At 45.0% G+C, this 72,089-nt stretch overlaps 1 protein-coding gene across 1 annotated transcript; it reads left to right on the forward strand.

Annotated features, from left to right (window-relative positions):
• Positions 1-8,569: 8,569 nt before the first annotated feature.
• LOC147707139 (serotonin N-acetyltransferase-like) lies at positions 8,570-46,751 on the forward strand. The gene is made up of 3 exons (XM_086925186.1): positions 8,570-8,726; positions 44,219-44,373; positions 46,325-46,751. Exons 1-3 carry the CDS (start codon positions 8,570-8,572, stop codon positions 46,694-46,696), a joined length of 684 nt encoding a protein of 227 aa, XP_086781312.1. The 3' UTR covers positions 46,697-46,751.
• The last annotated feature ends 25,338 nt before the right edge of the window (positions 46,752-72,089 follow it).

Here is a 72,089-nt window from a genome sequence, read left to right on the forward strand (position 1 = left end):
TTTTCTTTGAGGGGTGACGGGAAGATGGCCCTTGGTTCCGGCTTGCCTTGGCTGGTGAAGATTTCTTCAAACTGGAGCCAGAAAGCAGGGCAGTGACAAAAGACTGGTAGGTGTGGTCTGTGTCTCACTGCCAGAATACAGTTTGAGTTTGGGCATTATTCCCATGGCCCAGGGAGGAGTTGGAAGCCCTCCATTCATTTCGATGGCTTGGGGCAGGGCAATCCGGTTTAGAGAATTTGGAGTGGGGGTTTGTCTGTGGCCTCTGCCTTTCCGAGACCCAGCAATAGTTATTCATTTTGAAAACGATTGGTGAGATGGGGCCTGTGGGAGGAGTAAATATCCAGCATTTTCCTTTCCTTCCAGGCTTGTGCCACCGTTGCTGCACTGTCTGTACTCTGAGTCTGCAGTTCAGTCACGAGGAGCCCAGCACGAGCCAAGAACACCCCATAGGTGAGTTTGTTCACTTTGTTGAACCTGTTATTTATTAGGTGCACTTAAAAATCAAAAAGAACTGACTGTTTTCAGCGTTTTGAAGAAAAGGCTTGGAGAGAGTGCTCGACCTTTTTTAAATAAAAACGACAAGGTCTTTCCAAGGCTTTTATTCTCCAACTGCTCTGTCTTTCTTACGAGCTAACGAAGTAGTGAAGGTAATTTAATTAAAACTAGTGCCACTGGCCTTTCATTTCTACAATGCCTCCATATACAAAACGCACACACACGCTGTGGGTGCATGTTATATATTGACGCATGGTAGAAATGAAAGGCCAAGGGTACTAGTTTAAATTAAAATGAGTGTCCCTGCCCTTCATTTCTACTATGCCTCCATATACAACATACACACACAGCGTGTGTGCATGTTGTAAAGGGACGCATGGTAGAAAAGAAATGCTGTGCATTTCATAATTTCATTGACAATGTAAACAAAATCATGAAATGTGGGGTATTTCGTTTCTAAGATGCCTCCATATAGAACAGTAACACTCACTTCTGTGTGTGTATGTTGTATATGTAGGCATGTTAGAAACAAATAGCCCGTATTTCATGATTTAATCTACAATGTAAATAATATCATGAAATTAGCGGTCTTTCTTTTCTACCATACCTCCATATACAGCATAAACACACTTATGTGTCTGCATGTTGTATATGGACGCATGGTACAAACGAAAGGCCAGGGACTTTAATGTTCCTGGCCTTTCGTTTCTACCATGCGTCCATATACAACATGCACACAGTGTGTGAGTTGGTTGCTTCTAAAAGAAAACAAACACTTTGGCTCTCTCCGCCTCCAGTGCTTAGTTTGTAAAATGATGGACGGTCAGGGACTAGAATATTTATCAGGAGTCGACTGCAGGTGATGCCACCCAAAGCTCCTTTACCTGCTGCCAAAAGTCAGTAGCAGCAGGAGTTTTAATTAAAACGAGTGTCACGTGGCGGATAGGTACATTGTCGACATCACTAAGTTAGCATGGCTCGTGGAAACATGATGCTGCCTTTGCACGTTACTACATAACTTTATTTCAGCAAGACGCTATTTATAACTTTCACATGAGAACTGTTTGCTGCGTTTGTTCTCTGTCTGTTCCTGGAGTTCAGTCTGAACATTGTGAGCAAGGTCGATAAATAATGCCCTTTGTTATTCTGTTCTGGTCATGCCCTAGCACCTAGCCAAAACATACCACTGCAGCTGCTGCTGGAGACTCGTACTTTGATATTATGCGGATACATGTTTAGGTGAGACACAATTGGAGAGGGACATTCCAGGGAGAAGAGCAACACACACCTTCGATGTAGAAATCCCATCTATTAAAGAATGTATGAGGTCTGCTACAAAACCCAGAGATCTTCTATTATAATATAATACTCATTCCTACCAGATGGAGGGAGGCTAGGCACTATATTCCTTTCTTCGTTATTGTTGTATGATGACATCTCCCTTCATAATGTATGGACTGGCTGTGATGCTAACTGTATTACTGTTATGCATTTTTCTGCTTGTTGTGGCACGTATACTGCATGTTAGAACATGTTAGTTAAAATAAACATTTTTTAACTATATTTGTTTCTTTGTAACAATGTGCATCAAGATCGTTATATATGAAAGCCTAATAAATAAATAAAACAAAAAAACTATATTTGTGTCTTGGTCAAATCTTATTGTGGGCAAGAGTGTGAGTAAAAAGGTGTGTCTTGTTACCAAGATTCCCAAGAGATATGGTAGTGATGTGTTCTGGGTTGTCTAATCATTTGCTTCTCCGTGTTTGTTTAGGAGACCGAGAGAGACACTGTAGCAAGTTGGTTCTGGGCTCCTGGGTACCAAGGTGGTGGGAAGACTTAGCACCTATACACCAAGGTCCCATAATCCTGTGAATAGTTCTGTGTATGTGCAGAGTCCCTGCAACAAGCGTGTCCGTGGCCTTTCTACCATCCCTCCAAATACAAAATACACACACGCTGTGTTTGCATGTTGTATATGGATGCAGGGTCGAATCGAAAGGTGTATGTTGTATATGGAGGCATGATTTCATTTTCTTTTCTACCAGGCCTCCATTAACAACATATACAGTAAAGCGGCAGAGATGTGTTACAGGTGGGGAACACTTGGAGGGCCTGTTTCCGTTGGTTGGCTGTGCTTGGCTTGGGGGTCATTTTGCAAGCAGCCCAGTTTGAGGACTGGGCACATTTTTGATTTGTTTCTAATGTTTTCTTCACACCTGTGCTTTAACATGCTATATTTGGATTGCCTTTTTTCAACAATTTGCAGCAAATATGTGGTGTAAAACCTACAATTTGAATCAATTATTTTCAACATTTTCTAGCAGGCTGAGAACACCCCGCACCTTCTTTTTCCAGTTCGGGCTCGCTTGCTTCGCTTGCTCACTCATCATAGTGAGGGACAACTGTGTTCATAAATAAACACAAAGAAGCCAACACAGAGGGAGGGAAGGGGGATGAGTGATCAACAAATGTTGAAGCACTCAGTGTTCTGTAAAATACCCCTCACACACCAAAAGGCCCCTTGGTGTCATGCTTCATCATCGGGGTCTTCGCACCCCTCTATCGGGATGCGGCGTGCTGCGACCTACGACTACGCGGGAGCACTTATAGAAATGACTATGTGTGGTGTGAGGTGTGTGGGGTATGTTTTTATAAGTGAGTGGTGGGATGTGGTGAAAGACTAAAAAGTACCTGGCACATGAGTATAAAAGAAAAAATGTTTTATTCTGAACTCTGGCTGGTACTGTTAAAAGAAGTGCAGTGTGAGGTCGAATCTGTTATATTAAAGAACAGGACCTCTGGTGTGCGTTGTCGACATGTTTCGGAGACAAGCTCCTTCTTCAGGACGGGGGCACGACCTCCCCACCTTACTCACGTCTTTTTAATAAAAAATGTGTATTTACAAAAAAGTGAACTATATAGGCTAAGTGTGCCTACAGCGGTCTGCTACAAGTACAATGACTTGTGAAGCTTGCTTGTTGGCTTCATGAGCAAAAATGGGACGTCAGGGGTGTTGCTTGATTTGCAATATAAACAGGACGCTATGATCACCGTCTTACCCCTCACGCTGCTCCGCTGGTGTCTGCGGAGCAGCGTGAGGGGTAAGACGGTGATCATAGCGTCCTGTTTATATTGCAAATCAAGCAACACCCCTGACGTCCCATTTTTGCTCATGAAGCCAACAAGCAAGCTTCACAAGTCATTGTACTTGTAGCAGACCGCTGTAGGCACACTTAGCCTATATAGTTCACTTTTTTGTAAATACACATTTTTTATTAAAAAGACGTGAGTAAGGTGGGGAGGTCGTGCCCCCGTCCTGAAGAAGGAGCTTGTCTCCGAAACATGTCGACAACGCACACCAGAGGTCCTGTTCTTTAATATAACAGATTCGACCTCACACTGCACTTCTTTTAACAGTACCAGCCAGAGTTCAGAATAAAATTTTTTTTCTTTTATACTCATGTGCCAGGTACTTTTTAGTCTTTCACCACATCCCACCACTCACTTATAAAAACATACCCCACACACCTCACACCACACATAGTCATTTCTATAAGTGCTCCCGCGTAGTCGTAGGTCGCAGCACGCCGCATCCCGATAGAGGGGTGCGAAGACCCCGATGATGAAGCATGACACCAAGGGGCCTTTTGGTGTGTGAGGGGTATTTTACAGAACACTGAGTGCTTCAACATTTGTTGATCACTCCTCCCCCTTCCCTCCCTCTGTGTTGGATTCTTTGTGTTTATTTAAGTATCCTTGTGGAGCAAGAATCCAACCCTTCGCTCTACCTCCCTCTTGTGTTTTTGACATGGACAACTGTGTTCGCCTCACCACTTTCAAAATCCATGAGCCGCCACTGCTGTGATTCTGGGCAAATCACTTAATCTCTCCCTGTGCCTAACAAAAATGAATATGTCCTCATGTAATGCAACTGGTGCTCGTGTAAAGCGCTCTGATACCGGATACCTTTGGGGGAAGTTTGCACTATATAAAACCCTGCCAAAAAAAAAAAGATATGCGCTATGCGAGGAACAAGGAATAACATGAATGCACAGTGGTAAGATACCTATTTATTTGCTTGACAGAGATGGGGGTGACCCACTAGACTGGAGATATATGTGAAATTCTATGCGAGTATTTGTATAGTGTGTAACTAACCAGGGGTCACAGAGAGCTGTACAGACTGGTGGTGAAAGGTGAAACACACTTCAAGACAGTTCACAGAGCGGAGCAGGTATTAGGCTACAGCCTTTACTCAGCTGTAGAATTAAGCATGTAGGATGAAACTTTCTAAGGTGTCATAATATAGTAGCCTTTGAAGAGATGGGCCTTCTGCTTTTTCTTGAGTTGGTATATGGTTGGGGCACTCTTGATGGTTAGGGGCAGCTGGATAGAGCTGCTGACCTTGATGCATTTAACATGCCTGGTTCCTTCATGAACCTGACTCTGCTTGTTTACAGAAGAACAAACCGCTGGGTGTAAAAATCTTTCCAGAGCTGTTCCGCATCCCCATTTACATCAAGTAGGTCACATGACTTATGTCATCACTATATCAATACCCTAAAATCATGCAAGACAAAGATAACAGAGTGATTTCATTGGAAGGTAAACCGAAAATGGGAGAGCGATGGATGAGATCCGCGTAGACTACAATAAAGAATCTAACTGGTGCATGCAGAAGGAGCATAAGCGAGTTAGACAGACTTAGCACAGTGGCCAGGTTGGAAAAATGAGCTGAAAACGGACTAATATATGACAGACTGGTCAAGCTCTACAGAGACAGGATCATAGAGTGGGTACTCCAAGAGGTGACGTTGCACAGAAGCTGGTAGGTAAGATATAACATTGATATAAAGGCACGTCATTGGGTTGCAATGTTGAAGGGAGTAGAAAAGATTAGGGGGTGTGGATACACCAAAAGAGAAGTCTTTGGGTGGAGGGGTTCAGTGTAGGATCAATGCGACCAAGTATTAGGCACTTCCACCACAGAAACATGATGGGTGGCGAGGCCTCATGGGTCACCGAACAGGACAGTGGTCTTGGGCTGCTCTGTAGAAGTGCCTAACCAATGAGACACAGTTACAATCTTTAGCAAAGGAGGGAGGTGTCAGCATTGGACACCACAGCACTGCAGAGGTCTCACTTATAGTACTGTTCCCATTCAAGGTTTGTAGGCCTCATCTCCAGATGCATGGGGCCAGACTGGAGCCCATCCACAGATGGACAGACAAACTATTGCATAATTCAACAAGCATTGGCATAGTCAATAGGTCTCACCTTTGGGACCTCATAAGTGTTTAGTCATGCAACAGTGATGTTGTTGCACTGAGAAAATTGTGCTGCACAACTAAATACTTAAAAGGTCCCAAAAGCGAGACCTATTGGCTATGCCAATGCTTGTTTATGTGACGGTCCGCAACGTGATTTTTTTTTTAAGACTTGCACAGTGCAGCTGCTGCTAGGCAAATGGCAACTCATCTCACCGCTCGCACTGTGGGTGGCCCGGCTGTGGTATGATCCTACAATGGTCCCAACTCCGCCTGCTCGCTGTGATTTACTGTGCTACTGGCACATCACACTGGCAATTATGAGGAACCACGGCACAGAATCGGCGCACGGAATCAGCGCACATGCACTTGCCCGTTTTTTCTTTTATAGACATTAGCTCCTGCTGTGGACCAAGGGCTGGAGGACTGGCCTCATACTCTGGTCACGTGGATCTGGAGGCGGAGAATCTATGCAATTTATAACAGCAGCGCTGCAACTACTCACCAGGCCCAGCGCAACTTTTGGAGTCGGCGCTGGCAGTGAATGTATTTGGAAATATTCCAGGCATACGGTGCATGCACTGCACAGTTTAGGGTCTACACCTCAGACCTGTCCTGTCAGGCCGCCCACCCTGGGGCCCAGGAGCCAAGTTATGTGCCTCAATGCCGCCATTTATTATTTCCGAGCAGCTGGCCTTCTCTTGGCCACTCGGTGAGGGAGACTGCACTGCTCCATCCCGCCCCTGGTGTGCTTTTATGCAGTGAGGAGAACTGGGCATGTGTCTAGAGCATCACTCTTTGGAAATTGCACTGTTGCTGCTGTCCCATGCTGTTTTAAGGTGTTTAATGGCGTTGATTTGTGAAACTCACAAACCCAGTTCTATTGTTACAAAATATTCACAATCGTGGTGACCGTACCAAGTACCACCATCACGTAGACCACTAATTTCAGCGTGACGTTACACCAGCAATAACGGTTGTAACTTTTATCAACACTTTTCCTGAAAAATCTCCAACTTTCAGTACTATTAATTCAATGAGGTTTGGGGAAGATTCTGGCATAGAGATAAAGTTCGGCATTGGTCGATTTAGCACCAGCGAGACTTCCTGTCAAAATGAGGGATATTGTTAGTCAACAAACATGGGTCTAGCAGAGGGATACTTGAGTCGAATGTTCTGAAAAGATTGCACAAAAAAGAACTACTATAACATAGCCGTTAACCTTTGCAAGTCTATACTGTGAGTGCCTTTAAAAAGGAAAATAGCGACAACTCATGTTATGTACTATAATTAGAAATGGCCTTAGGAAATATTTAATAAATTATCATAGTGCCAACCATACTGCCATTTTTTAAACACACAATTGACCATGGTGGCAAAGTTTTGGAATCCATTTTAGATCCCGAGCAATATCCGAAAGGCAAGAAAGCGACTCAAAACTGTGCGCACTCATTGAGAGTTGTAGTTAATGCGTGCAAGGCAGTTATTTTTCTTCAGTTTTATATAGCGCAAACTCGACCCGAAAGTATTGGAGCGCTTTACATGAGCGTCAATCAGTCTCCAGCTGTAGCCCTGCCATTGAGAAGCAGGAAGTGCATGGACCTTGAGTGACTGTCAAGGCTCGTGCTTGAAGATACAGAACACCACAAAACACCACAAATGTCTACAGAGGAGCGCTAGTCAATCGCGCAGTCACTTACATGATCTGATGTCACGTGTAAACCCCATCTCTCCAATCGCGCAGTCACTTACATGATCTGATGTAACGTGTAATCCCCAGTAAAAACCGCTGCACGTGCACATTTTCTGTCCATCCGAGTACACGCTTTGGAATCCGTATTGATTCCAGAAGGCCCTCGTGTGGCGAGAGTAGCGCAAGCGCGCTGCTAACGCCAGGTCAGATCTAAAAAGTGCATAATTCAAAAGGCAAATCCTGAGAGGGAGGCTGGGGAATTTAATATATGCAAAATAGAACACAGTAGAAGACAACTGATCAAAATATCAAATTGGAGCAACATTAAAAAGAGACATTTTGATTATGCAGAGCTGCACCTGATGAAGATGAAAAGGGCAAATAAGTTGAAAGCAAAGAAGACGAAAACAAGGGAACAGTGCAGGGTACGTAATGGTAAAGCTGTAGAAAAGACAGGCCCAGTGTAGAAAGGGATTGGATGGGCCCCACTGTCCCTTTTATTCTGTCATATTCTTAGTGCCTACGCTTTCGTACTCTGAGAGCAAGAGTACTGCATCTCACTACTCATAGAAACATTTACCACCTGGTACCGTGCCAGATGCCTCTGATAACAAGAGTGGGACATCACATTGGCATCAAAATATGTACATTCTGGCACCCACCCAAGTGGCCCTTTTGACATCAAAGGCACTCATCCTGTGGCCAGTCCATTGCTAAGCTCTGCCTCTTGCATCAACGTGCTCCTCCATGTCTGGCATGTGTGTGTTTGGGTGTTTATGTTTACACTCTGAAATAGGTGTATATATCTGTCGGTCCATTTGTATGTTTTAATTGCATCAAGAAATAAAATGCGATACCCATCAATCTGTGCCCTTGAAGTGAGTTAGACACACAAGCATTTTATAGGTAGATGTACATGTGTGCGCTCATGTGAATAAAGATTTAAATATGATCTCCCTCAGTACAATCTCATATATTTTTCTGACCGCAGGAAGTCCAATAACAGTGCGAGAAAAGGAGGTCAGAACGAGACAGAGAGTCAAAGTGAGGCTTGGTGCCTTCCCGCCAAGACGCATGAGAGACTCTCCTTGCCACTTCCGCTTGAGGAAAAATGTCAGTGCTGAGCGCCCTTCCCTTCCTGAAGCCAGCCCAGCTGTGCTGCGCTGCCAACTCGCCAAGCCAGCAGCGGCTACACACCCTCCTAGCTAGCGAGTTCCGCTGCCTCACGCCGGAAGACGCCATCAGCGCCTTCGAGATTGAACAAGAAGGTAAGGCCCTGCTGTAGCATACCTTAACCTCCTTTTGCGTCATCCTTTCCGTTCCTGGTCTGTCATGCAAAAATGGTCAGTGCCTCCTCCCAGGAGTCTGGGCACATCCTTGCCTCTAACACTTTGTCATCCTCTCATACTCACACCTGGGGGCATATTTATGAAAAAATCACGCCTTGCAGCATGTCACCTTGCTGCACTGCGTGATAAGGAAAGAAGAGTGAGTCGTATTTAATATATTACTCTGGATTACTGTTTTTCCCCTGCAGTGGGGCACAATGTGCTGCCTACCGCAAATGTAAGCACCTTTGCACCATGGTGCAAAGATGTCTGCGCTATAAGCAGGATTGTTTTTGTGCATGACAGGACACATTCCAGCATAAAAGCAATCCTCTGCACGCATAGAAGAGGAAGTAATGAGGAGAATAAAGATATTTCTCTGTGTTAAGCCTCACCTGGGAGGCGTAGCATTTGGACGGGTAACATCCATTACCACGCGGGCATTGCGTTACAACGACTTGAGCTGGATGGCGCTCTAACCTAAGGAATAGTATGATTTATTATTCCAACACCTTCCCTACTGTACATAGACCGGTGTGGGAATAGTAAATCATACTATTCCTAAGTCCAGCGCAAGTCGTTGTAATGACTTGCATTGTAAAAACTGCAATGTAACGTACCGCGATCCATTTGATCGCGTTGTAATGTCACATATTCCATTTGCACACATTTCCAGTAATGGTAAATATGAGAATGCACCAAAATTCATGGGTGGAAGTGGGAAAATCCCACGCTCCACCCATGGATGTCTCCCTGGGGCAGAGTAACACAATGCAGCCATTTACTCTGTGTTGCATTACTTTAGTTTTATCAAGCCACTCAAGGCCACGCCAGGTGGCCTTGTGTTGCTTGATGAATCTTACTTAAGAGTTAATAAATATTCCCCATTTTCTTTCCATTATCAAGTCACAGAGATCCATCACACTTGTATTTCTGTACTCGAGTCCCAAATGTGACAAGTTTTCTTATACGTAACACTTCCTTGTTTGAGGTATGCTTATGTGTGACATTGCTGCATCTTGGGTGTGACATTTTGAGTGACAGTTATCACCTCCCCCAACAAATGTTCATGGACTCATCCTTCATTTGTCTCTCAGTAGAAAATACAGCTCAGACCTTCGTGCCCATAAAGGTTGCTCTGAACAACCCCTTACTGACCTTATTGAGACTTCACCGCACAAAGCCCCAAATACCTCCAGCATTCAGAACTGTGAAGCATAAATAAAAAGCTCTATGTGGCGCTCCTTGTGTTTTGGTAGAGCCAGGCTTCCTATTCTCTGTCCAGCCTGCTATACCCACGCCAACTCCTCAAATGTACTATCTGCATGTAACTCCAGGCATTCTAAGCATCAGTAGCAGCAGGCTGTAAGAGTATTAATGGATCACACATTACATGCTTAAATGGTATTTTGCTTTACTGACCACAATACATACATTAATTTAACCAGGCTGTAATACAAAATTATAATGGCCTAAGGACCGTCATAGGCAAGAGACCTGCTGTCCTCTAACTTTGATTGTCCCCCATCCTTCAGCAGAGGCATTACAGAGTCTCCTCTAAAAGGGGAAACAACCTTTACATAGCAGTCATTGCATTGCAACATCCTTTACATCACATGTCATTACAACGCTGATGATACCCAGCTGGTCTTCTCCCTGGAAGGAAATAATGCAGTCCCACTGGAGACATTCCATCGCTGCATGACAGCTACAGCGGATTGGCTTCGGGCCAATTCCTTGCAATTCAACAGCACAAAGACCGAGGTGCTCTACTGCTCCATGGACCAGATTCCTCGGGTACTTCCGGAGAACTTCTGGCCATCTACTTTCCCCGAGACAGTGTCGGCCGCGGAGTCAGCTCGTAACTTGGGGGTGATTTTTGGCCCAAATTTACAGATGGACATGCATATTAATAAGACCATCTCCACGTGCATGATGCTGTTACGCATGTTGCGTAAAGTCTTGCCCCTTCTCCCTGAGCAGGCCAGGCCGGAAGTAGTGCCCAGGACCATACTGAGTCGTTTAGACTACTGCAACGCGCTGCTTCTGGAGGCCCCAGAAAATCTGCTGGGGAAGTTACAACGGGTGCAGAACATGGCCGCTAAGCTGGCTCTCTCTCGCCCTGACCTCAGCTCCTCCACCTTAGCCTTAAGGGACCTACACTGGTTGCCGGTGCACTTGCGTGTCTTGTATAAAGCGGCGTGCCTAGTGTTCAAGGCGGTACATCGACAGGGCCCAGTGCCATTGCAGAATATGTTCGCTTGGTACTCTGCCTCGCGGCCCCTTCGCTCTTCATCGGCACAATTGCTTGTGGTTCCGAGGTTCCAGAGAGTAAGGATAGGTGGCCGCTCGTTTAGCGTCGCAGCGGCCAAACTCTGGAACTCCCTGCCACTCCCTTTGAGAAGTCAAAGGGACTACTTCCCGTTTAGGAAAGCCCTAAAAACGCATCTATTCCCTAGGGATGTCTTAGCAGTGGAAGTGTTGTTGACCGTATCTCAAGCGCCAGGATGCCCTTGGGGCGACAGGACCGCGCTATATAAGTATACCTACAATACAATACAACGCAGCCATTACATTGCATGTCACTACAATGCATGTTATTACAATGCATGTCACTACAACGCACACCATTACAACGCATAGTATACCCTTACACTATCCGATACTTTCCATACTGTTGCACTCACTGGAGTTAGAATAGTAATTCTTACCCTTACACTATCCAACACTTACCCTACTGTTGCTCTCACTGGAGTTAGAATAGTAATTTTTACCCCTACACCATCCAACACTTACCTTAAATGCAATGTAATGGTATGCACTGTAATGGTATGCGTTGTAAAGGTATAATGCGGTGTAAGGGAATGCGTTGTAAAGGTAGTTTCAGAAAATGAGATGTAGTGACATGCTACGTAAAAGAACTGTTAATATATGCATTGTAACGTCATACATTCCTCCAAAGTGCACACCCTACTCACTCCACCCGAAGCTTTTACCCTGCTTATCGGTGAATCATCTGCTCCTACACACTCATCTGACCCTATATTCTCATTCTATCCCCGTCTTATGATTGTTTCATCCCCTCACTCACCTCTCGCATATGCCACTGCTTTACCCCTGCATCCTGCCTCTACCCTTCACTCTGTCTCTCTTCACTCTTTTTCTAATCCCTCACGCAGTCTTTCATTTTGTGACAGCTTCACTCTTCTGCTACCCTTTATACCCTCATTGTACACCTTCTTCATTATACTGCTTCAGCTCGCTCTGGACATACCCATAGTTCTTTCCTTTAATCTCTTAAGCTTGCACTTAACTCATAGGGACTCTGCCAGTATTCATCTCTCTTTATTTCCATTCTCTGTCTCAATCAATCAAGTGTCTTGTAAAGCGCTGCTATTCACCTATAAGGGTCTCCAGGCGTTGGTGGGGAGCGGTACCGCTGATCTGTCGAAGGCGCTATGTTTTAGTCGAAGAGCTAAGTCTTGAGGTCTTTCCTGAATTGAGGCAGTGAGTGTCTGTACCCCTTAATTTTACTATCTAATTCTACCTGTCCTTTTACAAATAAATTCTCCATTTGCCTTAACAATTTACTCCGACCTTCGCCCCTGAACTCATATCCTACCTCGTGAAACGTCCCCTACTTACTCACTCTGCTCCTCTATTACATGCACGCTGCGTAGATGCCCATACCCTCTTACCTGGCTGCACCTGTCACACCTCAGACTCCACATCACCACTTATACCCTCTGACTCTCAGCTCACAGTCTCCGAGCAGCCCTAGAACCAGCAGCCAAGGAGTTCTCTGTGCAACATTAATGTTCCCACGCTGAGGTATTAGGACACAGGAGCGTTAGACTCCTGTGCACCCAATCGGAAGCTCCTTGAACTCGGCGCTGTTGACCTGATGCATGCGCAGCGGCTTCTGGTGCAGAGTGCACCACAGGGCCAGTTTAGAGTCCAAGTCATGGGCATCTAGTGCCTGGATACTTTTAGGAATAATCTCGCAATTTATATGGTTTTAGCAATAGTCTTTACTTAAGATAAGACTAATGGGCGACCAACTCCTGGCCGGAGAGACCGGTATCTCGCCAGAGTTCTGGACCCCAGCACAGCAGCTCTAAGATGGAACAAGACTGACTGGCAATAAAGGATGCGCATGTTAGGATACATAATACATTTACAGAATATATAACACATCCCTTTTCCTTCACATTGGAACTATAATAAAAACAATAGTATGTTATCTAAGTCACATTAAAGTACAACATCAGTTATTAAACTTTATACATATGCTAAAAGTTACTTACCAAGATAAGGAAACACCCAATATGGAAACACCCTTTCCTTCACATCGAAACTATAATAAAAACAATAGTATGTTACCTAAGTCACAGTAAAATACAACAGTAGTTATTAAACTTTATACATATGCTAAAAGTTACTTATCAAAATATGCAAACATCACAGAACATACACAAAAAACATATGGCACATAGTTTGCAAAAATGAAACAAAGGATTAACCACTTCCTATGCGTCAGACGCGCAGGAGCCGTCCCTCGCATAAGTGCTCATGTGAGTCGGATGGCTCCCGCGCGTCCGACGCCATGGCACTGGAAATCCCTCCGGTGCGGGCACCAGGGGGATTTCCTTTCCCTCTTCCCCAGCTCCCCCCCGGGAGCTGGGGAAGAGTTTCCCGAGCACCTGAGGCTGTTCCCCTGGTTTCCCTGAAATGACTATAAGCGCGGACATCGTGCGGACGTCATTTCAGAGAAACAGAAACTGAAATAAGCTGATAGGCTCATTTCAGTTTCACTTTCTATGTGCTATGAAGGCTATCTCAGCCCCCGAGCACATAGAAAGACAGGGGAGGTATCAATGGAAAAGGTAGAATCTCCCCTTTCCAATATACCATGCTTAATGGATCCCTGCTTGGAGAATCGCCCCAGGAGGCCGATCCCCCAGCAGGGATCCACCCACTGGACACTAGGGAGGGGGGAGCGGCCCCTTGGGTAAGGGCCTTTGCTCCCCCCAAAATAATTTGGGGAAATTCAGTCTTTCTGCCCAACTGCCCTCGATCTCCCACCCTGTGGAGGGTGGGGGGGCAGAAAGCCTACTTGACGCCAGGGATGATTTGTTATATTGAAATTAGAGGTGGGGCTGCCTGAGATGGGCATGCCAATGCCCCCACCCCTGCAATATTACACAGTTGTTCTGCCCCCACCCCCTCCTCCTCCCCAGGGTGGTAGAAAGCCCACTAGAAGCCAGGGATTATTTTGCATAATGAATTTAGGGGTTGGGGCTACCGGAGATTAGTCACAGTATTACAGTCCTTCTGCCCCTCTGGGAGAGATAGGGGCAATATCCCCCGATCTACCCCCATTGGGGGCAGGAAGTCCACTAGATGCCAGGGATTGTTTTCCTTCTTTTATTTATGGGTGGGGGCTGCCCGAGATGGGAATGCCAGTGCCCCCATTGTCCCCCCCCCCAAAAAAAACACAGTCTTTTAGCCTCCCCTTGGGAGGCAGATGGGGGCAATAGCCCCCAATGTGCCCACTCGAGGGGCAGAGAGCACAATAGGCACCAGGGATTATTTTTTATATTGAATGTAGGGGTGGGAGCTGCCCTAGATGAGCATGCCAATGCCCCCACCCCACACAATATTACACAGTCTTTCTGCCCCCCCCCCGGAGGCAGATGGGGGAATAGGCCCTGATCTTCCCCCAGGAGGGGCAGAAAGCCCGCTATGCAACAGGGATTTATTTTTTAGAAGTAGAGGTGGGGCCTGCCCTAAATGGGCATGCCAAGGCCCCCCTCCCCAAAAAAAATTACCAAAACCTCTCTGCCTCCCCTGGGAAGCAGATTGGGTCAATAGTCCTAATCTGCCCCCTAGGAGGGGGAAAAAAGCCCACCAGGCCCTACAGATTTTTTTATAAGTAGGCGTGGGAGCTGTCGAGAATGAGCATGCTAATACCCCTACTGCCAAATAAAGGCTTTCTGTCCCCTGGGAAGCAGATTGGGGCAATATCCCCTTATCTGCCTCACACGGGGTGGCAGAAAGCCCATTAGGCACCAGGGATATGTGTATGGGCATGCCAGTGAGAAGCCCCATAGGCAAGGATCACTCCCTTTTTTTAGGCACACATTTTGGCTGTTTCAGTGATATTGTTATTCCAATCTGCACCCAAGCGGGGGCAGAAAACCACTAGCAACCAGGGAGGGTTTGTGTGCGTGTAAACTGGAGTTTGGCTGACGGTCTGTGTGTATTGACCTTTGGTTGGCATTTTGCTGACAGTGTGTGGACTTCCACTTGGCTAATGGTGTGGGTGGACTTGCGCTTGAGTGATTGTGTAGATTGGCGCTTGCCTGGTGGTGTGGGTGGAGTTATGCTTGGCTGGCAGTGAACATGGACTAGTGCTTGGCATGCTATGTGCATGGATGGTACTTGACTGTAGGGCCAGACTGGCCGTAGTGGGCACCGAACGTTTCCCCGGTGAGCCGGAGTTTTCTGGCCACGGGGGCGTTTTTGTCACTGGGGACCGGTTTTGCAGCTGGTGTGCGGCGATGGCGCTTGGCTTGCAGAGTACGTGGGTGGTGCTTGGCTGCCAGTGTGCGTGGATATTGCTTGGTCGCGTGTGTGCACTGATAGCATTTGGCTGTCAGTGTACGTGGATGGCGCTTGGCTGGCGATGTGCATGAATGGTGGTGCACATGTACTGACACTTGGCTGGCGTTGTGGCTTGCATGGATCCCCCAGCGTTTTCTTACCCAGAATCCGGGGCTGCTGGGCGTTTTCCCCCCCCGTGCTGGAAAATGCCATTTTAGTGGCACCATGACGAGCTCAGCTCGTCATCAGCACACGGCACCCGTGGGTGATGACGAGCTGAGCTCGTCATCAGCATCGAAAGGGTTAAAAAGTCACATTTTCCTTACATTTCTGTGTGGGTAAGTTGTAGGATCACCGCACAGGCATACATTTCCTAATACCCAGCATTCCCCATGATCTCCCGAAAAAAATTATACCTCACTTGTGTGGGTGCTCAAATTAGCCTCAGCCTTTAAAGTATAAACAAACCGCCTTTTTAGACCCACTTTGGGCCCCCTCATTCTCTATACGTTTTTGTCCCTTCCATGTCAGAGGCACTTGGCCAATCCACACAAGTAAGTAAGTAAGTATTTGAAGTTTTCAGCGGATTCTTCGAAGGAAAATGTTGGGGGATCAACACAAGCTACACCTCCCTGTAGTACTACAGGTTTCTAGTTTTCAGAAATGTCTGGGTTGTTTAGGTTCCTCTAGATATCTGCAAACCCAGGACCAAAAACACTGGTGCCCACCTATCTATCAGAAAATGACCTGGTTTTTCAAGGGGGTCACCTGCGTTTTTGGTCCCGGGCTTAGCGGCCATCTAGTGAAACATACCAAACCCAGACATTCCTAATGACTGGACATGCAGGGGATTCCAGAGTTGTGTTGCTTGCATGGCTCTCCCAGCATTTTCCTACCCTGAATCCCCTGCAAACCTTAAATGTAGCTAAATAAATATCACATGTTCCTCACTTTTCTGTGTGGGAAAGTTGTGGGATCACCAGGCCACCACATATTTCCTACCACCCAGCGTCCCCCCAGGACTCCCAATAGAAATGGTACCTCACTTGTGTGGGTAGGCATAGTGGCTGCAACAGGAAATGGTCCAAATCGTACTGTGGACACTTCAAAATTATCTATCATAAAACAACCTGGTTTTGGAAGGGCGTCACCTGGGTATTTGGCCCCACACTCGGCGGCCATCTATTGAAACTAACCCAATCTATACATTTCTTAAAACTAGACAGATGGGGGAGTCCAGGGAGGTATGGCTTGCGTGGACCCCCAACGTTTTTCTACCCAGAATCCCCAGCAAACCTCAAATGTAGCTGAAAAAATCTATTTTTTTCTCACATTTCTTTGTGGGAAAGTTGTGGGATCACTGGACTGACACATATTTCCTACCACCCAGCGTTCCCCCAGGTCTCCCCATAAAAATGGTGCCTCACTCGTGTGGGTGGGCCAACTGCCTGTGGCAGGGAAGGGCCCAAAACATAATGTGGTAACATCAAAATTACTTATGACTAAACGACCTGGTTTTGTAAGGGAGCCATTATAAAAAATGGGGTAACCCAAAACGGTTGTTGGACCTGGGTAGTCAGTATTATCAAAGACAATGGCCCAACCCGTACTTGTTGGTTGGATCAATCAATCATATGCTCACAGTTTATCACTTCTGAAATTCAACGAGGATTAAAGCTATTCACCTCCAAAATGATTAAATCATAAGATGTTCATTCTATTGGAAAAGCAACCACCTATCACAACTCATTTATTTACAAAAAGGAGTTTTAATAGAGTACTCCAAATACAGCGAAACATTTATTTATATACATTTGTACAGTATTCACAGCGAACGGTAAAGGAAAGAGCTGGTGCTTCTATAAGGGTGCCAGAAAAAAGGAGAAAGTGGTGGTTTGAAGAAAAGGGGGTGTAAGCCTCAACGGAAAAGTGACATAAAATTTAGTTAACTTAAGGAAAAAGCTGGTATTTATCCAACGTATTAAATAAACAGGCCACTATTAGTATTAATCCAATTTTTAACAATCATACAGTCTTGACTGGCATGTATAATGTTCAGGGGAGTAGTGGTCCTGGTAAATGAAAGGGAGAGCGTCGACGTTTCGACCCGTCTTGGGGTGCTAGGGTAACTGGGGACCTCGACCTGCGGGTCTTCCTCAGGACGTAAAAGGCAAAGCCTTCGTACCGTAGCTAAAACGCTGTATGCCCAATTTGCTTTAATGGGAAATTCACAATCCTCATGTTTCTCGAAGGACGTGAAGGGAATGGCCACAATCGCACTCCTAATTATTGGTCGTGGACCGACAACACTACAATTCTGCAACGCAACGCTCCCTCGGCAATCTATGCCGCCGTCCACCTAGAGATTCCTTCCTCGTAGCCTTAAACACTTCTATAATAATATTTATTATGTTTCAATTTAGCGCGCACTCCTTGCAACTTACTCCGCGGACATGGCGCTGTTGTGTGATTGACACCACGTACGTTCCGAGTTTGGCGAGCTGTTAACAACCTACAACCTTTCGCACGCATATTTGGAAATTGACCCTTGGGACACCGCCCACTCTCGTGAATAACGCCCATTGAGGGTGATACTGAAAAAGTAAAGAGAACCATCAGATGCCAGTACGAACCCATATCTTTACTTCACGGTGATACGCATACATGAACACTTGCAGTAACAAGCAAGTCTGCGCATGAGAACAGCATCTCCACTGTTTTACTTCACACCAGAATTGTAGTGTTGTCGGTCCACGACCAATAATTAGGAGTGCGATTGTGGCCATTCCCTTCACGTCCTTCGAGAAACATGAGGATTGTGAATTTCCCATTAAAGCAAATTGGGCATACAGCGTTTTAGCTACGGTACGAAGGCTTTGCCTTTTACGTCCTGAGGAAGACCCGCAGGTCGAGGTCCCCAGTTACCCTAGCACCCCAAGACGGGTCGAAACGTCGACGCTCTCCCTTTCATTTACCAGGACCACTACTCCCCTGAACATTATACATGCCAGTCAAGACTGTATGATTGTTAAAAATTGGATTAATACTAATAGTGGCCTGTTTATTTAATACGTTGGATAAATACCAGCTTTTTCCTTAAGTTAACTAAATTTTATGTCACTTTTCCGTTGAGGCTTACACCCCCTTTTCTTCAAACCACCACTTTCTCCTTTTTTCTGGCACCCTTATAGAAGCACCAGCTCTTTCCTTTACCGTTCGCTGTGAATACTGTACAAATGTATATAAATAAATGTTTCGCTGTATTTGGAGTACTTTATTAAAACTCCTTTTTGTAAATAAATGAGTTGTGATAGGTGGTTGCTTTTCCAATAGAATGAACATCTTATGATTTAATCATTTTGGAGGTGAATAGCTTTAATCCTCGTTGAATTTCAGAAGTGATAAACTGTGAGCATATGATTGGTTGGTTTTGTAAGGGGGCACACCTGGATTTTTGGCAGTCATCTAGGGAAACTTACCAAAACCCACACATTTCTAAAAACTAGACACCCCGGGGAGTCCAGGGAGGTAAGGCTTGTGTGGATCCCCCCCAGAAATGTGAGGAAAATGTGGCTTCTTTTTACAAAGTCTGAGGTTTGCCAGGGATTCTGGGTAACAGAACCTGGTGAAAGCTACAAAAGTCACCCGTCCTGGATTCCCCTGGGTGTTCTAGTTTGAAAAAATTTATAGGTTTGATAGGCCTTCTAAGGTGCCGGGTAAACTAGGGATCAAAATCCGCAGCTAGGCTGCCTACTATCGCCACTGCTATTTGCTCTTATGCTGGAGCCCTTAGCATGTATCCTAAGTAGGCATGAGCGGGAAATCCGTTACGCCCGCGGATTTTGCGGATTTTTGGGAAATCCGCAATCCGCGAATTTTGCGGATTTCCCACAAAATCCGCAAAAATAAATCCGCTGATGTAACGGGTTCAAAAGTTGAACCCCCACTCATGTAACTATTTTACAATGGCGCCAGCAAGCTGCCAGCGCCGTTGTAAAATAGTTACAAAGTTAGCTTGCACAGGAACCACTAGATAAAACGAAGCAGGTGCTGCTTTATTTTATCTAAGTGCTTCCTGTGCAAGTTAACTTTGTAACTATTTTACAACGGCTCTGGCAGCTTGCTGGCGCCATTGTAAAATAGTTACATGAGTAGGCTGGGCACAGGTCTGCTTTCTCCCCACATCTACCTTCGAAAATCCGTTGTGATGCTGGACAGAGCCACTTGCATCCTTGACTTTCACGAGCGCAATCCACATGCAGTTGCTATGACCAGGAGCTTCCTTTCTCCTAATCTGCTCCTCTGATCGGTCTCTGACCATACACATAAGAGGCACGTGAACTGGCACAGAAGACCCCCCCCACCACAAAATCCGCAAATCCGCGGATTCGCAAAATCCGCGGATTTTGTGAATTCGCAAATTCGCAAATCCGCGGATTGCGAATCCGCAAAATCCGCTCATGCCTAATCCTAAAACAGCGTCATGCTGCATCGGCCTTGTGATTTTTCCAACGTCCGCTTGCAGTCTCCATATATGCAGATGACATGGTGCTATATGTTCAGGAGCCGGCGCAGTTTCTGGCACAACTCATACGAGAGTATATCCGGTTTGAAAGCTTTTCAGGCTTGGGAATCAACTGGTCCAAATCCACTACACTGCCTCTTACTGATAGCACCCATCAATTTGACTTGGACTACCCCTTAAAGTGGTGTACGGACACTGTAAAATATTTAGGAATATGAATGCACAGGGACCAACAGACAGTCATACAATCTAACTTTGGCACCACCATCACACGGCTGGAAGAGCAGGTAAATTGTTGGATGAAATTGCCCCTATCCTTTGAGGACCGCATAGCGTTGATGAAAATGGTGGTTCTTCCACGATTTTCATATCTCTTTTTAAATGTTCTGATACGCCTTCGGTACGGAGACACTCACCCTTCCATATGATCAGGACGGCTTTGCAGTGCCTGACTTCCACCTTTACTATCTTTGTGCACAGGCACAATACACCTATTATTGGCAGCATGACCAGCATATATCTCCCACACGTGGCGGTGGAGGCGGGCGCGGCGCGGTACACCCTATATGACTCAAGGCCATGATTGTGAACACACACAGGATATTTGAAAAAGGGGAATTTGATATGATACAAATTACATCTAGATCCTGGCATGACCTAGGTCAGCGGGCGCATAAATTACAGCTGTACGCTCCTAATATGCCGCTGCTCCATCATTCGGAGATCTCAGTTACCCAGGAGGCTAGCACGCTGAAAACAGTTCCGGAGATGGGATTGTCCATCATGGCGGATGTATTCCTTGGAGGCTAATTCGTAACCTCGGAGGGCTTGGCCGCCCGAGGCGAGACCTCTGCCATGCAATTATTGGTATATACTAGATTGCGATCAGCCATGCGCGCGCTTTACCCACACTTCCCTTCAGAACCGCCAACCCTTGAGGCACTACAACTCCTATACACTGCTAAATCCAAGACCAAACTAGTCACCAGCTCTATAAGACATCGCAGAATGACATGATACCTGGTGGAGCAACTGCGCTGGACAAATGGAATGCTATGCTGCCAGAGCCGCTCTCTGAAGAGGACTGTTTAAATAGCTGCTGCCAGACAGGCCAACTGACGGCAAATGGCAATCTACGGCTGGTGCATTTTAAATACTTGCATCAGTTATACTATACTCCTGCACAGCTGTATACATTTTGGCTCTGACAAACTGAAGCCTGTGATTGCTGTGGTGCACCCGGGGCTGGTTTTTATCATCTAGCTTGGGAATGTCCTAAAATCCCTGAATTTTGGGGCACAGTTGTACGAAGTCTTTGCTTGATGATTGGGGAAACTGTCAAATGTGGCCCGGGGCTGTGTCTGCTGGGGATTGGGGCTAAAGTAAAAGCTTCTAATAAGAAATTGGTGTCCATAGCACTGCTGATGGCTAAATGCAGGATCTCTGTCTGCTGGGAGAGTAGAATAGCGCCTACAACTGGGCTGTGGTTGCAGGATTTGACTTATTGTTGTGACCAGCTAACATTCTATGCAGAGGAGCTTCCGTCTGCATCCTAGCCACGGGACATGTGTGGGTCGCTTACATCCTACCTGCTGTCACTTACAGATGTTTAATGACTGTACTGTATTTATACCACTGCCATGCTCACCCTTGCCCTACAAGATGAAACCTGTTAATAACATGTCTATAACTCTCTGTTCGAATGATGATATGCTCTGCAACACTGTGATTTATGTACTGTGGTTATATATGATATGTATACTGTAGCAATGCCATGAATTGAAAATTAGGAAATGTTTCATACTGTAATTTGAAATGCAAAAAAAATAAAAATATGTGGATTTTATATCAGTTGTGCGATGATCTACCAGTTCATGAAAGATAATGAAAGTATTAAAACTGTTGTGTAAACGCTTGGTTTTTTACATCTTCAGTTATGAGTGATAGTGACTGAAAACAGACTAACGAATTTGTAAAACTTTGCATGAAAGTTCAAGAACGTGATCTGTAGTTGCCATCTTGCCATTCATGAATCACTGATTCCACACGGACAGACTACGATACAGAATGGGCTTAAGGGAACGCTTCTGTTGCATCAACCAAATAAAATATCATCACACCTTTAAAAACAAAAAACAAAAAAATCCACAGCTAATGCGGGCACTAAGCCTACCCACACAAGTGAGGTACCAGTATTTTTGGGAGACTTTGGGAAACGTTGTGGGTGGAATTGTGTGGATCCCCGCAGAATCCAGATTTTCCATCACAGAAATGTGAGGATTTTTTTGTTGTTGTTTTTTTTACAAAGTTTGAGGTTTGCAAGGGATTCTGGGTAAGAGAACCTGGTGAGAGCCACACAAGTCACCTCATCCTCGATTTCCCTGGGTTTTCTAGTTTTTAAATATTTATAGGTATGCTAGGCTTCCCTAGGTGTTCGTTAAGCTAGGGTTCAAAATCCACAGGTAGTCAATTTGCAAAAAAAGGGTCTGTTTGCACTGTATAAATGTGGTGTGTCCACGTTGCATTTTGGGCCATTTCCTGTCATGGGAACAAGGCCTACCCACACAATTAAGGTACCATTTTTATCAGGAGACTTAGTGAAACACAGAATTAAAGAGCAACTAGTATTACCTATCGAGTTTATATGCATTTCTGCCTTCCAAATGTAAGACAATGTGTAAAAAAGTCCTATAATTCACATGCTCGTATGGGTACACACAATCTCGGAGATGTGCAAATAACTACTGCTTCTAAACTCTATATTTTGTTCCCATTTCGGAAATGCATGGTGTCCTTGATACCTATTTTTCACTTTTATATTTTATCAAATGAATTGCTATATACCCGCTATGAAATGAAAAGCCATTGCAAGACGCAGCTCAGTTAATGGCTCTTGGTTTCTCAGGTTCTTGGTGATACTATAAGTCCTATATATCTCCACAACCAAAAGGGTCCAGCAGATGTAACAGTGTATTGCTTTAAAAATATGTCATACTTAGAAGAAGTTACAGGTGAAAGCATTGACACAATTGGCTGTTTTTTCAATCTCTATCCGATCAGAACCCAACATTCTGCTTTTCCGGAAAAAACTAAAAACCTTTCTCTTCAGCAGATAAATCAACCTGGCCTCACGCACCTTTCTTTTGCTAAGCGCTAGGACGCCTGCGGGTAGCTATCCCGCTATACAAAAACTAAATCCAATCCAATCCAATCCATTTTCAATATTTCTTACTTTCAACTGTTAGTTTCTATTAAAAAAACCTTGAAGGATCTACACAAATTACCCCTTGCTGAATTCAGAATGTTGGCTATTTTTCTGAAACGTATAGCTTTCTGGGATCATTTTTACTGCTTTCACACTCATTTCTAGCACTAAGTGGAAGGAGGCTGAAAGCAAAAAAATGTAGCAAAAATAGGTTATGTTCCAGTAAAATGCCAAAACTATGTAGATTTTTTTTTCTGACAAAACTCTGCCTGCCCCTGAAAGCTGGAAAAATGGTGATTTCAGCACCACAAACCCTTTGTTGATACCATTTGCAGGAAAAAAACAGACACTTTCTTCTGCAGCAACTTTTTGCCATTTGTCCACCCAAGAAACAAAATGTAGCTGTATTTTGGCACATTTCTGGGTCCCCTCCAGGGTTCCTTGAAAATCTCTAGGATGTTAGAAGACAAGGACGCAAATTTGGAGTGGATACCTTATGTGGACAAATAGTTACAGGGGCCTAATTATAAACTACCCCAAATAGCCCAAAAAAGGCTTAGCACAGGGTGGAAAAGGCCATGAAGTGGCATACATAATCATGTAACTTGGCAGGTTGTTTTATTTACTCAAATCAAATAAAAAAACAGCTTTATTGGACTTTGATTGTAAAAATCATAAAAGCACAAATAGAGAATCAGTTAAAAAGAACATTTTCATCATGAGTCAAGATAAAATACATTTAAAAAAGGTTTACATGTCTTAGAGGATTAGGTCAGTTCATTGAGGTCCTGTGTCTAATTATATTTTTTTTTAAACGATGAGACTAAGTACATGATCAATTCATCTTCCAACATTTGTAGTCTCAGAAAGGCCAGTCTACATTGTCTCAAACCCCACTTTCTCAGCATAGGTATTAAAAGTATTTTCCTCAGCAAGGTATAGAATTTACAAAACAATATACAATGAAACGTGGATTGTACAGAAATATTGTCACAAGGGCACAAAATCAGATTTTTAGACCAGGAATTTACTTCAGGAAACGTGACCAGTCTAAAAAAGGTCCCCCCTAAATCGTGTGAGTAGCATGCGAGAATCAGTTGATTTTCCATGACTGAGGTCTTCCTTTTCTCTGCCAATCAACGTTTATTCTCTAAGAAGTGAAGACAAATTTCTTTCAACTTCCTCCTTGAGACAGTCGCTAAGCAACTCGTTGAATCAAAATATTCTGGGTGTCCGATATCATTTAGAAATTTCTTTACGTACATAATCCAGTGGATTCTTGAAACCCCATGAAGGTTGAGACAGTCCATGATTATATCTCTGTTAAGACCTGACTCATCAGTAGACCATACCTTGTGCCATAATAAAATGGGATTCATTTTAATAAGGTCTGAGATGTAATACAGACCTAGTTCTTTGTGCACACATAAGTAGAGGTGGACTCTGGAACGGCTAGCAAGTAACGCAGGAATGTGTTCTCACAGAGCTGTATGTTGTGAGTTTCCGTTATCCCCCATATTCCTGCGCCATATGTTACTGTGGACACACATTTAGATTTATATATGTCCACTAACACTGGCACGGGTCGACACCCCAACTTATTGGCAACATTTTGCACAGCTCCAATGGCACGCGAGAAAGCCAATTTTCTTGCCTGGGCTGCCGAAGACCAGGTCCCCTTTTTATCAAAATTGGTACCCAAATACGAGAATGTATTGGTTGTGTCTATTTTTGTATTTGAGAGAAAGATTTTACATCTAGGGGTTCTCTTTGTGGTGCAGCACATGGTGAATGTCTTGCTTATATTTATTTTTAGGCCCCTGGCATTCAAATACTCAGAAAAGTTAGTGAGCGATCTTTGAAGGCCAACTTGGGTCCGTGCCATAATAAGGCCAACTTGGGTCCGTGCCATAATTACCTCATCGTCTGCATATAATAAAATGGGGACTGGTGTATTCCTAACTTGGGGGTAATCCTGCTTATCTTGAGTAAGATGGGAATGCACACTGTTTATGTATAAGTTAAATAAAAAAGGTGAGAGTATGCAACCCTGTCTGACTCCTTTTTTTATGGGAAATTTATTGGTGCACTCGCCGTGGTTCGCAAACCGTACACTAGCCCCAGCCCCCCGATATAACTCCTTAATAAAAGTCAGCAGATTTGGGTCTTTACCTAGTTGCAGTAATTTGGTCCATAATTTATCATGATTCAGACAGTCGAAGGCCGAACTCAGGTCGACAAATGTTAAAAATTATTTTTCTTTTTTAGCCACTACAAACTTGGCTATAATCAACGCCAGGTTCAGGCCTTGCTCTGTTGTACCGAGTCCTGACCTAAAACCATATTGAAACTTTGAGAGTATACCTTTGTCTTACGCCTAAAGTTGTAACTTATGGGCATATTACCCTCCCAGCAACCTTCATTAGTGAATCCAAAAGAGAAAATGGGCGATAACAATTTGGTTTGTTGTGATCGCCTTTCTTAAAAAATGGGACCACAATGGCCTCTTGCCATGTAAGAAAAAACCCATGTTTATTACAGCTGTTTAAGACATTAGTTAAAAGTGGGGCCCATAGCTCGGTGTTAGATTTATATATATCTACTGGGACCCCATCCGGTCCTGGGGCTTTCCCTGCAGCACTATCATTAATGGCAGTTTGGACTTCTAGCAATGAAAATTCATTGTTTATTGGAAATAATCCATGAGCCATGATTTCCTCACCTCCAGTTTGATCTGTACTCGCCTTCTCGGTTAGATCGTCTGCCTGATAAAGCTCAGTAAAGTAGTTTACCCATTAATCTTCAGTAATTGCCACTTCCATTGTATTAGTTTTATTATCTACAAAAAAAGGGGCATTTACCGCCTCCCAGAACCCTATGTTCTCTTTCATCAGACAGGCATGATGTAAAGCCTGCCAAGCCTCCTGCTTCAGTTGTCTCTTACGATGTTTGACTACATGTTGATATGCAGTTCTGGCGTATCTTACTTCAACCACATTTCTTGGTTCGCTTTTAAGCACCATCATCAAATGTGCGTGGGCCTTACTACAATCCGAGTCAAACCATCCCTGCATTTTGGCTTTGCCCTGTTTCAGAGGTCCTGCAAAAAGATTGCGTATTTCCTCTGGAATTCTGAGGAAAGCCTCGGTAACTGGGACGTAGTCACCATTCTCAGCGAGACATATTTCAAATTCTTGCTGTTTGTTTTTAATAAGGGTTTAAAAGAAAACCACAGGCTCTACTTTGTTCCACTTTATTGCATATCCATTCTTCTTTGCTAGGCTTAATTTAGAGCTGTATACATTTTCCATTACATCGGTTACTTTTCTATTGCTCGCTGCAAAAGTGAGGGATAGGCTATTTGGAAAGTGATCACTCATTGACATCGCACATGTTTTGTAGGTGAGAACATGGCAAGAATGACGGTTTGATATCTATGCAAAATCTATGACTGATTTGCATCCCCTCCCAATAAATGTAGGCTCAAAAGAAACCGGGGGAGAGCATAGTTAATTTGCGAAGCCCAGGTCCAACTGAAAAATCAGATCATTAAAATAATTGCCCAGAGTCGTGTGAGAAAAGTGTGCACTAGAATCATCTCTGCCTGTACCCAGACCACAGATACCCAAATGGCTATGTGGGCATAAAAACAATTAAAATCGCCCACCCATAAAACACATCTATCCCCGGGATGTTTCTCTTCGATATTCTTCAGAGTTTGGGATATATCTTCTAAAACCCTACTTGTTTCCACTTTTGGGATATTATTATAAAAATTTATCAGAAAATGTTTTGATTACCTCCAACAGTCATCTGCAAAATCTGATAGCAATCAGAATCAATATTAGATTTTATTATTGTCTCATTCATAAGATTTGAAACATAAATACAAGGCCTCCCTTTATTTCTTTCCCTCGTCGTCTGTATTGCTGGAGTATGGAAGGTACGGTAGCCATTGATATGAAGGGCCTCCCGTGCCCAACATTCCAATAATTGAAAAGTCTTGCATAAAAGATAGGCAACCAGGGTCCCTTATCCTAATTGACAACCCAGCAATGTTCCAAGACATCAATTTAAAACTATTATCCCGCTCTATATTCGTTGTCTTTATGCTGTCGATTTTTTGTGAGGGAAAAACTACCTCTTTGTTGTGGCATGCCAAAGGATACAGGCTAAAATCTATGGTGAGTTGGTTGTTTACCGTAAATTCTTCCCTTGCTGTTAATTTTGGAGTTAAATGTGGCTTGCAGGAAGTGTCACACTTATTCTGTGTATGTTAATTATTTTCTATAACAGCATCAGGCTGAGTCACTTTGTCCATGTTACCGTCTAGGCTCTGGGCAGAGTGGATTTTATACCCAGCCGTGACTACATTAAAAAATCTCCTTTCACAATGTTGTCTCTTAACTTCTTTTACCCTCACCATTTGCCCGGAGTTCTTGGGGGTAGAAATTTTTGGGGTGAGTCAATCGACCATGTCAAGTGCACTATATCTGTTACTGGTAGGAAAACCCTGTTCCAAACCATAGCCCCACAATCAGGTCTATTTCTAAGATAATTTACACCAGGGCTCCCTACCAGAGTTCTGCCCTGTGAAGAAGAGTTTATTCTATATGATTGGGGACTATAGAAGTAGGTGAGATCAAATGGCTTCTTGTTTTCGACAAATGGGGCCACCCACCACAAATATGTTGTACAGCTTGCATATCCTTGCAATTTACAACAATACAATCCCCCAGTATATTTTTTCTACTGCTACCCACCCATTTGACTCTGCGTACAAGCAGGATCTTACTATGGATATGATGAGGTAGGGGTCTATTGGCATTAAGCCAATGTATAGTTTTATTTTTCAATTCTGCAAACGATTCCTGACTACCTTTTCCTAGTCCAGGGACCCCTGTCAAAACTACAACATAAGGGACAGATTCCGGTGGCAAATCTGTATTTGGTAACAGGGGCCCTTGGTCATCCTTTTACACTAACTTCATTTCTACCCTTCCTTTTAGCAATACCCCCATCCACCGTATGATTTGTTACACTATTTTTCTTAGGTATGTCCATTTTTTCCTGTACGCTTATGGCGTTCTTATTGCGCAGTCCACCTTCGGCATCGGTCCGTAGGATGCCTTTCGTCAGGTCGTATACGGGTATCTGGGACGTGAGAAATGGCATCTGCACGTTTCTTGTGTCATTGTACGAGAGAAGATTTTCTTGAGTCACTGTTGGAGCTATTGGATGTTTCTTTTTATGAAGCTCATGGTTTGATAAAGTCAGTTGCTCGAGTTTCTTTAATCTTTCTTAGATGAGTTTTAATCTGTCCGTGATGGGTTGGATAGAAGATGTTAAAATTCCTCCAACTTTTGTCCAAAACCCCTCGTCTGGAACCATCAGAGTGCCAGCAGGGATATTTGTACAGGGAGTACTTAATCTCGATGGTTGTATTTCGGGGGTAATTTGTACAGCGGATGTTGAAACATCATTGTTAACTTTGGCTGCCTTTTGCTGTTTTCCCCTTTTAGTACCCTCCCCCCATGCTTCTTTTTTGGTATTGCTCCTGTTATAGTTCCTGGAAGGATAGTTTAACCCCAGTTTCAGCTAGCGTTGATGCACTGGTTGAAAGCCCTTCAGGCAGCCTGGTCACTGTATTGGTATTACTTAAGGTCTGCGTGTTGGTGAGCCCGCCTACCATAGATTTCGTAATGTCTGTAGCTGTTAAATCACTATCCAAACTTATAGCTAGTGAGTCATTGATGGCAGTGATATTTATATTTCGTTCCGGGGTGACAGACAGCGCAATTTTGGCTAGGGAAGACCTTTTAGTATAGGCCGGGTCTAGAGAAAGTCGACGCTCTGTCAGGTCAATTTCTCGTGCTAAAACCGATGTTGCTCTTACAATAAATTGATCTAACGTACCTGCCACAGAACCCCCAAAAGTGGCCTTCTTCCCTCTTCCTGAGCGGCCAGCCATTACAAGTGTATGCAATAGCTGCAAAGGCGTCAGAAGTTAGATGCAGATAAATGCACTTACTATTTTTAGGAGTTCTCCACCGTTAAGGGGGTGGCCCAGCCCAGCCACTCCAGCCTCGAACGGGCTCAAACGGGCCCGCCCTTGGTCCGGCGCGTGCCCGCGCGTGTCCCGCGATGCGGGGTATGGGCGTAGTTAAATGCAGTAAGCAGGAGGTGGGCAGGAAGAGGACCCAGCTGTGTTCAATGCTGAGGCTGCTGGTCCTCGCAGTCCCGCGTTGGTAGTCCTGGTAAGAAAGAATCCACGGCAAGGCAACAAACTGCTGCGAGCGGCTCCACAAAGCGGGGGCAGCGAGCAGTTAAATGCAGAAAGCAGGAGGTGGGCGGGAAGAGGACCCAGCTGTGTTCAATGCTGAGGCTGGTGGACCTTGCAGTCCCGCGTCGGTAGTCCCGGTCAGAAAGAATCCACAGCAAGGCAACAAACTGCTGCGAGCAGCTCCCGCGAAGCGGGGGCCACGAGCAGTTAAATGCAGAAAGCAGGAGGTGGGCGGGAAGAGGACCCAGCTGTGTTCAATGCTGAGGCTGCTGGTCCTCGCAGTCACGCTTCGGTAGTCCCGGTCAGAAAGAATCCACGGCAAGGCAACAAACTGCTGCGAGCGGCTCCCGCGAAGCGGGGGCCACGAGCAGTTAAATGCAGAAAGCAGGAGGTGGGCAGGAAGAGGACCCAGCTGTGTTTGATTTACTCTTTCCCGCCCTACTCATACTAATCTGTGCCTCAGCAGAGGTACCTTTTCTATTATCCGTTGCTGTACAAGATTGTGCACGATCAACCATATCCATATTAATCTGTGTCTCGTCAGTAATACCTTTTCTATTACCAGTTGCCATACAAGACTATACCTTTCGTTGCTGCTTTTTTCGTGTGTTTTTGTTTATTGTTGATAACAACATTACAGATTCTTGACTCAAGGATAATAGAAACTTTCTTCTGGTAGTCCGGTTTGCCCAGAAATAACAGACAGAAATGACAGCCACGAAGCAACCTGGCCAGGACTCTAGTGTCCAGGAACCCTTGGGGCAGCCAGCATGTCACTGCACAGCACCAGGAGGCGCTTAAAACCACAGCAGGGCTCCTGCAGCTTGGGCGTCTGCTGACTTGCCTGGGCCGAGCCCAGGCAAAGCCAAAGGCCAAGGCGGACACGTCTGCGCCAGTCCACGGCGGGACAAGGCTGGGCTGGGACACCCCTTTTGGCTCCACGGAAGGGGTAAGAACATTTGATATCATTACAACTCAAACTTAAATACCTGAGTGGGATAATGGGTAAGAGAAAATGACCACCTACCAATTGGAAGCAAGCAGGTAAAAACGAGCCAATTACCAACTATTTGAAAAACACCATGGGGCTAATCAATAATGAGATCGTTCAAGTGGAGGAGCGTTTGGCTGTTATTAAAACATCACTTAATGCAGATTTAAAAGAGGCCAGGTCAGAACTGAAAGTCCATGTGGATTCAGAAACAGAACCTGAAACGGAACCTGTCTCGGAGGTTAGTGAAGATAGCCTAAAAAAGGAGGAAAATGTACTGAATGTGGATAAATTAATAGAGGGCCCTTGCATATCAACACTTCCACCAGAGATTTCTACATTAACGAATAACTCTGAGCTGGCCTCCCCACCGCATAAAAAGAGCAAACAACAAACACTAAAAAGTAAAGTACCACCTCCAAACAAGCTATTAAATCTGAAAACCAAGTTAAAGAAAGGGAAAAAAAACGGTATACAACTGTTACAACGAAGTTTTTACAACGCACTACCCTTACAGCGCAGGCATTACCACGCATACCATTACAACGCATTGCGCTGGGGGGCGCTCTAGGATAGGGAATAGGTATAATTTTATATCCAACACCTTCCCTAGTGTCCACGGGGACTGGAGTTGGAATATAAAATTATACTTACCACTATCCAGCACCTCTAAGCGCTATGCGTTGTAACGGTATTCGTTGTAAATACCGCGTTGTAATGGTATGCGTGGTAAAAGTATGCGTTGTAATGTCATACATCCAAAAAAAACAAGAGGAGACCAGAGGGACAGGTTCGGCATTCTAACAAATCATACGCAAAGTCTTGAAACCCAATTTAAAAATCTGCACAGTAAAATTGATAACATTGAGAGACGACTGATGCTGGAAATTAAATTAGTGCAAAATGATGTTACCCTTCTAACTTATCTGGTTACAAACTTACTGCCCCTGAAAATTTCCCACATGGCTATACCTGCTAGGGATCTGGAGGAGAGGTCAAAAGTAGGGGAAAGCTCACAAGTTGTAACCAAAAAAATCAACTTGAGGACGCCATTGCAAACAAAGGACTCTTTTCCCGCTGTAAAACCAAGAGATTACAAGCCAAGGAATGTAAATTATACAAAATCTGAAGGCACCAAATCATGAGAATAAACCCACTGGGAATTGATGGTTAGTCAAACCTGGTGTGGCTAGACTCCTCCTGCCACCTCAGGCAACCCCCTATGTAATTGTCTTGAAAAATGTTCTGAAACTGGCAGATAAAACCACTTAGAGGTGAGGGATTTTAAAATATTGGGTTGTTCATTGGCTCGCTTCTAATACCAACTGTAGCACTACAATACTCCATCAGAATATAATCATGCTAAGAAGAGTTAGCTGGGTGGGCAGTACAAGGAAAACATGTCAGGGAAACTCTGTAGTTCTGAATTTCCGAAGTTCAGATGTTGTGGGGTCCCTACTGGAAGAACTCTCAACCAAATGTGTTGGGCCACTTAACCATTGGGACGGCACCATCATTGCTGTCCCACTCGGTTACTTTTATAAACCCAGAAATGAGTTTACACAATATAACAGTACCATACCCGCTTCATAGATCCACTTGTGATACCTCCCACTTCTAATAGGTTCACTCCTTTAAGACGTTGCAGCGAAACCGGTTCATAGGGGGAGGACGTTGGTGGTCCGCTAGACGGTAACCATGACCGTATCCCTTTTACTATTGTAAATAATAACTCAAGTGGTCTTTCATCACAAGGGTTTTTAACCATTATGTCATGGGATGTTTTAAGGGTAAAAAATAAGATAAATGATAGCGAATAGCTTAAAACGATACAGGATTGCTCTTTAATTTTGCTACAAGAAACATGCCATACAGAATCTTTCTTCATTAATGGCTTTAAACCGAACTCCACACAAGCGATTCCCTTGAAAGCGGAGAGAGCTAAAGGAGGCTTAGCGGCCTTAATTTCAGTAACTTTTGTATTAATTTTACGGAAAGTTTATATTAAATCACAGTTCTTGCAGATTTTATGTTTCTGCGCTAAAGCGAAACAGACTATAATTGTAATCAATGTTTATAATAATGTTTTTGATAGCACAAGACATAGGGCAATTATGTAATTGGAAGAAGAGCTTGATGATTTTTTAAAGGGGTTGGGGAATATTACTTGCTAATTTGTGCTGGTGAATTTAGATGTGGAAAGTGCAAAATCCCAACCGGGGATCAATGTTGTCACAGTGATGAATATGGCGAGCCAAGTCCACACTTCCCTTATAACCCTTATGGAGAAGCAATTAATACTTTTATATATAAATACAACTTAGAAATTATGGAGTTAGACGAACAGGTGGGAGAAATTATTTTTCAAACGTATGAAAGAGCAAGATCCTCGACAAACATTGATCATGCCCCAGTATCCGGCAATTGCAAGGGACTAGTGGTAACATTTTACATTCAGGCCAGCCCTTTTAGTGACCACCATCCATTATTTTTGACTTTGAAACTAAGCCTGCCCCAACATGAAAAGGTGTGAGTTTCCACTGTTGATATTAAAACACAAGGAGAGAACGGAATTTCAATCAAATGGTCAGGTGTTAACCCTACAATATTTATGGAAAATATATAATAAAAAAAAGAATATATACATATCTGCCTGGATAGATCCTCCTCAAATATAGCTATAGAAAGTGCATTTTACAATATTACAGCTGCAATCTCTGGAGATCTGAAGGAAAAAAAAATGAATAAGGAATAAAGGAAGCTCTAAAAGCAAGACCTAAAGATAGAGAAAGGATCTATACATTACAGAAAAACTATAAACAAACGTTAAAAACAAGAAAAATTGAAATCCGGGAAGGGCATGGGAAAAACAGATTCAAGCAGCTGAGACACGTGACTCAATTCTGTTTTGGAAAACAATAAATTAACCTTTTTTCAAGATGTATCAGCGGCAAAGATAGAAACGTTAGTGATCCTGCCCAAATATCTTTAATTGTTCCGTTCCATCCCTTTACGGGTGGATAATCTTTATTTTAAATGTTTAGATGGGCTCCTTACTTCCTTTATTTGGGGATACAAAAAAGCTCGCCGAGCTATCGCTCTATTAAAGCTTCCATTTAACCAGGGTGGTCTCGACTTCCCAGATTTTAAGCTTTATTTTTGGTCGACTTTTCTGACTCGTTTCCACAGTTTGTTGAATCCCACTAACGGGTTTTGTTTTCATAAATTTATGCTGGGGGGGGGCCTCCAATATGTTTCTTTATAGACTTAATGACCCAAACTACTTCAAACGGGTAAAATTCAAGACGGCGCGGGATACTATTAGTATTTGTCGTACTCTTCTCACTAAATGCCAAACTTCACTGTATAATTATAGAACTCCCTTATGGGGGAACCCTGGTTTTCCTGAAATCTTTCACGATCAAGCTGGTAAATACCTATTCCGCTCTGGCATAGAAAAGCTAGTAGATCTGTATGATCATAATGGTTTTCTAACATTTGAAAAACTGAAGGATTGTTACAGTCTCACTGAAGGGACTCGGTTTAAGTACTATCAGATTTGAGATTATTTTGTACGCAAGTTAAGTTTTAAGATTATTTCTGACGCTGATATATGGAATTGTATATATACGGAAAAAAGGAAGTCACTGATCAGCATAGGGTATAAAATTCTCAGTGGTTTCAGGAACGACGATTGCTTGAAGCTAGCAGAGAAGTGGGGTAGGAAATTGGATACTGATGTATCATCAAATATGATATTTACCACTCTCAACAGTATAAGCCGCTTTGTGCACTCTTCTAGTCTTAGGCTCCAACAATATAAAATGATATGTCCGCTATATTACACTCCAGAGAGAATATCGAAATGGACATCGAATAATAGTAATAATGATCGCACTAAGTGCCCAAAATGCGACCAAAGGGCAGCTGACCTTAGTCATATGTTTTTTACATGTCCAGAATTAACTGAATTTTGGGAGGGAGTTATTAAAGTTCTTTCTGAGAAACTTGCATGCCCAATTACAATGACTGCTTTAGATGTGCCGGTGGGCGGATTCAGTGGGACCGGGTGCCAAGTCGATTTAATGAATATTTTAATTACCTGTGCCAGATTAACAATAGCTCGGGTCTGGATACAACAAAGCCCACCGACAGCTTTGGGAGGGTGGTCAAGGATACTTATGATATGGAACACGCCCTAGCACAAACAAAGGGAATTCAACCAATGCGGAAAATGGAAAAAATTTGGGGATCAATAATCTAAATTTTCTTTTCTTATTCTTTGTCTACTATTTTTACTTTGCTAACTCTTCGGGTTTTTTTCCCTTTTTTTTTATTCTTCTATAAATTGTACTGTATTTTGTTTCTCTCATATTGTGTTTTCCTTATGATGCCAATAAAAAATTATTTTAAAAAAAAACGTTAGTGACTCCAAATGAATGGTTGATGCACTTTGAGCACATTTCAACTCTAATAATGAGACCCTCACAAAAGATGTTAATAGTAATCGCATTCTAGTTGATTTTGTTAAGACAGTACCCATTACCCTAGATGAAATAAAACTGCCTAAACAAAAGAGCAAATTGTAAAGCTGCAGGCCAGGATGGGGTACCTATTGATGTTTTTAAATCAAATATATTTGGATATTTGGATATTTGGAGGGGTATTTGTAGAGCGCGGCGTTCGCTCCGGAGGGAGCATCATGGCGCTGGAAATCCTGAAGGCCCGGTCAGGCGGAAGGCACAGGGGGGTCTATATGGCGGTTCTGGTCCAGTCGTCGGAGAGGTTGAAAATCCAGGTTTTTAGGAGCTTTCTGAAAGGCTTCTCTAAGGTCTGCTGTCTCAGGTGTTTGGGCATGCTGTTCCACGCCTTGATGGCCAGAGAACTTAAAGTTTTTCCGCCTTTGGACTTTAAGTTGTATCTGGCGGAGGATATGAGATTGTCTTGGGCAGATCGAAGGGAGCGAGTCGGGCAGTAGTGTGGGAAGCGTCTGGTGATGTATTTGGGACCAGTGTTGTTATAGGCCCGAAAGGCCACAGTGAGTATTTTAAAGAGTATTCTTTTATGAAGGGGTAGCCAGTGCAGGGTTTTTAGGGCAGTAGAGATTGAGGATTTGCGTGGTAATTTCAGGACCAGGCGGGCGGCAGTATGGAGGACGCTTTGTAGTTTGGTCAGGGTGGATTTTTTTGACCCAGCCAGGAGGGCGTTGCAGTAGTCAACGCGCGAGATAATGAGAGCTGCTGTTACAGTTTTCCTGGCCTCCAGGGGGAGAAAGTCAAAGAACTTTCTAAGGGATTTCATTGTGCCGAAGCATCTGCCGGCTATGGTCCTGGCATGCTGGTCAAATGATAGGTCGGAGTCAAAAAGTACACCGAGGTTTCTAGCGGTGGTGACGGTCTGGGGCGGAGCAACAGAGTTATCCGGCCACCATAGGGCTGGACAGAAGGAGGTGTTCTTTCCGATGGGGAGGATCTCAGTTTTGTTGGAGTTGCAACGAAAATGGTTAGAGTCCATCCACTGGAAGACCGAAGTTAAGCAGTTTTTAAGGTTGAGCTCAGCTTTGTTTGAGTTGTCCTCAAGTGGTACTATAAACTGAGTATCATCGGCATACGATGTGACTGGGATGCCGAATGATTCAATCAGGGCGAGCAGTGGAATAAGGTAGACATTAAAGAGCAGGGGACTTAGGATGGATCCTTGGGGGACTCCAGAAGAGACATTTTTCTCCTTAGATAGAAAGGGGCCAAGGGCGACCGTTTGAGACCTGTCGCTGAGGAATGATCTTATCCATGATAAGGCTGTGTCTGAGATCCCTATATCCGCCAGTCTCTTGATCAGAATAGAGTGGGATATGGTGTTGAACGCTGCCGTGAGGTCGAGGAGAATCAGAATGGCTTTTTTCCTCTGGTCTTGCAGCGTTTTGATTGTATCAGTTAGTTCTATGAGAGCAGTTTCCGTTGAGTGTTTGGGGCGGAAGCCAGATTGTTGGGTGTGAAGTATGGAATGGGTTTCGAGGTAGGTTTTGAGCTCTTTGTAAACTAGTTGTTCAGTTATTTTTCCTAGAGCGGGGAGAAGGGTGATTGGGCGCAGATTGGTCAAGTCCACTGGGGATTTGTTAATCTTCTTCATCAGCGGTTTGACAACACCTTTCTTCCATATGCGAGGGACTGATCCGGAGCTGAGGGACAAGTTGACTAGGTCATTAACGGAGGGGTTTATCACATCTATGATTTGATGGAGAATCTTGGGGCGGCAGGGGTCGGAAGGGGAACCAGATTTGCACGATAGAATGGCTTCTCTGGTTTGAGCCAGGGAGACGGGGGTGAAATTTTTAAGGCTACCAACTGGAGAGTTAGGAAGAACCGGAGAAGGGGGCACTTGAATGGCAAGTGGAGGGGGGAAATTCCTCTGGATGGAAGCGATTTTATCATCGAAATAATCTGAGATTTTGTCGCATAGGTCTTGGGAAGGGGGGATTTCGGGTTGGAGGGCCTTGGGCTGAGTAAAGGTTTTTACGATAGAGAACAGAGATTATTGGTCACCAATTTTATTAAGTGTTTTTAATGGCACATTGGGAGGAGTGTTCCCTGCAACCTGGGTGGAGAGCATCATTGTTCCTATTTTTAAAAAAGGTGACAGAGGGAACGCAAAATGCTACCGACCCAAATCCCTTCTCGATTCAACATCCAAATTGATAGGCAGAATCATGTTAGAAAGATTGGAATGCTGGGCAAACCATAATAACGTCCTAGCCAATGCCCAGTATGGATTTGTAAGGGGTATAGGGACGGTAGAGCAATGTACGGGCAGGCAGCGGTTCCTGGGACCACTGCCTGCTCTTTAAAAATATTTACGCACATACTCATAAAGGGGAAGCAGTCGAAAAACAACAGTACGTGTCATGGCAACTTGCTATTAGGAAGGGACGCCCCTTTCTAATAGCGAGAGTCGCAAATGCTATTTTACAAGTCAGTGACTCGCAAAATAGCATTTGTACATGCCTGGAACCTTTTTGGAGGTTGTACATCTACCCCGAAAGGTACAAACAACCAGGAAGATCCAAATCCGAGCAATAGACCACCATTAATGAGAGATACACATATTATCAAAGACAAATCTATTAAGTTCCAGATAATCAGACCAGAAAAGTAGACAGCCACAGAAAGACACACTTATGCTAGGAGACATATATAGACGACCCAAGCAAAGAACGAGTACTACACAGCACAAGTCATGAACAAACCAGTAAAAGACAGGGGGGCATATGTACCACACCCTATCGAGAACCAAAAAGTAAATTTTTCCTACACTGTGGTGGCAATAGGGGCATTGTCTTATTTACAAGGCAGCATTTAGCAACTTAATGTGGCTAAATGCAATGGTGCCTGTGTTGGCGCTTCACTGCTAAGTGTATTGCCAGTGCAGGGAGAAACGCAAGACTGCACCATATCCACGTAAACATAGTGCAGCCTTGCGTATCAGAAGTGGCGGTGTGAGGCGTTAAGCCATGAAGGCTAATGCTGCACTCCGCCACTTCACTTGTACATATCCCCCAGAAACTAAGAGAAGCCAACATAAAACATGAGACATACACATTTTTTAAAAACATACTTTATTCATCGTCTCCAGTTACAATACAGGTAGAAAAGACATTAAAGTGTTATTTTCCTCATAACAGAACCATACACATATGCAGTGTGATAACAGCACACACAAGATAAGATATATCAGTGCGCATTCATGTATTACAAACATTGTCCCACCTACACAGACTGTCAGGGGAGCAGCCTGTGGTGTCCTGGTCAAGGGCAGGCCTGGGGCCTTGAAATGAGGGACACAGGACACACGTGTTGCTAGTGGTGGTTAGTCGCTAACTGACCACGCCCAGCGCTGCCGGGCTCTGTATTTCTAAACTCACGTTCGTGCTCACGTAAGGGCTATACCAAGGCCCCTCTACGCCAGAGGGGCGACACATGCCTGGACAGTGGGAGGGGGCGTGTGCTGCAGTGGTACACCCCACTGGCAGCAACACTACATTCCTCCTTTACCTAGGGATGAAATAAAACAGAACAGGAAAACGAAACATCAAAGTTCAAAAGTCTATGAAGTCAGCAAAACCGTGCTGTGAGATTTGACTGCGGAGTGCAAACAGAAGTCCGCTCAAAGTCTCTGGACCAGCTCCTGCTCAAGTAGTGGCCAACATAACATTTCAAAGATAAACAAAGAGGAACAGTCTTACTTTAATCTCGGCGGGGTCAGCGATCTCGGTCAGCTCAACGCCAGCACTGTGCCACAAAGTCACGATACCTCTGGGAAGGTTTCGGGCACGGACGCAGGCTGTATCTTGTTTGGCTCCGGCATCCTCCTGTAGCCGGGGGTGGCCCATCTGCGTTCTCGCTGTCGTGGACGTTGGACTCTTCATCTGTACTCTCCGTGGTTTGAGTAGTCGGGGTGGTGTCTTCTGCTCGAGCCGTCGCGGTGCCAGCCTCCGCTGGTCCCGATGGTGGCATCTGGGAGGTTGGGTGCCACTCATCCTGGTCAGAGTCCGGGTCCGGTACTTTCTTGAAAAATGAAACATTTCTGGTGACAGACTCCCCACACCTGACAGCAGTGATCATGGTTCCTTTGATCTCGGTGACAGTCCAAGGGTGTAGCTCAAAGGGCAGACGGAACTTTCCTCCGGGGTGGCGGTCTTTCACTAGAACCTTGTCCCCGACTTGTATCGGGCTGTCCGCCGCTCTTCTCCGCTTGGATGCCTCTTGGTTGGTTCTGGTGCGTTGCTCCATGGACCGGTTTCTCGGGTTTGGGGCGAGCTCCCATGCTGGGTGATGTGGGATGGTGTCTGCCATGACTCGGTTGAATGAGAGTCGGCTCGGGGAGACTCCCGTGGTGCAATGTGGGGTCAAACGGTATTCCCGGAGGAATTGGTAGATGGCTAACTCCAGGCACTGGCCGTCGGCGATTGCAATTTGTATTGTTTTATTAAGTGTCCTCATTAGTCTCTCGACCTCTCCATTGGCTTGAGGCCATCTTGGCGTGATTCGTCTGTGTTTTACGTTTTGGCTCTGGAGGTAGTCTGTGAATTTGTTGCCATTGAATGGAGGGCCGTTGTCTGTGCGGACTTCCTTCATGAGGCCGTGGGTGGCAATTATTTTCTCAAATTTTGGTATCACCTCTGAGGCTGCTGTCGACGATATGATTTCCACTTCCGGATAGCGGGAGAAGTCGTCCACCACAACTAGCATGTACTTGCCCCCAGGAAGACTGCCGAAGTCTGCACTCACCCGTACCCACGGGGATGTAGGGCCATCTTCGGTGGCCACAGGCGCCGGAGGATTGGGTAGGCTGGTTGCAAGACACACTGGACACCTCTGGACCACTTCTTCGACTGCCCTGTCTAGCCCGGGGAACCACACCTTGCTCCGGAGCCTACTCTTGGATTTGACGATCCCTTGGTGCGATCCGTGTGCCAGCAAGGCGGCTTGGTGGGTCAGGCTGCTGGGCAGTACCAGGCGGGGGCCTCTCAGGAGACATCCATCTGTGGAGACCGACAGCTCGTGTCGGACCAGGTACAGGGCTTTCAGAATGGCTTGGGCGTCCGGGGTGCGAAAAGACGCGGGGCTCTGGAGTGCCTTCCAGTCTCCGCACTCGACAGCTTGGATCGCGATCTGAAGGCAGTCATCGTCTTTGGTGGCTCTGGAAACTTCTTCGAGGGACATGGGACGTGGCTTGGACCTCTCGACGACTAGCCGAACGTATTCCTCAGTGGCTGCTGCCTCTTCGGCTTCTTCCTCTGTGACGGGACGGGCGTGTCTGGACAGGTAGTCGGCAGGGTTACGTGTGCCGGGCCGATACTCCACGGAGAACTGGAACTCTTGCAGCTGCAACACCCATTTTTCAATCCTCGGGGGCGGTCGGGAGGACGAACCTTGGAAGAGCGGTATGAGGGGCTTGTGGTCGGTGATGACAGAGAAAGGGTGGCCATAGAGGTAGATGTGGAAATGGCGGCACCCCCACAGAATGGCAATGGCCTCCCGCTCAATCTGAGAGTAGCGCTGTTCCGTAGGTGTGAGGGTACGGCTGGCGTATGCCACGGGGCCCATTCTCCACACGACTGCCGTTGTGACAGGACGGCGCCCAGACCGGTGGGGCTGGCATGTACTAACAGTTGCGACTCGTTCCGTGGGTTGAAATACGCCAGTGTCGTGTCGGCTGACAAAGCTGCTTTTGTGTTCTCGAAGGACTCTTGCTGCTCCGGGCCCCATTTCCAGGTGGTGTTTGATTTTGTGAGGTTGCGCAGTGGTCCTGTCAGGTCGGACAGGTCCTTTATGAAACGCCCGCAGTATGTCACCATGCCCAGGAAACTGCGGACTGCTGTTATGGAAGTGGGCGCCGGCGCATTGTGGATGTCTCTCACTTTGTCGGGGTCAGGTCCCACTCCCTGGTCGGAGAACTTGTACCCAAAGAAACTTATGTCCTTTCGCAGGAACTCGCATTTGGCCTTGTGGAGCGTCAGCCCTTTCTCTTGTAAGCGGTTAAACACTGCTTGGAGCCGTCTGAGGTGTTCTTCCAGAGTCGGGGCATGCACCAGGATGTCGTCGCTCACGTTCAGAACTCCGTCGAGGCCTTGGAGGATGGTGTGGATGATATTCTGAAACACCTCGGCGGCGCTTGAGATGCCGAAGTTGAGCCTCGTGTACCTCCACAGGCCGGCATGTGTGGAGAAAGTTGTGATTGGGCGCGAGTCTGGGTGCAGCGGGATTTGATGGTACCCTGACCGCAGATCCATCTTGGAGAACCATTTGGATCCTGCGAGCTCCCCGATGATGTCGTCGATGGTTGGAGTCAGATGACGCTCTCTTTTGATGGCCAGGTTGGGGAGGCGCATGTCTACACATATCCTCACTGCGTCGGGTTGCTTCGGTTTTTTGGCTACGACAATGGGGGATACCCACGGGGTGGGTCCAGTCACTCGCTCGATGATCCCCGCTTGTTCTAGCATCTTAAGTTCAGCTTCCACTTTGGGTCGGAGGTGGAACGCAATCCGCCTGTGCCGGAGGGCTACCGGGGCCACGGACTGGTCGATGTGGAGTCGGACGGGAGGGCCTCGTAGACATCCAATGCCTTCAAACAAAGAGGAGTGGTCTGCGACCAGGTGATCTAAGCCTTGAGCCTGTACTGTGAGGGCAAAATGAATGAGACCCAGTTCACGTGCGGTCTTGCAGCCGAGGAGGAACCCTGAGCCTTCATGGGATACATAAATCTTGGTCTGCAGCTGCGTGGAGTTGTGAGACACGGTTGTTCGGAACACACCGCATAGGCGCAATGGGCGCCGAGTCCCATAGGCGAAGACTTGCACTCTGGTGGGGTGAAGCGTGGGGGCATCCTCCAGGCACTGGTACACACTGGCTGCCATTAGGTTTATTGTCGCGCCGGTGTCGATGAGGGCTCTGACTGCTTGGCTGTGGACATGGACGGTGCACATTGGTTCATTAGACGCTGTGGCCGCTAGGGTGTTGAGCATGCGTACTACGTGGACCGACGCAGCGTCTTCCTCGTCGTCGTCCATGTCGCTGCTGTTGGACGTGTTTGGTAGTGGCGCTACCTGTCGCGCTTTTCTGGGCGGGTCGCTTTGCTTCTTCCGCTGCGATGACAGGCAGACGCTTGCGAAGTGATTGGCCTTCCCACATGCGCTGCAGATTTTACCTTGGGCTGGGCAGGCGCCTTTGTGTGGGGCGGCGCCTCCACACCAAATGCATGAATGGTCGCGGGAGGGCTGGGACTGATGAGGTCGGTCCTTCTTCTGAGGCCTCGCACGGTTGTCTGGACGTTGTGACTTGACTGCATACACTGGTTCTGTCTTGACCTTGACTGCCGGGCCTGGCTCCATGTAGGCCGCTCGGGCCTTGGAGAGCTCTTTAGAGCGTCCTAAAGCGAGGATGTCGCGCATGGGCATGGCGTCCGTTTCCAGCACTCTCTCTCTCAGCTTTAGAGATGAACACCCCTGTATGAATTGGGCACGAATCTCGTCATCCGCGTCCGGGAGTCGGCACGTGCTGGCTAGCTTCTTCAAACGCGCGTAGAATACATCCACGGACTCTTCAGGGAGCTGGCGAGCTTGACGGAGCAGGAACCGTTCATAGTCTGCGCTAGTGAAAGGCTCGAAATATCTCGTGATGGCGTCTCGCAGGGTGGCGTAGGTGTGCGGCGGGTCTCTCTCGGTGATGTCCTTGGAGATATCATGGATGGCCTCCCCTCCTAGGTGTAGCAGCATGGCACGACGCCGCGCCACTGCGATATCCGCAGCGATTAAATAGTTCTCCAAACGTTCGACCCATTTGCGCCATCGCGTAGCCTGCGAGGGGGGCGTTCCCGTGACAGAGAATGGCTCCAGGGGAGGTACAGTGGCCATGGTGGCCGAAACTGGGCACTCTTTGCAGGCAAGGAAGGAGGCTGCGTGGTGTCCACGATGCACAGGCGTGGAAATGAGAATTCAGCAGGGCGTCTGAGCTTTTCCAGGCAGGCAGGGGGGCAGCTGTGGTCCTTCCACCCTTGTGGGACGAGGATGGCACTTAGGGACAGTACCCAGGCGTTTATTTGGTGGAAGCGTGAAGATCTGGCAGGGGCCTGCAGGGCCGATGACACGCGAAATGCGTGGGAAGATGCAGGGCCGGCGGGAGCGTTCAGCCGGGTGTCTACCGCGCATGCGCGGGATTGCTGTGGAGGCCGCGGCAGGCCGGCAGAGTGTGGCGCGAAGGCCGAGGAGCAGGGGCCGCTGGGGGCCGATGGGCACACACACGAGGTGCAGGGGGCCGCCGGGGCCGAAGGGCGCACTGCAGCAAGTACCTGTTCGTGACACGCCGGTCACGTCGAGGGAGGCGGCAGACGAAGGACTCCGGAGGCAGGCAGGAGCCAAATCGGAGCTGCTGGAGGGCCGCGCAGGCCGCCGTCACTGAGCAAACGGGCCGCTTCCACTGCTGTGCGGACAGGGTGAGTCCGAGAGGCGCGTCGGGGCAGATGGAACCCGGGCACCGGGTGTGGCGTCGCGAGTGGGTCACTCGTTGGGCTGCAGGGCAGCGGGGCGCCGAATGCAGGGCGCGCAGGTGCAAGGTGTAGCGCACGCGGTGGGGGGTGGATCAGACCACCGCTCGTCGCCAATGTGGTGTCCTGGTCAAGGGCAGGCCTGGGGCCTTGAAATGAGGGACACAGGACATACGTGTTGCTAGTGGTGGTTAGTCGCTAACTGACCACGCCCAGCGCTGCCGGGCTCTTTATTTCTAAACTCACGTTCGTGCTCACGTAAGGGCTATACCAAGGCCCCTCTACGCCAGAGGGGCGACACATGCCTGGACAGTGGGAGGGGGCGTGTGCTGCAGTGGTACACCCCACTGGCAGCAACACTACACAGCCGTCATGTTAACGGATAGTTTCTTCGTGGTGTGTTGTGTAGCAATTAGCTTAATACCTGTGTAAATAAATGGAGAATAACATTTTTTTGATTAACTCCCCTTCCTCACCCGTGCTGATGAGCCACGCTCTCCATATTGTTTCCAGTTTAGTTGACAGTTGCCTAGTGTCAGAATGTGCAAGTCCAGGCTAAATAACGGAAGTTCCCTTACACGTGTTAATCTGCAACAATGGAGTCCCTGGGTTTAACGTTTATAACGTCAAAATTCCGAATGCTTTGAAGGATTCCAACATTTGGAACTGTCTCGCTTAAGCCAAATAGGGAGAGGGTACCGCCGCCCTGTGGACCCAGGGTCCCCACAAAGGCGCCACACAATGCAGTATTACTCTGACTGCGGTTGCTCTTCATTTGCAGCTTTTATCTCCGTCTCTGCTACCTGCCCACTGCAGATGGACCAAGTGCAGCACTTTCTAAACCTGTGTCCGGAGCTATCACTAGGCTGGTTTGAAGAAGGGCGGCTGGTGGCTTTTATCATCGGTTCGCTCTGGGACCAGGAAAAACTCACCATGGTAAGAACCTTTCCAAAGCCCTGTTCTTTATGTACCTCCTACTTACTGAAGGCTCAAAGATAATGTGGTGGTCGGTGAAAAAGGAGGGTTAGAGAGATGCATGCCTAGCCCAATACTCAGCGTTATGGACCTAGGAAAAAAATATGCCATGCCTTCAAATAACACAACCCTAAGTGAGGGCATACAATGGACCCCAAGTTAAATTTACAGTGTGCAATTTCTTAAATACATTATCAGTTATGGCAATGTGGCTTGGGACTGATGGAGATCTCAGTCTGGAATTCCACCATGTATTTATTATTACAAGTTCTTAAATATGTTCTAAACCTGGAGGAGGTTTTTTTGCTTGCTTTGTCTACATGCACATTTTCTATCAGAGACAATACTTGACCAGTTTCCGCTGCCTCTGTACTGTGGAGGCAGTAGTCTGCGGGAACAACCATCATGGCAGCAGCATTTTCTATTTAGACTTTGAAATGAGGGTGTGGCAGCAGTAGCGGACGCTCTGCGGGATTGGTAGAGATACCTAGGGGCAGATTTACAATAACTGGCGCATCCCTGCATATCAGCAGGGATGCACCAGTTATTGTGCGCCACGGCTCCGCCACCATGGATGCGCCGCATTTAAAATGCGCCGCACCATGGGGCAAAAACGGCGCAGATGCGTGATGCATCTGTGCAGTAAAGGCGGCGCATTGCTGGAGTTGCGTTGCAAGTGCGACGCAGCTCCAGCAATGCTCTGGGGTGCCCTAGCTTTACAATGCTGCGTCAATCCTTATGCCTGCTTCAAGCAGGTGCAGGGTTTTGACACAGCATGGCTCAAAAGTGACTGAGTGAAATCTTGTAGATTTCACTCAGCCACTTATGGAAGACGTTCCTGCGCCGGAATGCCCCCCCCCCCCCTCCTGCGCAGGAATGCCTACTTCTGGCGTAGGGCTGTACAATGTGACGCATCTTACAGATGCGTCATGTTGTAAATACCCCACAGCATGGTGCATCTTTTGCGCCAACACTGCGTCACAAAAGGGACGCAACGGTGGCGTAAAAGAGGCGCAAGGGGCTTGTAAATCTGCCCCCTAGAATCTCTAAGGGGACAAGTAAGCACACCAAGATGGTGCTGTGATTCCCCATTTCGTCTTTTCAGTTACAAAACTTAATTAACCCCCTTGTGAACGGCCTGTTTTCAAAAGACACCTGATGTGCACATCATGCAAGTCTTTGACCTGTGCTTAATTTGCAAAGATAGGTGCAGGCCCAAAGTTTTGCTCTGTAGCCCTTGGCAGGTGCTATTGAGTGTCAGAGTGTTAAGATTTCATAGTCTTCTTGATTCTACCTCATGCGTCTTTTATCATCAGCTAGACATTCCCTGACTTTTTATCTCACTACTTCATATTCTTTTTCATCCCTGATTTAGATCTTTGCTACTGTTTTTCCGTCTGTCACTTCCTCCTTCGTTCCTCTTTTAAGTTTATATTGTTTTGCTCTGGGTAAATTAGGAGAAATAGGTGCCGGTTCTCAAGAGTGCTGGTGGGGCTCCACTATCAACCACCACTCAAATTAAGCACTGGTCTTTTAACTGATCTAGTTTCACTTTAATTGAAAGTCTGAGGGTCTGATTCACAAACGGCCTCCACACTTGTGGCGAAAGCCCCATACCCGTGGCAAAGGCCCTGCTTTCGTGGGGGAGTTTCAGCACTCAGGTCGGAATCTCCTTAGTGAGAATTCTCACTTGGAGATTCCACCTCAATTCTCATTGCGGAGATTCCGCCATGAGTACAGACTCCTCCATGACAGAATGGCCTCTGCCACGAGTGCGGCGGCCCATTGTGAATAAGGCCCTGATTGCTTAGTGATAAGGCTTGCCATTCTAAAGTTGGCATTTGTGTACAGGTGTTTAACCTGCCATGCATAAAATGACTGATGTGTATCTTGCTGTTTGTCTTCTCCTCAGGATGCTATGACGCTGCACAAGCAGGAAGGCACCACGGTTCACGCCCATGTGGTGGCTGTGCATCACACCTTCCGCCACCAAGGGAAGGGATTCATCTTGATTCGGCACTACCTGCAGTACCTAGGCAGTCTGCCCTATATCCGCCGGGTCCAAATCTTGTGTGAAGATTTCCTCATTCCTTATTACTCCAAGTTAGGCTTCAAGGTTCTTGGCCCATCCGAGGTCACTGAAGGCTCGCTCACCTTCACCGAGATGTATTACCTGGTGCAGGGCCATGCCTTCATGCGCCGGAACTGTTGGCTCGTGTCATGTAAAGAATTGTTTGGTTCGAGAGTGTGCATTTTTAGAAAGTGGAAGTTTGGGAGGTTGTGAATGGGAAACGTTATTATGAAACTGACTGAAGACTGAACAAGACGTGTGGTCTTAATAAACCTGACGAAAACACTTCCCTGCCTCCGTGTTTCTTTCCCACAGGAACAGTGAGTGGTAGCCTACTGCCAGGTTCTCTAACAAAAACATAGACCGTAGGATTTCTTAGGCAATCAATTGTCTTACAGGCCCTGATTGGCCAACACCATCAGACGTCTTGGCTGACGGGTGATGGGTGAGGGTGAATCATCGTATCGAATCAGACTATGCATGCAAGGACGTCTCATTCTTCTGAGCATGTCACAAAGAGGACTGGCCAGGTTGGGATGGAAACACGTCCTTTCAACAAGGGACTACAGGGATTCGAAGCGGACATCTGGGTATTAGCATGTTCGAAAAGCCAGGATTGCTGTGTACTAAATGTCAGGAGGTAACCATTAAGTTGTAATAGGACAGAGCGCTTCAGTTGAAAGTATCAAGTTCTCTTTAGTTGCCCGTCATAGCTCACGAGGCCCCTGGAGGGCATGAACGTCCTTGAATGCACACAGGGGGGGTTGACTGCACTCTTGGCTGTCAAGGGCTAGGCTACCAGAAGTAGAGGCTTTGTCGGAGGATGATAGCCTTCAGTTTCCGCTGCTGAGCTCAGCTTGCTTCCCCTTTCTAATGCCACAAGTCCATCAAATTGTCAAATTGAAGACTAATCCGTGCTTCTGGTTTTCAAACAGCCAGACGAAAGTACTTTTGAAGGCCTGATGCACAGTCTAGATATTGGAGAGCTCCTTGGTTTCTTTCAAGAAACTCAGTCACACAGCACCGTAGCCACTGATTAACGAAATGCTGAAAAGGAGCCAAGGAAGCATACATCTTCAGCCTCATGAACAGGAGGCATGCTTGTCAATGAGACCCCTGCCTAGCAATCTCTAGGTTTACATATGGTCACTTCGCCAGCCCATAGCAAAGCTCCCATGACATGTCTTGGTGCAAAGCAGTGTGTCTTGAGAGGCCACTCAAATTACAGCTTGGCCACTTGCTTCCCTCTCCAGTGGTCCCACCTCTGTACATATGTATGATACCTAAGTACTCTCAGGCAGAGGAAACCCCAATAAATCCATCTGCAGATAGCTCAGTTATGCTGAAGTACAGATACACAGACAGTCCATTCTAAGGCCAGCCTTCATGTCCCGCTTTAGTAATCTCTGCATCCATTTATTGTTTGTGTGCTTCTGAAGTGTGTACCCACAGACAACCTTTAAACCCACCATGGTTGAACCATTCACAACACTGTCATCAAAAGGACCCCAATCCTATCCAAAGGAGGCATTTCGGTAGTAGGGGCCTGGCAGCCTGGTCTTACACAGTGAATTAACAAGAACATTGGCCTCTACCTCTTGGATGGGTGGTAAAAGGCATCCATAATTGGGGTGATGTGGGCCACTCACTTTGCCAGGCCACCCAATGTAATGGCACCTGCTGAACTAACGACAGCCGTGCCCTGAGCTTTAAACCATGGTACCCTTACTGTCTCTTGGGCTTGTTTAATAAAAAGAGTTTTAAAAAAAACATGGTGCCCTCTTCTTGTACAGCCATAAAACCACTTCACCTCATGCCCCTTTCCATACACTACCCCACGAAAATATTGCTTTCACTCAAAGTATACCCCCCAAAGGACATCCCGCCTTTAATAATACCTTGCTGATACTCCCAGAGACCCTTCAACCAGAGGCACCCTGGAAGGGTGACCTTTGACCTTTCTAGTGAGCACTATGAGAAACCAACCCCAGGGTACAATCAAAGGACACTGACCTTCACCAAAAAAAATGATTGTTTGTTTGATTACTCTAATCAAAAGCAAATAAACATATTTTGTTTACATTCGTCATGCATTTATTTTATTTTCCAATAGTTCAAACAAGAGAAGCAAACGATTTCAAATGGTTAACTATGTTTGTTAGTTGAGACAAAGTAGGAAGTCAGATATTGATATGATGGCTTTTAATAAAAAAATCAGATGTTCTGTTAACAAATATAAACTTTAAAAAAATATATATAAAACTCAAACCACATCCTGTTGAAATTAACCTGGATGTTCATATCAATGAATGAACAAATGATTTAACTTGATAACACACATGGCTCAACTCAACCAGGTTATGTCGGCGCAACAACATACAGTAAGTGTAGTAATGATTTACTCCAGTACAATGGTTTTAAAGCAGTTTCATTTCCACACAAAAAGGGCAGTCAACAATCACAGCTAGCAAAGAAGAGCCCTCTATGCGTCTAAACGCCTTTCTTGGATCCACCTGAACCTTCTATCCCACGTCATTCTACCCACACCATTCCACCCGCATTCTGCCCCTCCCAGGTTCCAAGATGAAGGATATAACAAACCCTCCCCCCTTTGACAGAAACAGAAAATAATAAAACATAACGAATCCCTAAAACTAATAAACTATATAAAAATATTAAATAAAATATGTGAGCAGAACATTATTAAGAATAACTAATACAGTACATCACAAAGCCTGTCATACAAATATACTTCCAGCTCAGGGCTTGCTATTTATAATTGACATATTATGAAAATTTCGCAGGAGACCCTTTAGTTCTTGAACTTTTTCTTAACACATTTTCAACACCCATAGAATTCATTCCACATTTTGTAGCATTTTCAGATACACTCAAAACCACCACATTATTACACATTGGCGCATCCATGAAGACATTACTTTCATCCATTCTCATGGAAAACTGCTCCATATCATTTGACCCAGAAGAGGAGGGATTTCTACAGAGACTGTGCTCATATTCCAAATTTTCCCTCCTTGGACCTTCAGAGCATTTTCATAAATTTCTACAACCTCAATTGGATCTGTCCATTTGGGTATCTCTCCCTGATACTAACATCTTCCTGATACGAACTCAGTCACCTAGACAAATTTTAACAACAGAAGGGTTTCCTCTATACTTATTCATAACATTCCTATTTTTTCTTTATAAGCTTCCACACATTCCTAGATTTTTTTATAACCAATACCTGCATCTGAATCTTCTTTAAAATCCTTCAGCCACCCCGAAGACAACTTGGTTTCCGGTTTCCTGCCATGAAGCAGTTCAAAAGGCAGGCACCCTGTAACAAAATTTTGGATCGTACAATATGATAATAATGTGCCCTGCAAGGCTTTTGACCAAGGTAATCCAACCTTACAGGTCAACTGAATAGATTCGCAACAACTCGGTTAAATCTCTCACTCTGTTGGACTGGGAATAATAGTTGACAGTTTCCTATGCTTTACACCACACCTTGATGAATAGTATTTAAAAACCTTACTTACAAACTGTGGTCCATTGTCAGAGATCAACTCATCTGGTAACACTTCTCTGCAAAAACATCCCCCAAAAATTCAATGATGGCCTCTATAGTTATTTTCTGAGTCATCTTAACTTCCGGCTATTTTGAAACGTAATTGACTAAGACAATGGCAGAAACCTCTTTCTCAGGAAATGTAAAAAACGGGTCCATAAAATCCACATCCAACTTTCTCCATGACCTGTAGCAAATTCAATGGGAGAGGCTTCAGTAACATACTGTTTCACTGATTTGTCACTGTTGGCACACACATTACACCTTCTCACCAAATCCCCAATCATACCATAAGTACCAAGCCACAGATAAAGTTCAAGAATGTTCCTCTTACTGGCTGTCATCCTAATTTGTCCTCCATGCCTCATATGGAAAATTTCCTTCCTTAAACTAAAAGATGTCACTACCTTATCACCCCAAAAATAACAAAACCCTTCACATATTACCTCATTTCTCACTTTAAAAAATACAGTAGTTTCTCTACTCAATTTCTGCTCTTCTGGCCAGCCTTTACTCATGTTGTCAGACACCAAATTTATTTTAACATCCTTCCTTAGTTGACTTTCCCAGACTCCCTTAGAAATTACACCCAGATCTACACTTGAGTGATCCCAGGCCTTGATGTCCTCTACCATAAGTGCCACTTTACAATCATTTACATTCATTTTTAACAGACTTCCCAGTTAAAGGTATCTGTGACAAAATATATGCATAAACATTCAATCTTCCTGGCACATATTCAATTCTATATTGACAAGATTGCAATTTTGCAGCCAATCGTGCCAGTCTAGCTGTCAAAAACCTGCCCCCTCCAGGAGAAAGAACATATACAAGTGGTTGTAGTGCTAGAGGCCCTCCTATGGCTTGAAACGGTATGATGACCTTACTATGTCCAGTTCTGCTCCACGGAATCCGATTGATGCTTATAAGGATCCACTTCCAAACGTCAGAAGTCCTCTTGTACAAATACAAAGAGGACTTGAGCCATTAGGTGAGGGATAAAGGAACAGAGAAGGGAAAGGGAAGGGCCAGCGGGGAAGGGAAATCCTGTAACGACAAAAACATATACTTAGAAAGACAGTTGAGTTAACAAGCTACTCTCATATGGTCTCGCTAAAGAACAGGTGTATACCTTGTGGTAATGAATGAAAAACGATTCTGGCAATACGTCTCCTATATCGCCTCCTGTCACCTCAAGCCGCCTATTGAGACACCAATACAGGTCAGCAACAAAACACACTCTCCAGAACACATATATCACAATTGGCTAACCCCTGTATTTTGCATATCATGACAACAGGCGAGAGATACTGAAACTGGAGTCTGTTAAGGCACAGCACCCTGCTGTATTAGCAAATGAATATATATCCACAAGGATGGTAGAAACTCAAGGCTCCCTTATTATCAGAAACGGTAGTGCGTGGGAAGCAAGAACCACTACACTCCGCTCCTTGTAGCATAAGGAAAGAATGTAGTTCGTAACCCTTCCAACAAGGTATAAGTACACAGTCTTCAATAATAGGTCCACAAGTGCAATGTTTTATGATTCGAAATGCTGTCTGAAAGTAAATAGCAGTACACGGTAGCGCGTAGTTTCGACCACCACCGCGCCCCGCGAACTGTGTCACAAATGAAGTCTTTACGAAACAAAACCAATAAGCAGTGATTCCCCAAGGTCCTTTCAGAAGTTAAACTCACTACCGAACTGTGAGAACGGGAACGCGTGGCAGAACACACCGCGCTCCGCTCTTCCGATACTGGAAACTCCGAGCGGAGCTGGCAAAGGCAAACCGCTCGCTGACGAGTTATGACTGACAATACAGATCCTACCTGGATCATAGGATGCCGAAGAACTCCGGCGGCGCCCTACTCCAACCAGCCGAGCAGCCGCGGCGTGCAGCGTCTCCCAACCACCTCCAGGGCGAAATCCGGAAAACCAATGAATTACACGCAACCGGATGCGTGTCGACGATGTTCAAATACTTCCCCTCACCGGGGAGTCTGGGAGTTGTAGTCTTTACTCCCTTACCAACTGTACTGTGCTTCCTCCTCATGCAATCCCCACAGTTCGATAATGCAGGCGCAACCTGGGGACTCCTGACATACTACCATACTTTTAATTAACTTTTGGTGTTTTACTTTACCCTAGCCTGACTTTACATCCTGCATATGCCTTTTTCCCTGAAGATTTCTTTTGTGTAATCGCTTTGCAGTTTTAAAGGGAGACCTGTCACAGAGTAGAACAGCCTTGCCAGGAACAGAACATGTGGGATATGCATTTGAAAGCAAGAGAGAAAGATGAAGTATGTGATGCTATAGGCAGTGGTGTTCAAATATGCATTGTGTTGTACATTGAGAGATGAAGTATGTAATGCTATAGGCAATGGTGCACAAATATGCATTGTGTTGTACATTGGTGAGTATTATGAAGATCTTACTATTGGCTTTGACATGCCCTTATGTCATCTTGAATTCAGACGCTGCCTTGCTTGAGTTTTTTGCGTGCACAGGCAGTCCTCCAGATTACTCAAGTTGTTCAGGTTATTCACATTCAAGGTTGCTTTGTTATTGTTGAATGTACTGCCAGAGACTTTCGTAAGCTTCGTTAATATAAAGGCTGGGACACATGAAAACACAGTGGGAACGTGAGAACTCCTTTGCCTTGGAATGCTTGCATGGACACAGGCCCACTCCAGTAAGTTTCCTTGGCTCAAAGGAAAGCCTCTCAGAACCTTCTAGTGTGTTTTGAGACTATAAGTCTGAGGCTTGTTGACTTGGAGACCAGGATTGTTTGAGCCTGAACGGTGGACGCTTCGTCCGTGCAGGCATCTGGTTGCTGAGTCTCTTGACCCCAGCTGTGTATCCCCCAGTCTGGAGTGGGCCAGAATTAAGTTTTCACCAGGTGAAGGGTTTGATTTTTGATTGTTGCCATTGTGATGTGCGGCTGTTTGTGTGCGTGTTCAGTTTCCAGTGGCTAGAACAGTCATTGTGATGCGTGACTGTCTGTGTGCACCTTCAGTTTCCAGTGGCGATAATCATCTGAGGTGTTTTCTTTAAGTATTGACTTTGTGATGTGGGAGAGTCTGTGTGCACATCCAAGTTAATCATTCGATGAATTTAGTATATATATCTTTCTGATTTCTGGCAGGACGTCCAGCATAATTTGCTTGTGTATTTTTTTATTATTATCTATCCATTTAACAGTTGCATTTGCCAAGTGTGTTATTATTGCTAGTATATATGCAAATATGAATATGTATGTATATATATCCCACAAGACCTCTCTCGCACGAAAAGGAGTTGAGCCGCACACATTACAGTGGAAAATTAGCAATTTATTGTGAAGTCACGCGTTCTCTTTCCTGATGCATTTCGTCCACTATGGCCTTTCTCAAAGGGTGGAACGCAGGCATCTCAAAAAGTTTAACATCACACGAACCAGCTGATTGTTGCTTTTATCCGGTATCTGCTCCCTGGTGGGCGCTGCAATAAGCTCAGTTTCCTAAGCATGCTGGTATTTGTGGTCAATTTTAGAATCCGTAGTTTCTTCCCTCTGGTGGGCGATGCTTTTGTCAGTTTTGGCACTCGCTGAGTTCCGCTGTATTCCCCTACAGGCCAAGTTTGGGGTCTGCTGGGGTCCAAACCAAGGTCCAGTCCCTGGTGGCTGCCGCTGCCATGGAAAGGTTTTCATCATCAAAAAGGAGGTCCAAGTCGGGCAGTTGTGGTGCTCTTTCCCTGGAGGTGCGTCGCTCATGGCAGGACCATGCCGTGTATTATCCCACAAGACCTCTCTCGCATGGAAAGGAGTTGAGCCGCACACATTACAGTGGAAATTAGCAATTTATTGTGAAGTCACGCGTTCCCTTTCCTGATGCATTTCGTCCACTATGGCCTTTCTCAAAGGGTGGAACGCAGGCATCTCAAAAGGTTTAACATCACACGAACCAGCTGATTGTTCCTTTTATCCGGTATCATGAAGAGTTACAAATACATTTATATATGACCTAACTAGTTTTCCGCCCTCTGTTGTCTTCCCTTGTCTCTTAGGGTTTTATATTATGCATACAGTTATTATGTATATGTGTTTCATGTACAATGTGAGTGTTTTCTATTGATGGTTTTAACTGTTCTATTAATTGTCTTCATTTTCACTTTTCACTACAGGAGGAAAGGAAGGGGCCCACACTACTACAGTAGTTCACCTTCACGGGTCCCCTAACCTTTTCTCCGGAGACACATGGCGATTTTACTTCACTACTGTCAAGAGCACACATCTGTGGTTCGATTTTCTTGTTTTTTACATATTGTTATCTTGTTTCTTGGTAAGGTAAGGTTTGTGAATTGTATAAGTCACTATCCATTTACTATTTGCCGGGCATTATGATCTAGTTACACTTCATACATTACTGGATGGTTGGACATGGGTACCTCAGGCATTGCCTTACACTGACAAGGTCACATGCCATTCATCTGTTGAATTGGTTGGTAGCGCCAGCACATGCACAGTACCGGCATTTGTCCGCATCTACTATGGGCACTGGCCCAAGAGTGTGCTGTCCAGGTCCTTCAAGTTTCCATTATGCATGTTGACCTGGGTCCAGGGTACATTATTATATGGCACTGGCCGTTATTCCTGCTTAGGTGTTTGACTTCCTGTACATGGAACTCAGGCGTCTACAGTGTTCTATCCTGAACTACACAGTCGCGTTTATTCATGTTTTGTGCCAGGTAAAATACTCCGAACCATTAGAGAATTTGTATAGTTATGATATTATTTATTCACGGGTATTCAGGTACCAGGTAGGGTATTATTTCACCTTTCTGCGATATGAGCATTTTATCACATAGGCTCTGTGAATTTTACTTAGACACTTGCCCTTCAAATATTGCATTACCATTCCATCATGGTTGTTCACCTCGGTGTTTTATTTATACATGCATTTGATTATTATTGAGTGTTCGTTGCTACTATGATGATGCGTTCAGTGGTCAAACTGTGTGTACTTACAGTTGATGTATTATTATGGTCAATTATGTAGCACTCGTAACTTCGTGGTAATTATCTGTATTTACGTAATATTCTTCTGCATGTTTTGCAATAGCTGCCAATATTATGGGAAGTTTCCAGGATGTGAAGTCCTATTTTTATGTTTATGTGCTGCGTTAGAGCGAAATAAACTTCTATGCAAAACGTACGTGGATTGTGTCCTGAGAGTGACTTAACTTCGCAGTCCGTTGAACTTTTGAAAATGTGGATTACCGGCTGCTCCCCCGGGGCGTGCACCACCTTTCATGGGTCCTTGTCTTCTTATAGGAGCAGTTTGATGTGGATATATATATATATATATATATATATATATATATATATATATATATATATATATATATATATATATATATACACATCGCGGTCCGTGACTGCACGGAGGATCGTAAGGCACTGGCTTCTTGACCCCTGCTCGGCTGAATTTCGTGTTGGAGAGGAAAGAACGGCTGGGGACTGGAGGAAGCATTGTTTGCGAGTACAGCAACTGGGCATTTGATTTTAACTTCACCAGACATTTCCCTGCACATCGTCAATTCCATTGGGACACTCCCTGCGCAGCACTTACCCGAATAATGGATTGTGGGACTTGTGGTTCCTACGAATCACAGGTGGTGAGCAGCAACTTCAGGTGGGGGTGTGACGACTCGCAGCCAATGCAACTGTGGCAGGCTGTTATTTAAATGGGTGAATGAATCACCAGTAAAGTGAATGGCGTCTGAGGAAGGCAGAAGGTCTGCCGAAATGCATTATGCCAGCAAAACTCAAATAAATGCTTCTACCTGATTCCCCGCTGTGGCCCCTGCTTCTTTGCTTGTTGAAGAGGGTTCTGTGGATATATATATATATATGCACCAAACAATTTCCACCACTTCCGGCGTGCGGCGAGGACGGAACTCAAACCACCACAGCAAGTCAGGCAGGAAACAGATTTTATTTGCGTTTCTTCTCCAGCCTGCAACAAATATATATATATATATATATATATATATATATATATATATATATATATATATATATATATATATATATACTAGCAATAATAAAACACTTGGCAAATGCAACTGTTAAATGCATTGATCGTTCTTGCACTTACTCGCAGACGCAGCCTGATTATGTAGCACTCGTAACTTCGTGGTAATTATCTGTATTTACGTAATATTCTTCTGCATGTTTTGCAATAGCTGCCAATTTTATGGGAAGTTTCCAGGATGTGAAGTCCTATTTTTATGTTTATGTGCTGCGTTAGAGCGAAATAAACTTCTATGCAAAACGTACGTGGATTGTGTCCTGAGAGTGACTTAACTTCGCAGTCCGTTGAACTTTTGAAAATTTGGATTACCGGCTGCTCCCCCGGGGCGTGCACCACCTTTCATGGGTCCTTGTCTTCTTATAGGAGCAGTTTGATGTGGAGATATATATATATATATATATATATATATATATATATATATATATATATATATATATATATATATATATATATATATACATATTACCTACTGGCGGTCGCCAGTAGGTAGTTATAGTTAGGATAATTTTCAATGTTAAATCTCAACATTCTATTTTGAATAACTTTGGCGCCGGTTGACGAATCTGCCTGAAATTTTCAGGAAAATGGTCTCATGGCGGTCCGGTCCTTCCCTGAAAGTTTGGGGGGGATTCGTCAAGCGGGGGCCGAGATAAAAGGGGGGTCCCAAAACGCGTTTTCCCCATGTTAATTTCCATAGGGCGGTCGATTTCACTTTTAGCCCGAACGGCTGAATGGATTTCCACCAAACTTGGCAAAATTGTAGGGACTGGTAGCCCGATGTGCCTTTGCTATGTCTCAAGATATGTGCTCCAGTGGATTTTGAGTAATTTAGGTTCAAAAAAATATATATATCTATAGCCGCGCTCCCGTGCGCGCACGGGAGTGCGCTCCAGGCGCGACACGCGACTTGCGCGCAGGAAGCTGATTGGATCTCAGTTGTCTGTAAACATTCTAAACAGTGCGGAGCGGCCGCCATCTTGTGTCTCGGTAAAATCGAGACACAAGGAGTTTGAAAAAAAAAGGGGCAAATGACCATAAGGGGGAAGAGTAGACCCCCTCTGACCCCCTAGGTTTGATGTAGGTACTAAAATAGGGTCCTGCAGGGCATTAAAATTTTTTTTTCGTTTTGCGCGGGGATAGCCGCGCTCCCGTGCGCGCACGGGAGTGCGCTCCAGGCGCGACACGCGACTTGCGCGCAGGAAGCTGATTGGATCATAAGGGGGAAGAGTAGACCCCCTCTGACCCCCTAAATCCAGGACTATATTTATGAAGGCCTTGCGCTGTTAGTTTTGCGCTTCCTGTGCGTCAATTTTTGTGACGCACCAGCGGTGTAAAAAAATGCGCATTGTTATGCAATATTTAAAAAGTGACGCATCTATCTAGATGCGTCACTTTTTAAATATAGTGCAACGAGGTACATTTTATTACACTGCTGGTGTTATGCGTCACTTTTCTGTGCGCACTCCTTATGACGTTCCAGATGTGTCATATTTAATGTATGACGAATCATGTTGCAGATACAATATGGCGCAGAGTTTTAAAAAGTGACCCATGTACCTAGATGCGTCACTTTTTAAAAATAGCGTCAGGTATAATGTATGCAGAGGGGGTGTTCTCTCGCAAAAAGCTTTGTAATAGCGACGCAGTGAAATCTTTGAGATTTCACTGCGTCAGTTTTAGGATGCTGTTGCGTCAAAATCTTGTGTCTGCTTTACAGCAGGTGTTAGACTGAGGCAAGACCTTTCATATGCTGCTTTCCCCATTTGAAAGGACACATTACTGGAGTTGCGTCACTTTTGTGACGCACTCCAGCAATGCGTTACTTGGAATGTCATAAGGAGTGCGCACAGAAAAGTGACGCATTGCACCAGTAGTGTAAAAAAATGTGTTGCGTTGCGTTATATTTAAAAAGTGAGGTATCTAGGTAGATGGGTCACTTTTTAAAATCAAGCGCCACATTATATCTGCGTGAGGTATAATGCATGCAGAGGGGGTGTTCCCCCACAAAAAGCTTTGTAATAGCGACGCAGTGAAATGTTTGAGATTTAAATATAAATATAGTGCAACGAGGCACATTTTATTACACTGCTGGTGTGATGCGTCACTTTTCTGTACACAGTCCTTATGACATTCCAGATGTGTCATATTTAATGTATGACGAATCATATTGCAAGGAGTTACAGATACGTCAGTATTTCTGACATATGTGTAAACATAAAAGTGATGCGAGGCCGGCGCAAAATTTTGACGCAATAGCATCCTAAAAGCGACGCAGGGAAATCTCATAGATTTCAGTACGTTGTTATTACCAAGCTTTTTGCGAGGGATTGCCCCCTCTGCATACATTATACCTGATGCAGATACAATATGGCGCAGAGTTTTAAAAAGTGACCCATGTACCTACATGCGTCACTTTTTAAAAAATAGTGTCAGGTATAATGCATGCAGAGGGGGTGTTCCTTGCAAAAAGCTTGGTAATAATGACGCAGTGCGTCACTTTTAGGATGCAGTTGCGCCAAAATCTTGCGCCTGCTTCACAGCAAACCTTTCACATGGTGCTTTTTCCATGTGAAAGGACACATTACTGGAGTTGCGTCACTTTTGTGACGCACTCCTGCAATGCGTTACTTTTGTGTTTAGAGATATGTCAGAAATACTGACATATCTGTAACTCCTTGCGAATTGATTAGTCATATATTAAATATGACATATGTGGAATGTCATAAGGAGTGCGTCCAGATAAGTGACGCATCGCTATTTTCACGTAGCGATGCGTCACTTTTCAGAAATGAGGCCTCCAGTTTATTCACTGTGTCATAAATTTCTTTTCTAACACTCACCTTCTTTCAGTCCTCCTACTTCACTTCCTTTCACCTCTCATACCTTTCTGTTCTTTCTTACTCATTCTCCTTTCAATTATCAATGCACTATATTTCACTTACTCTTCATTTTTTAAGATTATAGCTCTTTGATGAGAATTGGAGGTAGTTCTGAAAAGAACTTTTGGTTTTCTTCTTTTAACTGAAGAGGAACAAAAACAGGGAATAGAAACTGCTCAACAGGAGCAAAAAGAAAAGAAAAAAATTAGGGGTGGGAAGGGCAGTGATGGTTCTCTAATGCCCGAACCATGAGCAGGACACTTTGCTCCCCATAGGTGAGGAGTTGATTGCAGTATCTGCATCTGACGACCCCATGGTTGAATGCAGGTTGGATGTTTGCCACCTGCCCCTGAGATTGATCTCTTCCGGAAGAAGTTGCTCCTCCTGTAGATGTAGAGGCCCCATCTCTAGGAACCTCCTGTGCCAGAGCCCTGACACTTTCCCGGGCAAAATTCTGGGGGTGCCTGGTCTCCACATGTCGGATCATCGTAAAGTTTCCAAAAGAGTACTTTTTTTGGGGGTTACCCCGTGACAGGACCTTTTTGCAGATCCTGCACTCTACTTTTGGTGCATTCACCTTCTTCTGGTCTGCTGGGAATTTAAAGAATTTCCAAATGAAATGTCCCTTCTTCTTTGGGGTAGGTGGCTCTTCATCAATGAAGTCATCTTCACTGCTGGATGATCTGGCAGCCATGATGAATCCAGGAATATGGAGCAGCAAAAAATGCAGGTCTTTCAGTCACAAAAGTGAAAGAAGAAGTGAAGGAAATGGGTGGGGATTTCATTCATTGTAACAAAAAACTGTTAGCAACCAATGAAAAGTGTTATTTTAGGGTCACATGACCTGACGCGCTTACGATGCGCGCTCGGGTGCACTTCCGGGTGCGTTTACGCAGCGCGATCGTAGGCGCTTCCGGGGCGCACACGTGGCGCGATCGTAGGCGCTTTTGCGTGCGTTTAGGCGCCGCGCACGTATGCGCTTCCGAGGGCACGTACGTTGCGCGCCGAAGTGACGTCATCAAACTTTAATAGAAATGCATAATCATTTTCCATATTAAAAAAAACAAATTTTATTTGTATGGTACGAAATGTTTTGCATTATTATTAACTTTTCATTCATATTTTTTTTTCACGAACGACAGTTGCGCTCTGGGTGCGCTTTCAGATGAGCGCACGGAGAAGCTTACAGGAGAGCTTAGCTGAAAGCTTCCCCGTGCGCGCACCCAGAGCGCAAAAAAAAAAAATCATAAAAAAAATGAATACTTAAAAAAAACAGCAAATTGTAAAAAAAAAAAGGTTAGAAACTCGATATACAAAGGAATTAGCATTTAAAAAACCTATGAAATGCACTGAAAAAACCATAGGTTTCACACCAGTTATAGTTAGGAATTAGCATTTAAAAAACCTTTGAAATTCACAGAAAAAACCATAGGTTTCACACCAGTTATAGTTAGGAATTAGCATTTAAAAAACCTATTAAATTCACTGAAAAAACCATAGGTTTCACACCAGTTATAGTTAGCTGGAAATTTTACTGATATAAAACCATTGAAATTCCCACGTTATAGTTAGTCGGACTCACTATAACTTGCGCGTGCAATGCACTGCTGATGACGTCACATATTACATCACTCATGACATGGTCAGTGACATCACTCATGACATCACTGATGACACCATCCTTGTGACATAGTGACAGACCTCCTCTCAGTGTAAAGTAACCCTTGAGACACATATTCAAAAATAGAAACTGAAATTTTTAAAAAATGGACATACCTATATCAGTTACAACAAGCAATTCTGTACTTCCACTATCTATATACTCATCCACTCATTCACCAACAGTTCTATATAGTCACTCATACATATACTCACTCATCATATGAAGAGATACACCTATACATTCTGTTACACACCGACATTCATCCAAAAGTTACTCACACACATATTCACACGTGCAAATAAACTATTGAACAACCATTTATTTGAAAATAGAGTTATACACACACTTCCACCTTACTTCTATTGAAAATTACACATATTTATTCTCTTAAACAATCACTTATAGAAACACATACTTATTTAAACAGGAAATCTTACAATCTCTTACTCTCACATATACTCAGTTATATACATCAATATTCATATATACTAGATTAAAACATATGTAGTTACTGATAAAGACACTAGTGAGACAGTCATTCACTCACTAACAAACACATATAGACACTCATCCACCCATACAGTCCTGTACATATGCTGTCTTCAAAACACATACAAACAAAGAGTCAGTCACTCATGCATCTATGTGCTAAGTAATACCTCCACCTAACCATATAGACACTCATACTAATACTAATAAAAATATCAAATAACCCATATACATACGCATGTAGCTACTTATCAACACATGTAGCCACTTATACACAAAGTGAAACACTAATATATGTATTTAAATATTTAAACATAACTCACTAATATTTATTTTTCAGAAAGACACATATTCACTGGATGGTGTCATCAGTGATGTCATGAGTGATGTCACTGACCATGTCATGAGTGATGTAATATGTGACGTCATCAGCAGTGCATTGCACGCGCAAGTTATAGTGAGTCCGACTAACTATAACGTGGGAATTTCAATGGTTTTATATCAGTAAAATTTCCAGCTAACTATAACTGGTGTGAAACCTATGGTTTTTTCAGTGAATTTAATAGGTTTTTTAAATGCTAATTCCTAACTATAACTGGTGTGAAACCTATGGTTTTTTCTGTGAATATATATATATGCACCAAACAATTTCCACCACTTCCGGCGTGCGGCGAGGAAGGAACTCAAACCACCACAGCAAGTCAGGCAGGAAACAGATTTTATTTGCGTTTCTTCTCCAGCCTGCAACAAATATATACAGCCTTATCATGACCCTATCACAATGACATCTGATAGATATTTGCCTTTTGCACTTTATGTAAATATATGTAATTATGTATAGCCTGTTGTATATACCTCGTTTGCCCACTAATCACCCCAAATAATGTTTCCAAACTTTTACAATTGTCGGAATTCACTAATGTATTTATACAGTGATTACGTTTTGAGGGCTTTTCTGTCTCTGACATAAGATTCCCCGCCCTAAAAATTGCAATTGCAAGCTCATTTTCCGTCGCAGTTTGAACACTCCCACTGCATACAAAATATCCAATCAAATGCTCCCATCATTGGTGAATGTGCCCTTTAAATTTCTTGCACCTCTCTCAGTGCGCCATGTGACCAAGGCCTCTGTGTAGGCCGAAACGTTATGCTGCCGTGGTGTGCTGATGAATAAAAGAAAACTCACCTGCACTCTGGGTCTTCCGTGTTCTTTCCTGTGTGGGGTCGGCTATTGGAGACTGTTGCAGTGAAAAGTGCAGTGCGGATACATTTCGAGCCGGTTAAGTGTTTCTCCGGCGTTTGGAAGACCCCTCCTCCGTAAGCGGCTGAGCAGCAGGAAACCCTGGCGTCCGGTGACCCGGAAGTCTTTATTTCTCCCGTTGGGGAGTTACTGCTCGAGCCCCCGGACATCTGAAAAATTGTTTGCTGTTATGGTTTGCTGGTAGCCGTGTTGGGACGGCTGTCCCAAATCCCTGGTGCCTGCCTATCTGCGACGGCGAGCTGAGGCAAAAGAAGTGTTCCGGTGGAGGAGTTGTGCAACAGCGGAGGACGAGCCGCGATTACTGCAGCTGCCCCGTTTAAAGTGAGTGCGACATTAGTTTTAAATACAGCAAATACCATGGCGGCCGGCGCACGCAAGGCGAGAGAGGTTGCTGCTTTGGAAGCGTTTGACGACTCCCCGGCCGGGGGGCCGTCTGTGACTGTTTCTGAGGACACTGGTGCTAACGCTGCGGGAGGTTCCAACCTTCGTGACAAATTTAAAGTATTGGAAAAGCTCTTGAAAAGAGAGCAGTCCAAATGGTGGGAACATCGCTCATTAAGCCGCTACCTAGAAGTTAACCGCATACCACGTGGGCTCAGGGTTATGCTAGCCCCTAGTTATGAATATATGGACCCAACAATGTTGAAGGACTGGGCGGAGTGGAGCTTGGATTCATCGCGCCGCTTAGTTACCATGCTGGTGCGCTATGCGGAGAGTGACAGGTTAAAGCTACAGGCGGAGATTGATGTGTTAGAGGCAGAAATATCAAGCCTATGCGAGGATGACAACAGCATTGTGGTGGAGTGTAAAAAATATCGTGAGACGATGGAACAACGTGTGCAAAAAGAAGAAGACATTATCAGAAAGCGCAAAACGTTCAAATTTCAGCGCGACAAAACAGATTACAGTGAAGGGAGAATCTTCACGTTTGCGCGGAAGTTTGATGCCATAAAAGCCTCAAAACTAAAGAACTCGCGCACTGCGCAGAATAAAGCTCACAGCACCACCCAAGCACGGTCCGCCTCTCCGGGGGGCTCAAGCCTCACAGACCTAAGCTCAACCATTGATAGCGGGTCTGAAGCTGAAGCTGGTAGATACTCGGAGCGCTTGGGGTTTACACGGCTGACGCCGGAGGAAGAACTGGAGTGTGTCAGGCAGGACAGGCGCGAAACATTGCGCCCACGCATTCCAGTGCAAGACAAAGCCCCAACCAAAAACGACGAGAGCGCAGAAAATGCAGCGCCAAACGAAAAACCCAAAAAGCGAAATTACAAGCGTTGGAACGCCACCAAAAAGAAGTAATCAGCACAGCACCAAATAGTAGCCACCAAACATTGGACAATGGTCTATCTGTCATCAATTTGACCAACACGGCTTTCTCTGACGTTGAAATCAGCATCCTGTCTAAGGGGTTATCATATTGCCCTCCGAGTAGTCTCAACTATGCGGATACCAGAATAGATCTCTTTAAATTTACGCGTAAGTTGAGACTTAAAAAGCATTTTGCCAACAGTAAGTCGCGGGGGACTGCTAAAAGGCCAGTTTTGGAATCTACCACTCAAGGCCTGGCAGTTCACGATATCCCGCTGATGCAGGACTTGGCGGGCTTGCGTGCTGAGGCTCCAAATACACAAAGTACGCAAAATGAGGGGAACTTTCATACTGGTGGCCTTAGCGATCTAAAGCCACGTTCCACCTTTACTCCCATAACCCCCTATGATAACATCGACATATTCCAGGATGCTGCCGTCAAACAGATCAAGGCATTGTATGTGAAAACATTGAAAGCCAATCATCGTAAACATCAAGACAACAATGAGTATCGGAAATTGATTACTAAAATGAAGGCTGATGGAAATATAATTGTCAGACAATCAGACAAAGGTGGCAATATTGTGCTTTGGCCCAGAACTCAATATATGGAGGAAGCTTACCTGCAGCTTAATGATCCGAGCTGCTACAGACATTGTGATTTTACTGCACTAAAGAAGGCACAATCAGACTTTCACTCGCTCCTAATGGGATGGCGTTCCAGCGGACTGCTCAGTATGGATGAGCTGAAGTGTCTAAAAAATGACCACCCTGTAACCCCAGTACTGTACCTAATTCCGAAGGTGCACAAGGACGCAACAAAGCCGCCAGGTAGACCCATCATATCGGCGTGCGGGGGGTTGCTGGAAAAGGCCACCATTTACATTGATTTGTTCCTCCAAGAGCATGTGCTATCACTAGAATCATACATCCAGGATTCGAGTGATCTGTTGAGGAAGTTGGAGGGGTTTGAGTGGGACAATGATCTTTGGTTGATTACATTAGATGTGTCATCGTTATACACGAGTATAGTGCATACAGACGGGCTTAGAGCTGTGGAGTTCTTTCTGGGCAGGCGACCAATTGAGTTGGTTGAGCACAATAAAATGCTGCTTACTATGATTAGTTTCTGTTTGCACCACAACTACTTCATGTTCCTAAATCGATATTACCAACAAGTCAGGGGTGTTGCCATGGGGGCCTGTTTCTCTCCCAGTTACGCCTGTCTCCACATGGGGTACTGGGAGAGGCAGGTCCTCAGAGGCATACACCATGACACCTGTACCCATCATATCATCAGATGGTACAGGTATATCGATGATATTCTCATGTTTTGGCGTGGAACACGTGAAGAGGCAGTCAATTTCATTGAAACATTAAATTCCAACTCATTCAATTTGTCTTTCACGTCTCACATCAGCCAGCAGGAGGCACACTTTCTTGATGTTACATTAGAGGTCAGCCAGGGCAGGCTTGAAACTAAGCTGTATAGGAAGCCCACATCGGGCAATACCATCTTGCATGCGGGAAGTCATCACCCCCCACATTTGATTAGAAGCATCCCCTACGGGGAGATGCTTAGAATCCGTAGGGTGTGTAGCACGGACTCCCACTGCAAAAGCGCACAGGCTGCTAGCAAAGAAAGATTTCTTGCACGCGGGTACAGTGAGCAGCTAATAGATACAGCCATCAGAAAAGCCAATGCTTTGTCGCGCACTAAGCACTGACTCACAGGAAACTGCAGAAAAACATGGTGGCCAACACAGAGCCCCCTATCAGGCTTATCTGGACCTACAATAGTCAGCATGGGGCGCTTAGAAAGATTGTCAACCAATACTGGAATCTTATCAAATTAGATCCAGTTATTGGCGAGCACATGCCTAATAAACCAGCTATTGCTTACAGGAAGGCATTCTCCTTGCAGGATGCGCTAGTTAAGTCTAGCCCTGAGGTAATACCACCCAAAAACTGGCTAGCTGCCAGTCGAGGGTTTAGGAAGTGTTCTAGCTGCAAAGCTTGCTCTCAGGGGCTCAATAAAACTGAGTTCCTCACAGCATTTTCGTTAGTACCCCGTAAGATCAACAAGCAACTAACGTGCAAATCGGAGTATGTGGTGTATGTGCTGGAGTGCCCATGTGGCCTGCAATATATTGGTAGCACCAAACTGCAGGTCCACAAAAGGGTTCTCCAGCACATTAGAGCCATCAATACCAATGACGCCACCTACCCGGTTGCACGGCATTTTAAGGAGTTTCATGGTAACAACAGCAGTCTCCTTAAATATTATGCTATTGACTCGGTAGGTCCGTTAAGGAGAGGAGGCAACCGGGATGGGATCTTGAGGGCACTAGAGACCAGATACATCCTGGAGATGGATAGCAAGAGCCCCAATGGCCTCAACTCCACGGAGGACTTTTACACTTGTTTGTAAATCTTACAAGTGTGAATAAACCTCTTGCGGTAGTTTTACCCTGTCTCCTGTCAGATAGCGAATGGGCATTTTCAGATTTGGTTCTTGTAGTCACCTGTAATAGTGAAGGTAGTGTTGGCCAAGTTTGAAACTAGTAAGATGACTATATATGAATTAACACACTAGGTCATCTACAGTTGTTTGAGATATATGGTTGCTATATTCCTCAGAATACAAATGTCACCGAAGTTTTTAACGTAATTTGAAAAAAATATATGCATTCACTTATTTTATTTTGCACTTTTTCCGTAGCATGCACATTAATGATGGGTGATTGGGGTTGTAGATAGACAATTCTCGGAAAAGTATGGGGAAATGTCAGAAGGTATATAAAATAGTGCCCTGCATAGCCGACCATGATGACTACTATCACAAAGCATTCTAGTAGCATGTTGGGGTAGGGGTATAAAATCTATGGTGTATATAGATGTATATATATTAAATGTGTTGTATATATTTTAAATATGAGGTACAACTGTTATACTGTGCATTTGAAGGGATGTATTTTGAGCATTTATGCTGACAGCCTTATCATGACCCTATCACAATGACATCTGATAGATATTTGCCTTTTGCACTTTATGTAAATATATGTAATTATGTATAGCCTGTTGTATATACCTCGTTTGCCCACTAATCACCCCAAATAATGTTTCCAAACTTTTACAATTGTCGGAATTCACTAATGTATTTATACAGTGATTAAGTTTTGAGGGCTTTTCTGTCTCTGACATAAGATTCCCCGCCCTAAAAATTGCAATTGCAAGCTCATTTTCCGTCGCAGTTTGAACACTCCCACTGCATACAAAATATCCAATCAAATGCTCCCATCATTGGTGAATGTGCCCTTTAAATTTCTTGCACCTCTCTCAGTGCGCCATGTGACCAAGGCCTCTGTGTAGGCCGAAACGTTATGCTGCCGTGGTGTGCTGATGAATAAAAGAAAACTCACCTGCACTCTGGGTCTTCCGTGTTGTTTCCTGTGTGGGGTCGGCTATTGGAGACTGTCGCAGTGAAAAGTGCAGTGCGGATATATATATATATATATATATATATATATATATATATATATATATATATATATACATATATATATATACTAGCAATAATAAAACACTTGGCAAATGCAACTGTTAAATGCATTGATCGTTCTTGCACTTACTCGCAGACGCAGCCTGACTCGCCCCTGCCTGCAGCTCTTCATAAGTCACAGTCGAGTCCACCATGAACCGGGTACCAGACTCAATCCGAAGAGCCTATTATCTTGTAGTTACCAGTGACGGCCACACTCGACTCCGGATTCCCATTGGGGCCCTAGTGTAACATGTACGGATGCTCTCCATTGGGCAATAAGGCTCGAATTTGCTATCACTGTGCTGTGTGATCAAGGCTGCATGACTGGTGGACCTCGATGTGTGAATAAAGAAACACATCTACATCCAGTGGTCGAAGTGTGGAAAAAAAGTAGGGGAACTGTGGGTGGAGAATCAGGGGGGGGGGGAATAACCAAAGATTGGATCAGTGGGTGGAGTCAGGGGTGTGGGTAGAAATGGCAAAACATACCATTTATAGTACGTTTAGCATTTCACTGACCAGTTACAGCTTATAACGTTATTTAATTCAAACAATGGATAAACATGTTTAATTCAGGAAAATGCAAACACTCATAGGGAATACAGGTTTATGTAAAGCGTGTGAAATATAAGCAGGAACATGTTCCTTAATGCTTTTACTCTCATTGTTCAGAAATCCATGAGTATGTTTTGTCTCAAACATTGAGGACATGAATACAGGGCTCCTCCTTTACACATGTGTTAAGCAGGGCTCAGAAGAGAAAGGGACTATCGGGAGAATCTAGACTCACAGAAACCCACAAAGGCTCCTTCATATTCATATAAGCCAGCTAGTTGCTCAATCATAATATAGCAAAAAGAACAACTCGTGGACAGAATGCAGAACAATGTCATACATTCACCCAGTACAGAGATCTGGGCCTAAATCCATCGTTTTTTTGCTCAACATGCCATTCCAGTTTGGACCCAGTCATATGCAAATCAGTCTTGATCCTGAGCCCAATGGGACCAGTCCAGCCCGAACTGCCAGGCCATATGTATTCAAGTGTCCTTTCATTCTGGAAGTGAACACAAAGCAGTACCCACTGAACTATGCACATAAAATATTGCTCTTTGATATGCATGGTACATGTTCTTTCCAGCAGGCATATTACCCCTCTGCGCTACCTTAGGTGAGTAAAACAGCTACTAGACAAAACATGCTCCTATCTCTCTCCAGCAGATACATTGATCACCAAAGTTATCTTGGCACTTGTATTGTTAACCGAAACCTGCTGAATATACAAAGAATTTTGCAGTGCTTTTAAAACCCCTGTACTTGTACAAAACCGGCCCCCCCAAACTAAACTGGCCCTCTACCCTTCCAGTCGCCCTAGGAAAAACCTGATGCTTGGAACGGCCAGTCCGGCATTACCTTTTTTCAATGCAGTACTGCAGATATGTATGCTTATTAGATATAAATGTCATGAATCACTGTGTTTCAAGTTTAGGGTGCACAGGTACCCCGTTCAGCGTAGTCAGTTTGTTAAAATAAACTAGTTTGTCTGCCTCCCTGCACCACAGCATCCTCTACACAGAGGACTTTAACCTCCTTGTTCTGGAATCCACTGCTAATTAAGGGCCGATATTGCATTGTCAACAGTCTGCTCTGCTGTGTCACCAGTTAATTCACAGTTGTCTGATGGCCCTTTCAGTGTTGCTTTGCAGGCCCCTTGAAGGGGGAGGAGGTCGTGGGCACTGCAGAGTAGGGTGGCCAACTGGCATGGGTGCAAATTCAGAACGGGGAGTGTAAAAGTTCAGGACAAGGGGTCAAAATTCACAACAAAAATTCAGGACAGGAGGTCAAAATTCAGGACAAAATTTCAGGGCAACAAAGATGCTTTGCAGACACATCAGTGGATGTCATGCAATAGTATATAAATAAATAGGCAAGGAACATAAGTACAAGTCACTTCTCCTGCCCTGTCACTTTCTCCTGCCCGGTCACTTCTTCTACCCCATCACCGCTCCATCCCTGTCATTTCCCCTGCCCTGTCACTGCTCCTTCCCGTTCACTGCTCCTGCCCCATCACTGCTCCTGCCCGTTCACTGCTCCTGCCTGTTCACTGCTCCAGCCCCGTCACTGCTCCTGCCCCGTCACTGCTCCTGCCCGTTCACTACTCCTGCCCGTTCACTACTCCTGCCTGTTCACTGCTCCTGCCCGTTATCTGCTCCTGCCCATTATCTGCTCCTACCAGTTATCTGCTCCTGCTCATGCCTAATCACTTCTCCTGCATGTCACCTCTCCTGCCCCGTCACTTCTCCTGCCCCGTCGCTTCTCCTTCTCCGTCGCTTCCCCTGCCCCGTTCACCGTTCCTGCCCCGTTCACCGCTCCTGCCCTGTCACTTTCTGGACAAATTACACAAGGGGACAAGTTCCCCAGAGTACTCTGTTTGAGGAAAGCTCCTCTGTCATTACTAACTCTGACCTCATTGCAAACAGGAAAACGCATTGTACCACAAATTCCCTGCGTGTGCGCCTACCACCCGACTGCGTTAACACCTGGCGTGCATCGTGTTAGAGTTTTTTTTGTAAGCTTGAACAATCCGACAATAATGGCACTTTGTAAACTGTGGTATATTTGGAGGATCTGAACTAGAGGTTTTTACAGAAGACATATTATATCCTGAAAAAAGATTGATTTTAATTCACTGATGACACAGTATCCTAAAAGTGAAAAGGTCTTCACCCCAGGACAGTCAAAGGAGGGGGATTTTGTCTCGCAGAACACCATCCCTCAATCTCCAGATCCACCATCGTCAAAGGCAGCGGGCGGGCGCATTGTCATTCTAAAGAGGCTAATCAGCCTCAATCGGAATGACAATGGGCCTGCCCTCGGTCTGTGAGAGCTCTGGGAGGGGCTGCCCACAGTCTGTGGATCTCAGGGTGGGCTGCTGCAGCCTCTGGAGTTCACCAGAGAAGTGCCAGCATCCCCTGGAAGCTGAATGAAAAAGCTTATCATTATTAAGTAGGACTATTGTTGCCGTCCCGGGACGATTTTTTGAAAGAAAGAAGTAGAGGAACGGACTGAAATAATTTTTTTTAAGTAAGGGCACGCCGTGCCCTTCCGATCCCGCCCCACTTCTACCACTGTCTACTTCCTTGCTCTGGAGTCTGTGCCCTTGTGTTGCGCTGCAGATGCTGGGATACTTTGGGATTTCGTTTCGATGTTAATCACGAGTACGGCTATCTCTGCTCCACAGATCTCCTCTTTGGCTAATCACTGGGCCATGGTGATTTTCAACATCATCTCCGGGAGGAGAAAGAAACAATCACGGCGCCCCTGACAGCCTGACTGTTGCAAGTTTCACTGCCATCGCGTTCGGGGTTCAGGTTGAGTCGGCGGACCCGACCAGCATCTCAACACCCGTTGGTGAGTTCGAACTGCATTTGGCTAATATCAGGTTTTGAAGAGGAGCACTCTGTATCTGTCTAGGTACATAGCAATTGCGGGACAGTTACTTGACAGACACAATCACATTTGATACAATTTCATCATGTCCAACGAAGCACTGCAAGAGTGGGAAGCAGCTGCTGAAGCTTTGGTTGACAATTTAACAAATACTCAAAATCAGACAAGGGCAACAGGTGCTCATGTTGGTACAAGCAACGATGACTATAAATCTAAGCTAAAATTATTGGAAAAACTAATGTGCACTGAACTTACCAAATGGTGGGAAGGAAAGTCATTGCCAAAATACCGGGATGCAGGCCGCGTCCCACGTGGTCTAAGAATCATGCTGACTCCTAGCTTCGAGAAACGCCAACCCAGACATGCTCAAGGAGTGTGCAGAGAGCAATTTGGAGGCATCAATGCGACTGGTTATCATACTTATCAAGTATGTGGCAATAGACCACGCCAACACACCGAAGGAAATAGACCGTGTCAATCTGGAACTTGACTCAGTCAGTCAAATAAACTTTATTCGGTTTCACGTCGGAGCACCATAAAAGTTACAAAAATTGCATGTACATAAAAACAGTAATATGTTAAAACATGAACTAAAAAGTAAAACTCCATACACTGTTTATAAATAGAACCCAACACCCATCCTCCCAAATTAATCAATAACCATAAAGTGCAATGCGCCAGGAGAATATATCTTACCTTTATATTTACTTTATGGCGCAAGATAAGCCTTCAAAACTAACAGATCCTACATAGATAATCCATTATCTAAACATCCATGCAGGCCCTGGATTTCACAGTAGATTTTAAAACCCCCACTATAAAAATAATACAATACTTTTTCAACAGTTGAAGATACATAAGGGCAGGATGGGACTGAGCAAAATTCATTCTTTTTCAAATGGGAACCAGGAAATTCCTTTGAGGGGTTTCGTAAAACTTAAATAAAAACATAAAATTCAGCAGATCCTGAGGAGACTGTCTGTCGCAGCCACAGGGATCTAGCACTTGACCTCTACTGCATTTGATAGGCCTAGCTAACAGGAGGTGAAAAAGGTACATCCGAAACCTAGTTAATAAGAACCTCTCATGTATTGATAAAAACCCCATAAGATAAGGTTCCATTGTCGGAGTTGTTTTGAGATTTGAAAACATACAAACACTTGGTTTCGACATCTCCTGCTCCTCCCTGTCAAATTTCCTTGAGGCCAAGAAAGCTACTCTGATTAGTTCCACATCTTTCTTAACAATGGATTCGAGCTTACAGAATAAATCAACGCGCCACCCCTTCAAGGCAACTTTTATTGTAATTAAGCCAAGGAATTTGGGATACATTATCGAGGGACATACACTCTCTTAAG

This window comes from Lissotriton vulgaris, chromosome 6 (assembly GCF_964263255.1).
Source record: "Lissotriton vulgaris chromosome 6, aLisVul1.2, whole genome shotgun sequence".
NCBI classification, from domain to species: Eukaryota; Metazoa; Chordata; class Amphibia; order Caudata; family Salamandridae; genus Lissotriton; species Lissotriton vulgaris.

Bases quoted from the DNA above. Each gene is read 5' to 3' on its own strand.
- LOC147707139 (XM_086925186.1), top strand. From the start codon at position 8,570: ATGTCAGTGCTGAGCGCCCTTCCCTTCCTGAAGCCAGCCCAGCTGTGC. The intron at 8,727-44,218 runs GTAAGGCCCTGC...CTTCATTTGCAG, and splicing joins CTTCGAGATTGAACAAGAAG to CTTTTATCTCCGTCTCTGCT. The intron at 44,374-46,324 runs GTAAGAACCTTT...TCTTCTCCTCAG, and splicing joins ACCAGGAAAAACTCACCATG to GATGCTATGACGCTGCACAA.